This window comes from Phocoena phocoena, chromosome 17, assembly GCF_963924675.1.
Source record: "Phocoena phocoena chromosome 17, mPhoPho1.1, whole genome shotgun sequence".
NCBI classification, from domain to species: domain Eukaryota; kingdom Metazoa; phylum Chordata; class Mammalia; order Artiodactyla; family Phocoenidae; genus Phocoena; species Phocoena phocoena.
Window position 1 is genome coordinate 29437468 of NC_089235.1, and position 72089 is coordinate 29509556.

The 72089-nt window shown below is 39.9% G+C and overlaps 1 protein-coding gene across 1 annotated transcript; it reads right to left on the reverse strand.

Moving 5' to 3' along the window:
• Positions 1-31794: 31794 nt before the first annotated feature.
• PSKH2 (protein serine kinase H2) lies at positions 31795-57916 on the reverse strand. The gene is given in 8 exon segments (XM_065895137.1): positions 31795-32057; positions 32060-32090; positions 52741-52848; positions 52851-52969; positions 52972-53071; positions 53073-53409; positions 54229-54240; positions 57798-57916. Coding segments are annotated over 8 exon segments (1089 nt in total).
• Between the last annotated feature and the right edge of the window lie 14173 nt (positions 57917-72089).

A 72089-nucleotide genomic window follows, 5' to 3' on the forward strand; every position in this document is an offset into this window, starting at 1 on the left:
GAAAGACAAAATTGGTTTGGGAATGTGCATGCAATATTTATAACTCAGTAGAAATGCTGACTGAGGGATTAACTGAGATTGTGAGACCTTTGATGTTCTGTGCTAACCATACTCAGTGTAAAAATTACCTTCCAAAGAAAGCAACCAGTCACACAGAAAAAACTGAAAAGCATCATTTTTGCACAAATGTTTGCTTTTCCAAAACACTCTGTGTACATTTTCTTGGCACATTTCTGTATGTAAGCAGCTCTAGAATGCAGAGATGTAGGAAAGCCAGCATGGTGCACAGTGGAGCTGATGTCTGCAGATATGAGCTTCCTTGGGAAGAGCTTCCCAGCCCTATGAGATGTGACTCTGAGAGCCACCAGCACTTTTACTGCACCTGAGACATGTTTTAGATTATTTTAGCTAAGATGCATTGCAGAGTGATGGCCATGTGATAGGCTTCAGCATACAAGAAGCATGATTAACATGAGCCTTAGGCCTAGCCAGCTTCCAGAAGGGAATACAGACATTTAAGAACCAAGATGATCCCTTGTACACCTGAAACTTACATAATATTGTAAATCAACTATACCTCCATAAAAAAGAAAAAAAGAACCAAGATATCCTAAGATCACTTTAGACTGAATTGTTTCCTTCTGAGAGGCCGGGGACAAAGCACAAACCTCACTGTCTCTGTTTTCTAACCTCTGAACAGGGAGTAATAACACCTTTGTTTATGGGAGTTCTCAGGAACAGTGATGAGTGAGGTCAATGACTGGTATGTAAATGTTGCTCAATCGATGTTCCATAGTTTTTCTTGCTGTTATGCAGATTTTTGAACTGAATTTCAAATAATTGGGTTCATTCCTAGAAAATAGAACCTATCAAAATTAGATACCCTTCAATAAAAACAATGAAAACATAAAACAAGGGTGAAGTGGTGAGAATAATTGTTGACCAATGACATTCTCTCTGAGGAGGTGGGATTAAAGAGGCCCTCATGTAGCCTTGGATCTGAGCCACTTCGTGAGGTTGGGAACAGAGGCAGGAGGCCCAGGCAGGAGACTGCTGCAGGGGTCGGAACTAGAAGCTTACCAGACAATGAATTGGGCAAGGGGTCTGGAGTCCAGCTTTCTAGCCGTGCCCCATCCAGTAACTACAGGAGAGTCAATTCCTGCACTTCTGTCTCCCTTATCCCTTTAGTCGTTGGTACTGCTCAGTCATTTGCCAGTCAAACGTTTATACTGCTCTTCTCAACATGTGCTCCTTCAAGTTTGGACAACATTACAACTTAGTTCTGACTTCATCGAGATCCCACAGAGTGAAAAACGGAGAGATTGACCTTGCTAATGTGGGTGGGCCTCATCCAATCAGCTGAAGGCTTTAGGGAAAAATCTGCAGTTTCTCAGAGAAGGAGTTCTGCCTCAAGACTGTAACAGAGCAATCCTTCCTGAATCTCCAGCCTATTGGCCAGCCCTACACACCCCACACTCAAGACTGCAAATCAGGGCTTCCCTGGTGACACAGTGGTTAAGAATCCACCTGCCAATGCAGGGGCTATGGGTTCGAGCCCTGGTCTGGGAAGATCCCACATGCCACGGAGCAACTAAGCCCGTGAGCCGCAACTACTGAGCCTGCGCTCTAGAGACCGTGAGCCACAACTACTGAAGCCTGTGCACCTAGAGCCATGCTCCGCAGCAAGAGAAGCCACCGCAGTGAGAGCCCACACACTACAACAAAGAGTGGCCCCCGCTCGCCACAACTAGAGAAAGCCCACGTGCAGCCACAAAGACCCAACGCAACCAAAAATAAATTAAAATTTTAAAAATAAATAAATTTATTTTTTAAAAAAAAAGAAAAGACTGAAAATCACCTCTCACCTATGGTTTGCCCTACAGCTTTAGGACTTTCCAGCCCTCACAATTGCATGAGCCAGCTTCTTAAAATAAGTCTATACCTGTATCCAAAAAAAATTCTCAAAAAGTTCTCTTCTTGTTGGATCTCCTCTGTAGTGTTTTTCTTGGAAAAATATCTTTCTTTTTTGATGGAACAAACAGACAAAAAAACACAAATGAAACAGCCAAGGCCTTCAACTTCATCTTTGTCCCCTCATCTGTAGCAGGGTGTGTTCTTACTGCCATTTGCTCTGTTCCGAGATTGTTTGCTTTGTGATTTTATTCGGTAATGCTACAACAGAGCCTGGAATGAGAACACAATCATGGGAATTCCCTGACGGTCTAGTGGTTAGGACTCTGTGCTATCATTGTCAAGGGCCTGGGTTCAATCCCTGGTCGGAGAACTAAGATCCCATAAGCTACACAGCATGGCCAAAAACAAAAAAACAAACAAAATAAAACAAAATCATAACTGATTCAAGATTAAAATCAACACGATATGTGTAAATATGTATAAAGCAAAATGCTGATATTCCATTTGCTATTCATTAATCTACAGTCATATAACTGCAGGAAGGATTTTGTATTAGGGAAAGAGCTGTGAAGCAGAGAATTTGATTTCTAGTCTGCCATAATTCTAGGCAATTTAAGCAATCTCCCTTTTCTCTGTTTATTTGATTGTGAACTACTGCTTGATGATCATATGTAGTCATAGTTTTAACGAACATAAAATGAAGTAATGTTATAGGTTGTGTCACCCAAAAGATATGTTGAAGTCCTAACTCCCGGTATCTCACAATGTGACTTTATAAATAGGATGTAATTAGCTGGAGGTGTAATTAGTTAGGTTGAGGTTATACTGGAATACAGTGGGCCCTTAGCCCACAATGACTGGTGTCCTTATAGAAAAAGGAGAGACAGACTCACAAGGAGAACAGCATGTGATGATAGAGGCAGAGACTGAAGGCTGCAGCTACAAGGCAAGGACTGACAGGAAACCACCGGAAGCCAGGGACAGGCAAGGGAGGAGTCTCTCCTACAGATTTCCAGGGGAGTATGACCCTGCCAACATCTTGATCTTGGATTTTTAACCTCTAGAACTGTGAGACGATAAATTTCTGTTTTAAGCCACCCAATTTGTTGTACTTAGAAATAAGATAAGGGACTTCCTTGGCAGTCCAGTGTTTAACACTCTGCGCTTCCACCGCAAGGGGCACGGGTTCGATCCCTGGTCAGGGAGCTAAGATCCCACATGCTGCAGGCACAGGCAAAAAAAAAGAAGAAGTAAGATGATAAATTTTTTGAAAGATACAACACCCTGAGTGAAAGGTGTCATGGTGCATTTACAAATATGGGGCATTATATTAGTAAACAAAGGACACGTGTCAGGCACCACAATACATGCTTCACTTGTGTCATTTCATTATATTATCACAATAACCAAATGAGGTAGGAACTACTTTTATTCATATTTTACAGCTAGTAAAAGCATGACACAGACAGCTTAGATGCTTACCCAAAGTCACATTGCAAGTAGATATAGGCTGTTGTGGGAACACCATGACGTTTCTTGCTCTTAAGGACTTTAAAATCTAGTAGATAAAAATTAAAATATATGCATGTTAATTTAGCCATTCATTGGTTTTGTTTCTAATGTTTTTCCACTTGAAATATTACTGAAGTGATTCAACAAGGGGATTGAAAGAGAGAGGGGGGCTGAAAAAGAGAGACAGAAAAAACATGTACTGGGGCGATGAAATCCTCAGCAGACGTAAGAAATATTAAGTACAAGCCTACTAGGTTCTCCATATAATCATCACATATGAGAAGAGTTCAGTTGCACAATCCCCAGAGTCATATCAACATTCTGGTTTGAGGTGATTTTCTAAGTTAACGTCATTTTTTTTCTTGGAATTTCTCAAGTCTTTGTGGATTCTGCACATAATTGCCTCCCTCCCATTTTCTGTGGTCACCCTGGTGGCGAGCAAATATGGGTTAAATGAAAAAGATCTTTCCCTTCATGATGAAATGTGAAGGAGAAAAAAATTACCAAAATTTTTGTTACCGAAAATCTTTTCTGCATATTTTGTTGTGTTTTCTTTTTTAAACATTCACAATGTCTAGGACTGGACTTTGGAAGTTATCGTTGTCTTGGCTGTGCTAACCCAGCCTCTCAGCCAGTCCCTCCCCACTGCATCTCACCCTCCACTCCTGCCAAGAGAAGGAGAGACAGAGATTAATATCTGCTCCTACCAGCCATTTCTTTTAAAGCTCTTCTATTATGGCCTTTCTCATCCACAGACTTCCACTTGCCTAACTACAACTTTTCTTTGAATTTTCTAAGCCACGTTGTATAAGAATTTACACATAACTCTCCATTAACTTGCATGTTTTAGCTCATTCCATTCTTTCACTATGATGACAAGAGTAATGACTGCTCCAAAGTTACTCCAATCTTTCTGCCTCCTATTAACCAAAAATGTGATTTGCAGAGCTCTTAATTGTCACAAAAATAATTAAGACAAAACTACTTGTATTCAGATTATGACCTTAATGACTTCAGGGTCTCAGGGTGACAGATGTGCAGATAGCTGTTGTTCATCAGTCACTGGGATTTCATCATACAGAGCCTGGGAAGGAATACTTAATAAGGTCTCAGAAAACAAGACTCATTTCTAACTTCAGTGAATTTCTAATGAGGCAGCTCTCGAGTTGAACAATGACTGATTCAGGCTCCATGGACAGGAGACAGGATTCTGATGTGCACTAAATACATCTCGGATAACAGTTGGACCTTTTGTCAGCTAATATTTATGCAGTGTTTCCCTGTGCCAGAGGTACTGAGCTAAATACTTTACAAGCATGATCTCCATCCTTATGCAGCCCCATGAGGTGAGTAACATTATTTTCATATCGTTTCACAGCTGAGGAGACTGAGGTTTTAAGGGGTTACTAGTTTACTCAAGGTAGAGCCAGGATTCAAACCCAGACAACCTGAAGCCAAACTTTTTGCTCTGAACCACTGTATTATACTGCCTTCTGTCTCCTTCTAGAAGAACTCCACTGAGGAGAAAATCTGCACTTGCATTTGAAATCCTCTTAATTGCCAAAGTAATAAAGGCAGTCACATTTATGCTGAAGAATCCTCTTACTGTATTTTCTAGTGTGAGAACCTCAGAAAGCATGATTCCGCCAGAGATATGCCAGACAAAAAGTGTATCTCCCAGGAAGTTGTTCATTGACGTGCTATTTTTAAATGGACGAAGTAAACTGTTTTCCCATTGTCATCCCTGAAAGATAACTTACACATTTCTCAGTATGGTGTAGAGGGTTCCTCACAACCCAACCACAACCTGGCCTCATGGCCGAGGTCTCCTCACTACCTCACCACCTGTCTCCACCCCGTTTCCACTCAGTGTCACTCTGATCTTCAGATTTCTTCTTCCTGGAATTCCCTTCCTTCTTTTTGCCAGGTTGCAAGCCTCCACTCATCTTTCAGGACCTCGTTTGTGGTCTCCTCCATACAGGCTTCCTATAGATGCTACAAAACAGAATTAATCACTCCTCTGTACTATCATGCATTTCTATTGATATCACAGATATTGCTCTTATTTGCTCTCTTATAACTATCTGTTCAGTTGCCTCTTGTCCCCAAAGCTTGTCAGTATTGACACTATTTTAAGTCCCACAGCAGAGAACGGTGATCTCAGTTGCTATGCTCTGCGTGTCAGTTTCCCTCGGCCAGCGTGTGTCTCTCTATTCTTTATGCTCAAGAAACATGAAGTCTCATATCCACAAGATAACAGATGCCATTTTTCCCTATCTTGGGTGCAACCAATCTATGACCTTTCAACTTCAAGTTCATTACCAATCTCCTATGTTTGAACAGTTCATCTATAACTTAATAATCAGAATGCAGAAAGCAAATATACAGCCAAGATGCCCAGTGTGCTAGAGGAGCAGCAATCAGAGTGGAAGGAAGGATAAAGGATAAAGGATAAAGGATATTGGCTCCTTTTAGGCCTTTTAAAAACTCCCCACGCAAAATAAAAATGACCCTCCAGGCACACCTCTAAGAGATCCATTCAGCTCGCTTCCCAAAGACCTGTGAGGGGCTTATTCGTACTCCCTCCACCCAAGTTCCTTGCTTCTCACTTCCCATCAGTGTCCATTTCTTCTGGTCTACACCTTGCCTGTTTCTTCTTGTCCCCCTGGACTGAGGACCCAACTTTGGTCTGTGGGTTCTGCCCCGGCACATCTTTGGATGCTGTTCCTAACAACTGCCCCTGGGCTCCACGCACTGCTGCTGAGTTGAAGTGAGAAAACCCGCAAGCCTGCGCACTGTCCACTCCCTGGAATAACATCCTGATAGGACCCACAGGAGTTGCCAGTAGGGAAGTTGACAGACAGGCCCATCATATGACTGTGAAGGGCCTTATCACCTGTAAAGGAGTTGCCTTGAGCCTTTGGGTTTGGGGCCGCCATCACCACAGGGGAGGATTGGGGCCAGGTCTGTGTTATTTTTGTTTGTGTGTGTGTGTGTGTGTGTGTGTGTGTGTGTGTGTGTGTGTGTTTGTTTGGTTTTTTTTTGCGGTACGCGGGCCTCTCACCGCTGTGGCCTCTCCTGCTGCGGAGCACAGCTCCGGACACGCAGGCTCAGCGACCATGGCTCACAGGGCCCAGCCGCTCCGCGGCACGTGGGATCCTCCCGGACCGGGGCACAAACCCGCGTCCCCTGCACCGGCAGGCAGACTCTCAACCACTGCGCCACCAGGGAAGCCCAGGTCTGTGTTTTAGAAAGCTGCCTCGAATAGGTATGAAAATGGATTTGAGGGGGACAAGCCTGAAGTTAAGGACACTAGTTAGAAGGTACTAGGCAATCCAGGTGAGACTGATAAAGCGTGACCCTAAGTAAGGAAGAGCAAATACAACAGGGGGATACATTTGAGAGGCATTTTGGAGTTAGAGTTGACATGCTTTGGTGAATACTTAAACATAGGGGACAATGAAGAAAATATGCTGAGGATAGCTCTGAGGTTTCTAGCTTTAAAAACTGGGAGGACGGTGACGCCATTAAAAAAGCAGGAAGGGGCCTTCCCTGGTGGCGCAGTGGTTGAGAGTCCGCCTGCCAATGCAGGGGACACGGGTTCGTGCCCCGGTCCAGGAAGATCCCACATGCCGCGGAGCGGCTGGGCCCGTGAGCCGTGGCCGCTGAGCCTGCGCGTCCGGAGCCTGTGCTCCGCAATGGGAGAGGCCACAACAGGGAGAGGCCCACATACCGCAAAAAATAAATAAATAAATAAATGTCCTTGGATGAAAGATACCTTCATTACAATGATTCCCTATTAGTAAATTCCCAAAGAATACAACTCTTTTTTTACTGAGGTATAATTAACATGCAAAAAATCTGTCCATGTTTAATGTATACATCTTGATGAGTTTGAAGATAATATACACCTGTGAAACCATCACCATTAAACAATATCATAAAACATAACCATGACCTCTAAAAGTTTCCTCCCTCTCACTCACTTTTTTTTTCCCCAAAAACAATTTCTGTCTTAGATTCATAACTTTTGGAGGTCAGGATGTGGGGAAGTGGGAAATGGGGACTGAGGCAGAGGAAAGGAGAGACTATTGAAAAGAGAATGGGTGGCAATAATGGAAAATGTGTTGGCACCATCTGGAGCACCTTCTGTATCAGCCTCTTACAAGCCTGGCAGCTGCAAGGGCCACATTCCAGGGCTCACAAAGTGGGTGTTGCCCAAACTGAGCAGTCATATCACCAGAGATGGGAGGCAGAATCATGGGAGGAGACTGCCTGAGAGGCACAAATCCTGCATTTTCTGCCAACATGAATCCACAGACAGGGTGAGAATTCCAGGGAGATTTCCAGATTGCTTCACCTGGAAGAAAAGAAAAGAGCAAAGTAGCTGTCAGAGCCACCCCTCACAGCTGATAGCCTTCTGTTTGTGATGGGTCAGGCAGGGGAGGCCCTGGGAACCCAATTCACATCACCCGAGAACAACTATTACTTGCTTCCCCTCCTTCTAACTTATCTTTCTCAAGGCAGGGCTCCTTTTCAAATGGTAAAAATGGACTTCCATTTCCTATGAGTAGGTATTACTATCATGCTTTATAAATGAGGAGACTGAGGTACAGAGAGGTTAAGTAACCTGCCTGAGATCACACAGCTCGGAACCAAAGATGTCAGAATGCAAACCAGGCGGTCTGACTCCGGAACCTCCATCTTTATTTAACCTCTGCACTAAATTTCTTCCCCAATAAGCTCTCTACAGCAAGAGGTAATGAAAAAGAGCAAACAAATTTTTTGAAATAAGAAATATAATTACTGGAACAAAAGATTAAAGAGTAGATTGGACAGAATTGAAAGAACTAGAATTGGAAGTTAAATTGGGGGAAATTACCCAGAATATGATATGGAGTGATAAAGAGAAAAAATAAAATATTTGGAAGATAAATGAAGGAGTTCCAATGTTTATTCACTAGAAGTAGCAGAAATAGTGAATCTAGATGGTCAGGGAGAGCAAAAGAAGAATTTTTCAGAATTAAATATTAAAATTCACATCAAAGTACACTTGGTCTTTGACAATCGGACACTATTTTGGCATTTATTTGGAGAGAACGTCATTGCTACTACTCTCCTGCTTTTGTGGAGAATTTTTTTCTGCCTCAGAAGAGTTAGCAGCTGAGTGTTTAGCTCCTGACCTACCTGTAACTTATAGGCAACATTACTGCTATTTAAGTGATTATTTGCCTAACAAAGGGTGTTTTGGTTTTTTCTTTTTGGTAGATTATACAGTGCACAACTTTAGTGACTAGGTATGTGGATGATTTGGTGCGAGTAAGTGTACAAAACTTAGCGGAGTGGTATGGTATATTTTATGGAAGAGAATTCATTGGAGGGAAAAGTAAAGTATATTGTGAAGTGGGATTTAAACAGCAGGTACCCTCTGGTTTGCAATTTATATATGCTGTCTTACAAATTTTGTTCCTGTTACCTAAAGGAGAACTCCTAAATCTGTTAAGAAGGCCATGCCTGCCACAATGTTAAAACAGTGATTTTAACCCTGCCCCAAACCATCAGATTCCTCAGGATTTCAGAGAAGCTGCCTAATGGTTAGAATTAGAAGCTGTGCTAGAGATGATTTGGGTTATACTGAGTTCCATATACAAGTGGATGTGAAATCCTGATTAAAGCAAACCTACTACTTACCAGACAATAACCTCTAACCTCACCTCCAACCCCCAAGTATGTGGCCTTGCTGGGTCACATGGTGACTAACGTTTCCCAGATTTCCTCTAAATCAAGGTAGTAGCCCAATTGAACTGGGGGAGGAGGGAGTCAAGGAGGAAAGGCTGTTGAAGATCTTTCTCCTACTCAAGAGAAATATATGCCCTAGAGCTGTGCCAGCACCCTTGATGTCTGATTTTTTTTAATTGAATATGGGTTAGAAGAATGAAATCAGATGACACTTGACTGCAAAAATGTTTATAAGCAAATAGCTTAGCCTTCTTACATTTTGGTATAAAGCTGAAAACTTCCTAACTTTGTAAAGCAAGATATAAAGCAAATATAAGGGGAAAATAAAGTTCTTTCACTAAAAAAAAAAAAAAAAAAAAGCATCCTGGCATTTATTAACAACACTATCTATTACAAATTACTTAATATCTCTGAGACTTAGTTTTCCCCCTACCATAAAATGGGAGTCATGAAAACTATTTCAAATTTTTTCTTTATTTATGTTTGCAAAACACTTATCCCAGGTCCTAATACACAGGGGCACTCAATAATTATTTATTTATTAAATCAAAATTTATTTAATCAAATATTTTTATACTGTAATTCTATTTTTCTGATCTATTTCCTTACCAGTGTTATCTCTTCTTTTGTCAAAGTGTTCTGAAAAGGAAGAGATTCATGGAATGCATCTTCATTATTACAAGTACTATTAACTTGACCTTTATACTATCTTGATATAGAACACAGTGAGTGCTTTCAAAGACAAATACTATATGAATTCACTCATGCGTAGAATCTAAAAAAACAGAACAAAACAAACAAAACAAAACTCATAATACAGAGAACAGATTGGTGGTTTCCAGAGGGGAGGGGGGCAAAATGGGTGAAGAGGGCCAAGAGGTAAAAAGTTCCAGATAAATAAATAAGCCATGGGGATGTAACATACAGCATAGTGACTATAGTCCGTAATATTGTACTGAATATTTTAAAGTTGCTAAAAGAATAAATCTTAAAATTTCTCAGCACAAGAAAAATGCTTAATAAGCATTCCTAATTTAGCCTTGAGGAGAAAGTTTTAAAAATAGTGGCAGGGGCTTCCCTGGTGGTGCAGTGGTTGAGAGTCCTCCTGCCGATGCAGGGGACACAGGTTTGTGTCCCGGTCCGGGAAGATCCCACATGCCGCGGAGCGGCTGGGCCCGTGAGCCATGGCCGCAGAGCCTGCGCGTCCGGAGCCTGTGCTCCGCGATGGGAGAGGCCACAACAGTGAGAGGCCCGCGTACCACAAAAAAAAAAAAAAATAGTGACAGTAACTAAACATTATGATGATCACTTTGCTGTGTTTTTGTCTAATCATTATGTTGTACACCTGAAACCAACATAATGTAGTATGTCAATTATACTTCAGTCTAAAATAAAAGACAGCAAGTGTTTAATAAAGGTTAGACCTGAAAATATGAAAAATGGAACATTTTGCCATTTGGTAATAATATCTACATATCATTTTTAAATGAAAAATCTGTTTTGTAACCACATAAAATGTATGTCTATAATCCATTAGATTTTGAAGATTTTATAACGGTGAAAAAGTGTAGACTTTAGAAACTGTGCCTTTTCCTTAATAAATTTTTTCAACCTCAAACTTTAGTTTGAACTAGTCTCACTGCAGACCGCCAAAATACTAACACATGAATGCCTTATGGCGCCATCTAGTGTCAAAGAGTTATTAATACAATAGGCTCTTCTAGGACTAAAGAATCCCTACTATACAGCGATTTCATGAGCCATTATTTGGAAGGGGCCAGTCCTTTGTCTCTGTTAGCATTATACTCTATACTTATTACCCGTTGAATTCATGTATTTGTTTGTTTTTTTCCCACACATGACCTTTTGCCGTGTCCTGCACAGGTAGGAACCCAGTCTCATTCCTCTCTGTGGCTACCATGCTGTTCGCAGTACCTGGAACAATGGATGAGAATAGAAACATAAACAATGTGGTAGAATTACAATGTGTTTTAAAAGGAAATAAATTATGGTCCAAATAATTTCCTTACAAGATAAAGGCGTATCTTTACAAAGAATAACAAAAATCTCTGGTGGTAAAATTATATACAATCATTTCTTCTGTAAGTTGCTCTTGTTGAGGCATTTGGCATTTTGAGCTTTGATGGCCTGACTGTGTTGATAGCCCTACTCACAGAGCACACCTCACATGTGTGTAGCAGTCTAGAGAGAGGCGCTGAGGCTAAGGGTTTGTGATGACAGTGTCCGCCTGATCAGAAGCACAGGCAGCCTCAGCTCTCTTGATCTGTATCCTTGGGGATGGTACACAAAGCCTCAGTGAAGAATAGCCCATTCTGTTTGTTTGATTCTGTTTTTGCTTGTGTGTTTTTCAAAAGTAGGAATTGGTTTCTTAATTGTAAATTGAATTGTCTCAGATATTTCAACAAAATAAAGTAAAAAATTGGTATTTTTATTGCTTGTGACAAGTTGTTAGCTATTGGTAAGAAGTGTTTCTACGTTTTGCCCTTATTGGATAAGGAAATACCTGTGCGACACGACTTCCCAAGTTTGAGCAAATCCACTTGACTGCAGCTTCCCTGAAAGCATAAACAAATAGAGCCACAGAATTCAGTGAGAGCAGGCACTTAAAGTAACAATAAGGTCGGTGTCCTTTCTTTTATCAGTATTTCAGCTCACAGAAATGCAGGCGCAAATGAAGTCTATCCCTGCTCCTGCCTCAAACTGAAGGTCATGATCACACTACGGTCATTCAGTTTGGGTTGACACAGGTCTCAACCCTGACCGGGAAGTCAGGCAGCCCTTTCTAGGCTCTGATGTTGGCAGCAAAAAGCGGGGCACTATGGTTACCAAGAATAGCTCATTAAAATAAGGTACTTTGTATAATGTGTCAATAAATTATAGAATAAGATATTTCTGCTCTGGATTTTGTTTGTTTTATTCCTGATAGGTAAAACAAAGGAGGGAGGAGGTGTTTGAATGTTAAAAGCTTGCCAAAATGACATAACACACTATCCTTGCATATGTATGTTTAGCTCTGTTCTCTATCCTCTAATTCATCTTTGGAATCATTTACAACTGAAAGGTAAAAAATCCAAGTTAATCAAGATATCATTTTTTTACTTATTTGAGTAGGCCAGATTGTTTTTAAACTACCAGTACCCAGTATATTGGCAAGGATGTAGGAGGTATAAACTTATATAAACTTTCTAGAGAATAAAAAGTGCATGCCTTTTGACACATCAATTCCATTCTGAAGATTTATCCCAAGAACAAATGTGGAAAGAAGGATGTTACATGGATTTTCATTATACCTTTTACTTATAATAACAAAGTTTTAGAAACAACCTAAACACTCAAAAATAGGATAAAGGCTAAATAAGTTATGATCCATCCACATGATGAAGCACCGTGTAATCATTTTTAAAAGTGTATGAAAGAATAAAGAGAAACCATTCACAATATAAAAATAAAGAAAAAACATACTATGAAACTGTGCATATTTATAAAGTATGGCAATATGAGCAGTAGCTATCTTTGGGTGTTGTTATTATGGGTAATTTGATTTTCTCTTTGCAGTTTATGGATTTGTACAATGAGCATGTATGCCCATTGTAATCTGAAAAATAAACAATAAAGGTTGTCTATAAAAAATTAAGAAGAAGAAGAGTCATGTGTTGGATAGAGTCATGAGCCTGAATGAAGAAACAGAAACATCCCTTGTTCTTCCAAAATAATCATGACTCTGTAACTGCAACTCAGCAAATATAACAGGGGCCAGCCAAGTGTCATTGCTGTTTAGGACCTAGGTGATGGGATTACATGAAATTCCTCCAGCTTTTATTTTCATAATAACTTATCCTAATGTCCTGCAGCAGGACTAGCCTAGGCAATGTGCCTGTGTAAGGTTCATGCTGAGTCACATGATGAGAATGGGGCTCACACAGTGCGCCAAGACTACACAGTCATGGTTGGGAGAAGCTGCAGTGTGCACGGTGTTTCGGTAACCGGGAGGCTACAGTGTGACCACAGCTCATGGTGCAATTAGGGAACAGGGAGAAAACCGGAAAGATGACTTTAAATGCCTTGGAAAGATGGTGTGAAAGAATTCTACTTGGAATTTGGACATATTCAGTAGGTCGCTGGCAGGACATTTTTTCAAGCATTTTCAGCACATTTATGCCACAATTAACATCTGTGTTTTAGAAACGTGTGTGTGTATGTGTGTGTCATGTGGAAGATGAATTGAGAGAAAAGAAACCAGAGGCAGATTTGCCAGTCAGGAAGCTACTACAGTAGGGCAAATTTTAGGGCAAATAAATGGCCATTATCAAAAAGTCTACAAATGTTGGAGAGGGTATGGAGAAAAGGGAACCCTCCCACACTGCTGTAAATGTGATAATCCAAACTCGTAAATTGGTGCAGCCACTATGGAAAGCAGTATGGAGGGTCTCAAAAAATTAAAAATAGAGTTGCCAAGAGACTTCCCTGGTGGTGCAGTAGTTAAGAATCTGCCTGCCAATGCAGGGGACACAGGTTCGTTCCCTGATCTGGGAAGATCCCACATGCCGCAGAGCAACTAAGCCCGTGCACCACAACTACTGGAGCCCGCGTGCCTAGGGCCCATGCTCTGCAACAAGAGAAGTCACCATAATGAGAAACCTGCACACCACAACGAAGAGTAGCCGCCGCTTGCCGCAACTAGAGAAAGCCTGCATGCAGAAACGAAGACCCAACATAGCCAAAAAATTAATTAATTATTTAAAAAAAAAAAATAGAGTTGCCAAATGATCCAGCAATCCCTCTCCTGGGCATATATCTGGAGAAAACTCTAATTTGAAAAGATATATACACTCCAATGTTCATAGCAGCACTATTTACAATAGCCAAGACGTGGAAACAACTAAATATCCATCAACAGATGAATGGATAAAGCAGATGTGGTGTATATATATATAATGGAATATTACTCAGTCATATAAAAAGAATAAATACCATTTGCAGCAACATGGATGGACCCAGAGAATATCATACTAAGTAAGTTAGACAGAGAAAGACAAATATCATATGATATCACTTATATGTGGAATCTTAAGAACTGATATAAAAGAACTTATTTACAAAACAGAAATAGACTCACAGACATAGAAAACAAACTTTATAGTTACCAAAGGGGAAAGGGGTGGGGAGGGATAAATTTGGAATTTGGTAGATACAGACTACAATATATAAAACAGATAAACAACAAGGACCTACTTATAGCACAGGGAGCTATAAACAAAAAATAAAAATAAGAGGCCTGAAATAGGACTAGAACAACAGAAATGGTGGTGAGAAGGAAACAGATTAAAGAGGCATCGTGGAGGTGGAGAGAACAGGGCGTGGTGATCCAGTGGAATCAGAAAGTGACTGAGAAAACATTTAGGTGACTGCTCAACCGTGATGGTGGAACCAGCACACACTTTGGAAGTTTTGATTATCACAATTTATGTGAGTGGAAAACATCCTACAACTACAAATCTGGTCCCCTTTAGCACGTGACAGTGTGCCACTCTACTCTTAACTTCTTATAGCCACAAAGAGCCCCTACAAACCTTGGAGCAATAAATGGAATTTATTACTATATGTCCAGCTACCTCTGCATCAAGCACAAGGTCAGAAGAGCAATGATATGTATAACTTAAAACTGGATATTTTTTAAATATTAGTTTTAGAATATAAGTTTATTTTTTTTAACTTTTAATTTTATTTTGGAGTATAGTTGATTAACAGTGTTGTGATAGTTTCAGGTGTACAGCAAAGTGATTCAGTTATGCATATACACGTATCTATCCTTTTTCAAATTCTTTTCCCATTTAAGTTGTTATATAATATTGAGCAGAGTTCCCTGTAGGTATATTTATTAAAGAAGCACATTTTGACCTAACCCTCCCACCAAAAAAAAAAGAATTCATTACAGGTATAGGGGTTTTTTTGTTGTTGCTCCTAGTGCTACAATTTTACTATTAAGTGACGTGTGAAGCAACATCCTCAGCTTTTACCTGAACCTCGTGTCACCTCTCAGGGTCGGGGCTCAACTTGGGCCAGACAGAAGGGGGCTGGTGGGTGAGGGTGATGGTTTTCCTCATCCAGCAGGGAAGCCACATTTGAGTCATATGTCTGTCTCACTGGCTCCCCGTGGAAACTGCAACAAATCCTTCAGGCAAAGCTTATGTGTATTTTCTGGTCATTGACTCCTATAGGCTGCATCTCACTTCTCATATTCCTCTCATCTACTTACATTGGTAATGTTCATTGGCTGAACAAATTTCAAAATCGGCATTATACTTTTGAGAGTATATTTACCATTAACTTGGAAAGGCTACTACAGTCTATTGAAGACTTAAAATAGAACCTGGTAAATATATGGTTATATTATTCTTTTTTGTTGTTGCTGTTGTTGCGGTACGCGGGCCTCTCACTGTTGTGGCCTCTCCCGTTGCAGAGCACAGGCTCCGGACGCGCAGGCTCAGTGGCCATGGCTCACAGGCCCAGCCGCTCCGCGGCATGTGGGATCCTCCCGGACCGCGGCACGAACCCGTGTCCCCTGCATCGGCAGGCGGACAGCCTGTGCTCCGCAACGGGAGAAGCCACAACAGTGAGAGGCCCACACACCGAAAAAAAAAAAAAAAAAATACTCTTTTGATAGCTTAGATAAATGATCCCCAAACTTATCTAGTTTTTATCAGTAAATGTATTTATATATTTATATTTAAAATTATTTGCAAATACCATTATATTAATAGAGACTTTAGGGAAAGTACACAAACTAGTGATTTCAAAATGGCAAACTAAAGGTAAAATAATATTTTTTTAATTTAAATTTTATTTATTAATGATAAAATGTCATTTGTTAATAAAATATATTTCACTTTTATTAAAATATATATTTGATAAGATCGTATAATTAATTATGCTTCATTATTGTTGGAAACCTTGTCTAAGCTTTGCAACATTGTAATTAGATATTTGTTTCTAAATGAGATGTATTTCTCTGCTTGTTTTGAATGGCTGTCACAGTTGTGAAATGTCCTCACATAGATGTGTACATTCCAATGGAAGCAATGTATCAAAAGTTGCATTTTCTAAGTTACAACACATATTTCAACCTATCTACCAGTTATATACAGGCTTTTGATAAAGTTGTGTTCATAGGTTTCCTTCCTTCTTGAAGACTTGAATGGGTAGGAATTTTGAGGACCCAATTCTGGACTGATTTTTCCCTCCTTTTTTTCTCTCTCTTTTTCCATCCAGCAGCTACAAGGGTTTTGTTTGTTTGTTTTGGTGTTTTTTCTTTCAAGACTTTAAAGAAAGCCCTATTTTCAGAAACACCCATATCTGAACATGGAAAACAGTTGCTCCTGTAATACTGGTCTTTCATGGAGAATAATTCCCATTGGGAGCAATGCACTGTCCACTAAGAAGACTTTTGTTCACGGGGCACTTCACAGTGGCTTCTGTGTACAGTCACATTTCCAAAGTGCCACCTTCCTCCCTGGCTTTCCTGCCAGACAGCGGTGAGCATGCCCCCCTCAGCTGTTGGTGTCTCCTGCTTTGCCAGGGATGCCAGTGGAGACCAGCCATCCCTTGGAAAGTTGCCTGTCCAGGTCCTCTGTCTTGGCAGGAACCTGGATTAGTGGAAACCTCAACCCAAGCTGGGATTCACGACTCCTTCTGGGTCGCCTTCTCCACTCCAGAGGGCAGCTTTGCTTCAGATTCGCTCTGGCTGGGGAAGAAGAGTCCCTTGGTTTCCTCAACAACATTGGAGTGTATGATAAGAAGCGACCTTGTCCTTGACTCCCTTCCCTTTTGTTTTCTGTTTCTCTTTGAGCACAAATCTCTTCTAAAAGGCCGTGAAATGCTCTCTCCCACACCATCTATCCCCTTCTCACTATTCTGCTTGTCCCTAACCCACACTGAGTAGTTGGCAGTTATCGTGGCATAAATGTTCTTAGCACTGAAGTGCTGTTAATGCCTGGCATCTAGCACTGGGCTGCACTAATCACTTTCAACCTGAAGCCAGCCCTGGCACAGAGTGAGCAGGGCTCTTCTGAAGTTGCTCTAAACTGTAGCCAGAGCCGCCGCATCAAGTGAGTACCAGAAGAACTGCCTGGGGCATGAATCTAACTTTAGATGGTTTGTAAGAACAAGCAGAACTCTGCCTCTGTATCCAGAAGAAAACTATCCAACTGCACCCTGCAAGTTAATCCCCTGGACAGCCCTACAGACACGGAGCAGCATCTGCGCCCTCCTGCTCCAGGCTCTCTGCCACATTTTTTGAATGCTGGAGGTACTGGTGTTTAAGGGGACAGGAGGTATGTGTGGTCAAGGACCCAGCCTAAAAGTGACAATCCTTTCAACCATCCCAAGCCTCTGCAGTGATGGCAAGCAAGTCAAATTGCCTTTTCTCCAGTCCTTGCCACTGAGAGGAGATTATCTTCTATCCGTAGTTAGATCACCTATTTTATTAAGAAAATGTGTTAATTATTTGTAAGGAATCCTGTATAAAATAAAATCATAGGCAGTCACTTTTTAAAATGCAGGATAAGAGGCTCTGTTGCCATGAACTAGGTATGCTATCAGTAGATGAGTGAGCCTATTTGATATATGTTGGAAAGAAGGGCTAGTGATCTTTAGAATCAAAGCCATCATTTTTCTCAGATGATTCCCAACTTTTAACTAGCATAAAGCTATTAAGTCTACACAACATGTTAATTTACTGTTACCCTAGAAATCGTTTTTTATGCTAGTTTATTTCAGAAGTTACACCAAGAAAAAGCACTATTTAACAGTAAAGTTTCTGTGAAACTTTATTGAAATGTTTTTACATATGAAGAAAATATTTTGCCATAGACATTTAAAGATTTTTCAAATAAAAAACATCTACACCATTTGCTGTGGAGTTTTGGTGGCCCTGGTTGCCCTCTCCTCAGGGCACTGCAGCAGGCCCCAATTCCTGGAGAAAATCCTGGTGGCCCCCAAGGCTGTGCCCTCATCCTCCCTCCACGTGCGGAGGGTGGGCAGCTTCTCTTCAGCATGTGCGCAGCATAGGTTGTCAGCTTACCCCTCTGGCTGCCAGCTGGAGCACATGACAGCTGACATTGCAGGGAGCCACCCTCCAGGTTATTTTCACTAGAACAGCCTGATGTAACTGCTGTGCAATACAAGCCAAAATCGTACTGAGAAACAGTATATTTGGAATATCACTTGGAAGACAGGTTAGCTATCCCTTCTTTTTGATTTTCTAAAAATCCCTCCCTCCAGCAATCCAGACAAACACTGAGCTCTGTACCTGGACCAAATGCTTTTGAGCTCCCTGTAACTATTTTCACCAAATCACCCAGAAGTTTATATTGAGGGACATTACAAACAAGAAACCTGTTGAAACTTCTCACTGTGTTTAAAGATGCTGCTAATTGCATTGCACTTGCTAATTACATAGCACATCCTCACCTGGAGATCCCACAAGAAATTTTCTCAGAGTCAGAAATGAATGTACTTCCTCCAAGCAACTAATTAAAATTAATTTGTTTCAATTTTATGGACACTTTGAAGCACATACCTATTTTCTTCTTTGAATGGACTGCTAGAAAGCTGAGAGTCAAATTTGAAGTTTACCTTTAGCAAATCATCTTCTACCATTTATGGGTTTTAATATTTTTATTTATAAATTTTATGTAATAATTTTACCTTCTAGCTTCTTCCTATCCCTTCTACTCTCATTTTCATTTTTCCTGCTTTCCTCTTCTATTTAATTCAAATTGATTTTTACCTCATTTTTATCTATTTATGTAAGATACCTTAAAACCTTTGGAACAGGGAAATGAATAAATAAATAAAGACTGGAATATCTGGTACTTTAATTATTTATCAGAGGCAAATAAAAGTGTTCTCTTTTCCTGATATACTAGGAAATAGAATAGAATTATAGAATTGGAACAATTCTATGGAATATAGTTTTTAAAAAATCCACTAGTTAATACTCTGAGTACCATTTCATGAAAGATTGGAAGTGGAGCCCCAAGGTCAGGGCCACAGGCAACAGACAATGATTTAGGAAGCCAGGTCTAAAGGAGGACGCCAAGTGTGACCTCAGAGCTGCAAATATAGGTGATAATTCCCATCTGTAATGGGTTGAATGGTGACCCTAAAACACATGTCCAAGCAGAACCTCAGAATGCAATTTTATTTGGAGTAAGGGTCTTTTAAAGTATAAGTAAGGTAAGGATCTAGAGATGAGATCATCTTGAATTAAGGTGGAAAATCCAATGACAAGTGTCCTTATAAGAGTCAGAGAAGGAGACACAGACACACAGAGAAAAGCCATATGAAGACTGATGCAGATACTAGAGGGCAGCTGCAAGCCAAGGAGTGCCAAGCATTGTCAGCAACCACAGGAAGCCAGGAGAGAGGCATGGAGCAGATTCTCCCTCGGAGCCTCCACAAGGAATCAAACCCACAGGTTCCTCGATTTCAGACTCTGGTCTCCAGAACACATTTCTGTTGTTTTAAGCCACCCAGTTTGTGATCATTTGTTCCAGCAGCCCTGGGAAACTAATGCACCATCTTAGGTCTCCAGATTCAAATTCACACCAATCCATGTTTTAGGTTTCAGAACCTTTCTTTATGAATTTGACTCTTGATTAAAGTGACTTTTTGAAAGTGAAGCTTCTTCACTTTGAAAACATATTTCAAACACAAATCAGTAATTATTAAGCTGAAGATATTTATACTGTGGCCTAAATGTTTTGACTTTCCAGAAGTTTGTACACTTAAATACTATTCTCCATCACATTTTTATATTATGCATTTTAATAAACAATGGTATGATTTTCAATAGAATGAAAAACTACAGCTCTATGTGCATGATTTCTATTTCTTTTTTAATTTTAACATTTTTTTTGAATTTTATTTTATTTACTTTTTTATACACCAGGTTCTTATTAGTTTTCCATTTTATACACATCAGTGTATACATGTCAATCCCAATCGCCCAATTCAGCACACCACCACCCCTCCCCCAATACCATTTTCCCCCCTTGGTGTCCATACATTTGTTCTCTACATCTGTGTCCCAATTTCTGCCCTGCAAACCGGTTCCTCTGTGCCATTTTTCTAGGTTCCACATATATGCGTTAATATACGATATTTGTTTTTCTCTTTCTGACTTACTTCATTCTGTATGACAGTCTCTAGATACATCCACGTCTCTACAGATGATCCAATTTCATTCCTTTTTATGGCTGAGTAATATTCCATTGTATATATGTACCACATCTTCTTTATCCAGTCATCAGTCAATGGACATTTAGGATGCTTCCATGACCTGTCTATTGTAAATAGTGCTGCAAGGAACATTGGGATGTATGTGTCTTTTGGAATTATGGTTTTCTCTGGGTATCTTCCCAGTAGTGGGATTGCTGGGTTGTATGGTAGTTCTATTTCTAGTTATTTAAGGAACCTCCATACTGCTATCCATAGTGGTTGTATCAATTACATTCCCACCAACAGTGCAAGAGGGTTCCCTTTTTTCACCCTCTCCAGCATTTGTTGTTTGTAGATTTTCTGATGATGCCCATTCTAAGTGAGGTGATACCTCATTGTAGTTTTGATTTGCATTTCTCTAATAATTAATGATGTTGAGCAGCTTTTCATGTGCTTCTGGGCCATCTATATGTCTTCTTCGGAGGAATGCCTATTTAGGTCTTCTGCCCATTTTTGGATTGGGTTGTTTGTTTTTTAATGTTGAGCTGCATGAGCTGTTTATATACTTTGGAGATTAATCCTTTGTCCGTTGATTTGTTGGCAAATATATTCTCTCATTCTGAAGGTTGTCTTTTCGTCTGGTTTATGGTTTCCTTTGTTTTGCAAAGGCTTTAAAGTTTCATTTGGTCCCATTTGTTTATTTTTGCTTTTATTTCCATTACTCTAGGAGGTGGATCAAAAAAGATCTTGCTGTGATTTATGTCAAAGAGTGTTCTTCCTATGTTTTCCTCTAAGATTTTGACAGTGTCCAGTCTTACATTTAGGTCTCTAATCCATTTTTAGTTTATTTTTGTGTATGGTGTTAGGGAGTGTTCTAATTTCATTCCTTTACATGTAGCTGTCCAGTTTTCCCAGCACCACCTATTGAAGAGACTGTCTTTTTTCCACTGTATATCCTTGCATCCTTTGTCATAGACTAGTTGACCATATGTGTGTGGGTATATCTCTGGGCTTTCTATCTTGTTCCATCGATCTATATTTCTGTTTTTGTGCAAGTACCATACTGTCTTGATGACTGTAGCTTTGCAGTAGAGCCTGACGTCAGGGAGTCTGATTCCTCCAGCTCCGCTTTTTTCCCCTCAAGACTGCTTTGGCTATTCAGGGACTTTTGTGTCTCCATACAAATTTTAAGATTTTTGGTTCTAGTTCTGTAAAAAACTGCCATTGGTAATTTGATAGGGATTGCATTGAATCTGTAGATTGCTTTGTGTAGTAGAGTCATTTTCACAATATTGATTCTTCCAATCAAAGAACATGGTATATCTCTCCATCTGTTGGTATCATCTTTAATTTCTTTCATCAGTGTCTTATAGTTTTCTGCATACAGGTCTTTGTCTCCCTATGTAGGTTTATTCCTAGGTATTTTATTCTTTTTGTTGCAATGGTAAATGGGAGTGTTTTCTTAATTTTGCTTTCAGATTTTTCATCATTAGTATATAGGAATGCAAGAGATTTCTGTGCATTAATTTTGTACCCTGTAACTTTACCAAATTCATTGATTAGGTCTAGTAGATTTCTGGTGGCATCTTTAGGATTCTCTATGTATAGTATCATGTCATCTGCAAACAGTGACAGTTTTACTTCTTCTTTTCCAATTTGTATTCATTTTCTTTCCTTTCCTTCTCTGACTGCCATGGCTAGGACTTCCAAAACTATGTTGAATAATAGTGGTGAGAGTGGACATCCTTGTCTTGTTCCTGATCTTAGAGGAAATGCCTTCAGTTTTTTACCACTGAGAATGATGTTTGCTGTGGATTTGTCATATATGACCTTTAGTATGTTGAGGTAGGTTCCCTCTATGCCCACTTTCTGGAGAGTTTTTGTCATAAATGGGTGTTGAATTTTGTCAAAAACTTTTTCTGCATCAAGATGATCATATGGTTTTTCTTCTTCAGTTTGTTAATGTGGTGTATCACATTGATTAATTTGCATATATTGAAGAATCCTTGCATCCCTGGGCTAAATCCCACTTGATCATGGTATATGATCCTTTTAATGTATTGTTGGATTCTGTTTCCTAGTATTTTGTTGAGGATTTTTCATGTATATTCATCAGTAATTTTCTTTTTTTGTAGTATCTTTGTCTGGTTTTGGTATCAGGGTGATGGTGTCCTCAGAGGATGAGTTTGGGAGTGTTCCTTCCTCTGCAATTCTTTGGAGGAGCTTGAGAAGGATGGGTCTTAGCTCTTCTCTAAATATTTGATAGATTTCACCTGTGAAGCCATCTGGCCCAGCACTTTTGTTTGTTGCAAGATTTTTAATCACAGTTTCAACTTCATTACTTGTGATTGGCCTGTTCATATTTTCTATTTCTTCCTGGTTCAGTCTTGGAACGTTATACCTTTCTAAGAAGTGGTCCATTTCTTCCAGGTTGTCCATTTTATTGGCATAGAGTTGCTTGTAGTAGTCTCTTAGGTTGCTTTGTATTTCTGCGGTGTCTGTTGTAACTTCTCCTTTTTCATTTCTAATTTTATTGATTTGAGTCCTCTCCCTCTTTTTCTTGATGAGTATGGCTAATGGGTTATCAATTTTGTTTATCTTCTCAAAGAACCAGCTTTTAGTTTTACTGATCTTTGCTATTGTTTTATTCATTTCTATTTCATTTATTTCTGCTCTGATCTTTATGATTTCTTTCCTTCTGCTAACTGTGGGTTTTGTTTGTTCTTCTTTTTCTAGTTCCTTCAGGTGTAAGGTTAGATTGTTTATTTGAGATTTTTCATGTTTCTTGAGGTAGGCTTGTATAGCTGTAAACTTCCCTCTTAGAACTGCTTTTGCTGCAACCCATAGGTTTTGGATGATTGTGTTTTCATTGTCATTTGTCTCTAGGTATTTTTTGATTTCTTCTTTGATTTCTTCAGTGATCTCTTGGTTATTTAGTAACATATTGTTTAGCCCCCATGTGTTTGTGTTTCTTACTTTTTTTCCCCGTAATTCATTTCGAATCTCATAGCATTGTGGTCAGAAAAGATGCTTGATATGATTTCAGTTTTCTTAAATTTACTGAGATTTGTTTTGTGACCTAAGATGTGATCTATCCTGGAGAATGTTCTGGGCGCACTTGAGAAGAAAGTGTGATCTGCTGCTTTTGGTTGGAATGTCCTATAAATATCAATTGATCTATTGTGTCATTTAAAGCTTGTGTTTCCTTATTAATTTTCTGTTTGGATGATCTGTCCATTGGTGTAAGTGAGGTGTTAAAGTCCCCCACTATTATTGTGTTACTTCGATTTCCTCTTTTATGGCTGTTAACAGTTGCCTTATGTATTGAGGTGCTCCTATGTTGGGTGCATATATATTTATATTTGTTATATCTTCTTCTTGGATTGATCCCTTAATCATTATGTAATGTCCTTCCTTGTCTCTTGTAACATTCTTTATTTTAAAGTCTAATTTATCGATATAAGTATTGCTACTCCAGCTTTCTTTTGATGTCCACTTGCATGGGATATCTTTTTCCATCCCCTCACTTTCAGTCTGTATGTGTCCCTAGGTCTGAATTGTGTCTCTTACAGAGAGCATATAGATGGGTCTTGTTTTTGCATCCATTCAGCAAGCCTGTGTCTTTTGGTTGGAGTGCTTAATCCATTCACATTTAAGGTAATTTTCAATATGTATGTTCCTATGACAATTTTCTTAATTGTTTTGGGTTTGTTTTTGTAGGTCTTTTTCTTCTCTGTGTTTCCCACTTAAAGAAGTTCCTTTAGCATTTGCTGTAGAGCTGGTTTGGTGGTGCTGTATTCTCTTAGCTTTTGTTTGTCTGTAACTTTTTTGATATCTCCATCTAATCTGAATGAGATCCTTGCTGAGTAGAGTAATCTTGGTTGTAGTTTCTTCCCTTTCATCACTTTAAGTATATTGTGCCACTCCCTTCTGGCTTGTAGAGTTTCTGCTGAGAAATCAGCTGTTAACCTTATGGGAGTTCCCTTGTATGTTATTTGTCATTTTTCCCTTGCTGCTTTCAATAATTTTTCTTTGTCTTTAATTTTTGCCAATTTGATTACTATGTGTCTCTGTGTGTTTCTCCTTGGGTTTATCCTGTATGGGACTCTCTGCACTTCCTGGACTTGGGTGGCTCTTTCCTTTCCCATGTTAGGGAAGTTTTCGACTATAATCTCTTCAAATACTTTCTCGTGTCCTTTCTGTCCCTCTTCTCCTTCTGGGGACCCTATAATACGAATGTTGTTGTGTTTAATGTTGTCCCAGAGGTCTCTTAGGTTGTCTTCAATTCTTATCATTCTTTTTTCTTTATTCTGTTCTGCATGAGTGAATTCCACCATTCTGTCTTCCAGGTCACTTATCTGTTCTTCTGCCTCAGTTATTCTGCTATTGATTCCTTCTAGTGTAGTTTTCATTTCAGTTATTGTATTGTTCATCTCTGTTTGTTTGTTCTTTAATTCCTCCAGGTCTTTGTTAAACATTTCTTGCATCTTCTCGATCTTTGCCTCCATTCTTTTTCCAATGTCCTGGATCATCTTCACTATCATTATTCTGAATACTTTTTCTGGAAGGTTGCCTATCTCTGTTTCATTTAGTTGTTTTTCTGGGGTTTTATCTTGTTTCTTCAACTGGTATATAGCCCTCTGCCTCTTCATCTTGTCTTTCTGTGAATGTGGTTTTTGTTCCACAGGCTGCAGTATGGTAGTTCTTCTTGCTTCTGCTCTCCCCCCTCTGGTGGATGAGGCTCTCTAAGAGGCTTGTGCAAGTTTCCTGACTGGAGGGACTGGTGGTGGGTACAGCTGGCTGTTGCTCTGGTGGGCAGAGCTCAGTAAAACTTTAATCTACTTGACTGCTGATGGGTGGGGCTGGGTTCCCTCCCTGTTGATTGTTTGCCCTGAGGAAACCCAACACTGGAGCCTACCTGGGCTTTTTGGTGGGGCTAATGGCAGACTCTGGGAGGGTCACCCTAAGGAGTACTTCCCAGAATTTCTGCTGCCAGTGTCCTTTTCCTCACGGTGAGACAGAACCACCCCCTGCCTCTGCAGGAGACCCTCCAACACTAGCAGGTAAGTCTGGTTCGGTCTTCTATGCTGTCACTGCTCCTTCCCCTGGGTCCTGATGTGCACACTACTTTGTGTGTGCCCTCCAAGAGTGGAGCCTCTGTTTCCCCCAGTCCTGTTGAAGTTCTGCAATCAAATCCCGCTAGCCTTCAAAGTCTGATTCTCTAGGAATTCCAACTCCCGTTACCAGACCCCCCAGGTTGGGAAGCCTGACATGGGGCTCAGAACCTTCACTCCAGTGGGTGGACTTCTGTGGTATATCTGTTCTCCAGTTTGTGAGTCCCCCACCCAGAAGTTATGGGATTTGATTTTATTGTGATTGCGTCCCTCCTACCATCTCATTGTGGCTTCTCATTTGGTTTTGGATGTGGGGTATCTTTTTTGGTCAGTTCCAGTGTCTTCCTGTCAATGTTTGTTCAGCATTTAATTGTGATTCCTGTGTTCTCACAGGAGGGAGTGAGAGCACGTCCTTCTACTCTGCCATCTTGAACCATAACCCGCATGATTTCTGTTATTCAGATTTTGTCAATCAAACATAGAACTCCTCAAAATGTAGTTATCACCTTATATCACAGAAGGTGGATCTTTTTGAGAAACATTTTTAAAATATGCAAGCAAAGATAATAGTAAACAATCACATAACCACCAGGAGACAGGGAGAAAGGGTAAGACAGAATATACTAAGATAAGAAAATTCAGAACAAATAATAATGCAAGACAAAATCTAAATGGATATTAGACGGTGATGAAAGAGGAAGTTGGTATTATTATTCAGGATAAACCTGTTTTCTCTATTAGAGAAAGAGAGAAGTGATTTCATAAAAGTAAAAAAATGAAATGTAAAAGGAAATGTGAGATTTAATTATCTTTTATAAAATAATCTGTTTCTTTTCACTTAGTTCATATTAGCAATGTCCAAGTGAAGAATATCCAAATATTTTAAAATTGGTTTGCAATACCTAATTTCACCAGAGGATGGTAGAAGAGGGTCGACACATATGAAAAAATTGCGAATTTATATTTTTCTCTCAGGAGTTGACTACAAAATTCGGTGATTTGTAGAACTGTCAAAATCATTTTATTCAAAAATAAAATTTTGGAAGATGATACAGCCGGGAATGTAGTTGATTTGCTCCTTAGACTGTTTCTTTGTGGTGGAGAGAAGAGGGTGGGACAAACTCCATCCTGGGGTGTTAAATATGACCTACAAGTTCCTTGTCACATCAAATCAACATAACAAGAAAGTGAGCCTGTGAAAGAACTATGAATTTTTCAGAGAGACAACTAAAACCAAAGTGAGTTGATTTGTAAGAACTTTACAAAAGTTGGAGTGAAGGGGACATTACCTAACCCACAGCCCTCCATTCAAAATCCTTTAAAGGGTTCTGGACTGTTAGTGACGGTCCACAAATAGCTAGCAGGAAAAAGAAGGGTGTTTTTTCTGCTCATGAAAATTCAGTGTACATCCCGCTAGACATCTTGAGCCTTTCCCATCTCATCCACCCAACTTCTACAAATGATTAAGAGATTTAGATCAATGGGAACTTTGGCTGCGAAGCAGGGAATCCTTGGGGCAAGGGCAGGGGGAGAACTGTCCACATTTCAGTTTCAAACAGTGAGTGCCTGCTAAGTGCACATTACCAGGCTCTGGGGTTTCAAAAATAAATAAGGTCTGGTCCCTGCCCTTGAGAAGTTAAAAATGTAGGCGTCATGAGCAACTGTCTGCCCCTCGGTCCTTCCCTCTTATAGGTTTTCTCACTAATGGTACCTAGTTGCCATGTAAACAAGGGCTCTGACCCTGAGGAACACTGGACTCAGTGTCAGGCTCATCTCCTGGGGCACTGAGTTCTTATTGTCTCCCTCTACCTGGGTTCCTGATGCTTCTTGTCTCGTCCCTGCTGCCCCAGACTGCCTCCCTGGATTCCAAGCTCCCTGCCGTTGTTCATCTCTGAGGCTCGACCCATCTTCCTAGCCAGCCCTACCCCTCCTAAACATTTCTCCATGCTCTGCATTCAACACCCTCTGTTGGCCCCACAATAACCCAGTGCTGACTCTGGACTAGAGCAGCGGTCCCCAATCTTTTTGGCTCCAGGGACCGGTTTCGTGGAAGACAATTTTTCCACAGACTTGGCAGGGGAGATGGTTCAGGCGGTAATGCGAGCGATGGGAAGCGGCAGGTGAAGCTTCGCTCGCTAGCCCACCTCTCACATCCTGCTGTGCGGCCCGGTTCATAACAGGTCTCTGACCGGTACCGGTCCGCAGCCAGGGGTTGGGGACCCCTGGATTAGAGGGTGCCTGCAGGTGGGCTCTTTAAATCTGGGTAACCTGCATAAGCAAAGGACATGAAAGTAAATTATCCATGGATATTACAAATATTTATGCCATAACTTCAGGTAATACTGTATTCCACTATTTCTCTGTGTCAATATAGACAAAATCTAAGACCTCAGAGCCTTCGTCTTGCATTCTAATCTCCTAGAAGTAATCCAACATAGAGATTGTGGGCGGAGTTCTGAGTTTCTAATTCCAGAGCTATTTACCTGCTGTGTGATCATGAATAAGTTACTGCACATCTCTGAGCTATGTGTAAAATCAAATTAGGAATAATACATGCATCGTAAATTTGTTGTGAAGAGTAAACAAGATAATATATATTAAAGGTGTTGGGCATAGTTCTTGGCACAGAGTAATACTGTGTTCAATAAATGTTAGAATAACATGACTGAATGTTAAAGCTATTTCTATTCGTTTAAGAAGTCTGAAAGTATTAGCATTAGAATTTTGTATTGGAGTATAGCTGATTCACAAAGTTGTGTTAGTTTCAGGTATACAGCAAAGTGATTCAGCTATATATATATATATATATAAAATCTTTTTCAGATTCTTTTCCATCATAGGTTATTACAAGACATTGAATATAGTTCCCCGTGCTATATATGTGTGTGTGTGTGTGTGTGTGTGTGTGTGTGTGTATGTTAATCCCAAACTCTTAATTTTTCCCTCCCCCACTTTCCCCTTTGGTAACCATAAGTTTGTTTTCTACATCTAGCATTAGAGTTTTTATTACTTGTACTTTTATTGCTTGTACTTTTTCAATTGAAAAATTTCAATTGGAAAAGATATAAAACTTCCAATTATATAAAGAACTAGTTTTCACAGCTTAGTCAGTCAGTCCCCAATTTTTTTAGGACTGCTTATTCAAGCTTCTCTCTTTTTGCTTTTTTCACTTCTGCCACTTGTATTTTCAACTGGATTTTCTTTCACTATAGACAAAGTAAATACATCAGTTTTTAAAAATTTAAGGTAGAAATAGGTATAAAATGAAAATAAACCTTTCCCTTCCACCCCAGACCTCCTACTTTTTTTTTCCCCCAGATATAATCACTATCTTCATCAAATTCTTACAACTTTCAGGCTTCTAAATGCATTTTTCACACAAATGAGACCATACTGTAATAGTTCTCTGCACCTTGCCTTTTCATTTTACACAATAACATATCACATAACATAACATACAGATCTACCACGTCATTTTTAATGTGGAGTTGCCCTATGCTTAGATGTACCATGCTTTATTTAAAGAGTTCCTGTACCGATGGGCATTCTCTTGGGATTCTTGTTTATATAAATAACAATGCTTTATACACTTTTTCACGTATTATCTTTTCACACTTTGGCAAGAATATGGATAGGGCAAATTTCTAGAAATGCCACTATTAGGTCAAAGGGGCACTGCATTTTTAATTTGAATAGATATTGCTGCCAAACTTTCCCCCGGTGAAGTGAAAACAGCTTGCACTCCTCTGTCTCAAGGGTGCATGACAATGTCTGCTTTCCTGCAACCTCCACCAGACATTTTATCCAAGTGTCAAACTGCATTCAACTGGTAGGTGAAAAATTCCTATCTCTTTGTTGTTTTAATTTTCATTTTTAAATTATGAGTGAAATTGAGCATTTTCACATGCTTATTAGCCATTTGTATTTTTATGAACTACCTGTCAAGATATTTGCCCATTTTTTTTCTATTTTTTAATGAATTTGTATTTTTTCTACAGTAAAGGAATTAACCACTGTTTTCTGTATATGATACAGCATTACAATTTATACTGGAAATATTTCTGTCAGTAATTAACATTCACATTTATATATCACACACAATTGTTCCATTTATATAACCTAAAAGAGAAAAATAAAATAGAAAATTAAGACTGATTTTATGGTTATACTAAATGTCACTCTAGTATTTTATTATTGTACTTAACAAAATAAAGTGATGTCAGCTGATGAATCACTATTTACTATATTTATCCATTCAAAGAGTGATACTAAGTGATATACTTAATAATATTTCAGTCTTTGTATCACTTTGCAAAAATTTATTGTACAAGGGATCAGACCATATGTGCCTTGCCTGGAGAACTGAGTTTTGGAGTTTATTTCTTTTAATACACCACTTAAAATTATTCCATGCTGGGTATTTAGAGCCATCAAGTTATTTGATTAAATGATTCTGGAAGAAACCCGGGCTAACCAAAAAAAAGTTGACAGTAGAGGAATGAAGCAAGATGATCACATACATATTCCTTTGTAAACTCTGGTGGGTGATGGATGCTAACAGTAGAAAAATATCACTATTGTCTGATTCTGTAAAATCCCATTTTCCAGTGAATAATGGTCCAATTAGATTGTAAGCTTCTGATGGATAGCTACAGAATCTTAAAATTCATTTTTGGTTTTTTAATTTTATTGTGGTAAGATGAGATCTATCTTCTTAAATGTTAAGTGTACAGTATATTACGTATTGTTGACTATAGATACAAGGTTGTACAGCTGATCTCTAGAAACTTGCTTGACTAAAACTTTACACTCATTAATTACTGACTCCCCATTTCCTCCTCCCCTCAGACCCTGACAACTAACCATTCCACTCTTCGATTCTATGAATTCGAATATTTTAGATACCTCATATAAGTGGAATCATGCGGTATCTATTTTTCTGTGACTGGATTATTCAGTTAAGAATAATGCCCTCAAGGTTCATCCATGTTGTCACATACTGCAGAATTTCCTTCTTTTCTAAGGCTGAATAGTATTCCATTGTATGTATACACCACATTTTCTTATGCATTTATCTGCAGATGGGCATTTAGGTTGTTTCCACATCTTGGCTTTTGTAAACAATGCACAATGAACATAGGAGTGTTTATCTCTCTTTCAGATCCTGACTTCAGTTCTTTTGGATAAATACCCAGAAGTTAGATTGCTGGATCATACAGTAGTTCTATTTTAATTTTTTGAGAAGCTGCCATGCTGTTTTCCATAGTGGCTCTACCAATTTACATTCTCATCAACAGTGTACAAGGATTCCCTTTTCTCCACATCCTTGCCAACACTTGTTGTCTTTTGTTTTGTTAATGACAGGTGTGAAGTGATATCTCACTGTGATTTTGATTTGCATTTCCCTGATGATGTACCTGATGGCCATCTATACATCTTCTTCAGAGAAATGTCTATTCAAGCCCTTAGCCCATTTTAAAAATTGGGTTTATTAGTTTGTTTTTTTGTTTGTTTGTTTGTTTTTTACTATTGAGCTATACAAGTTCATTTTATATTGGAGATTAACCTCTTATCAGATATATGGTTTGCAAATATTCTTTTCCATTCTGTGGGTTGCCTTTCGGTTTTGTTGTTTCCTTTGCTATACAGAAACATTTTAGTTTGAGGTAGTCCCACTGGTTTATTTTTATCTTGTTACCTGCTAAGCTTTTTTATATGCTCCATAATTAACAATTTCTATGAATACTTGCAGACTAAATATGGAATTAACAGACACCTGTAACTATCCTGAGTGTTATCCAGGGGTTAATAACACCATATACTGGTCTTAACTGCAAATCAGTAATTTCAGGATAAGTACATTTATTCTCCATATCTAACAATGCCTGCTATGTCTCTGATTCATCATTCCCTCACATATTCATCCCTTATTCCTATAATCTCATATTTTATTTAATCCACCAATTATTAAGAGATTTTCTTTATCTACTCTTTCCTATTACATAAATGCACTAAGTATTTACTATGTTAGTCATCGTTTACAACAGTAATTTTGGAGAATTTATTTCCTATATAAATATGGGACAAATTATAGATCAAAAAATGTTAAAAGTGAAAGTCACCGTTATCCAACAATAACCACATACTCTCAGATTCCTGGAGCTTTAGGGTGCCTTAATCATGATGAAATGGTCCCTACTGACGTAATGCTATTAATGAAGTTAATGTATCTGGCTTGCAATTGGATAAAGTGATTTTAAAGTTCATCTGCTCACTAAAGTGCAGATAGTGGTGATTCTTCTACCTTTAAGTTTCTCTTGCTCCACATATGCCTTGATTTATGATAAGAACATCACTTAGAAGATTGTGCAGATCTGGGACGCTGGGGTTGGGGAGATGCCCTCCGCATGAAGTTTTGGGAAATGACCCTCTAAAGATTCTTCATGGAAGATCCTGCAGTCATGAGGACCCAGGGATGGTCCAGGGCCTGCCCAGCTGACACTTGATGTTTAGCCTCCAAAATCAGTAGTTTGTTAAGTCCTTCACCCAGTGGGAAATAGTTGGCCAAGGCTAAGAAGAAAAATAAATAAATAAAATAGAATAAAATAAATAAAATAAAAACACACATACAGAATCATGTTCTTAATTACAAAGGTCAATGCTTATTAAATCCAAATGACTTCTTCAAATAAGCCATTCGGAGCTTATATCATTAAACATGTAGTGAACCTAAAATTCCACTTTTGAAAAGACAAAAAAAAAATCTCTCTTTAGCAAAAGAAAAAAAACCAACACAAAAATTATCTTCCAAACTCTCTGTCCAACGAATGAGAATTCTTTTCCAGAAATCTGTCCAGTGTGCTGCCAGCAGCGATGCAAGTTTCCACATCCTGTTCACGTAAGCAGGATAAGGCGAAGCAGCTCTTGTTGGTGAACTCCACCAGTATCAGGTGAGTATTTACCCCATTGTGGTCAAGTCAGAGAGCCCCTACGACTCCAGGAATGAGTTAGAATGGAAAGTGGAATGGACTGGGAAATCATCAACTTTTCTCTCCCTTTGAAAACTTACTCTGGACTTACGATGCCTACCTCTCCACTGCCTGGAGAGAAAAGAGGACTTTGGGGAAGAATCCCTCACAGCGCCTTTCCTTTGAGCACACAGGGCCCTCATGACTCCCAGTCAGTTGCCTACAAGCGGGATTCAGCCCGTGGCAGAGATATGACATGTTCAACCAGCTATTTGATGTTTCGAGGACGTATTCTGGCAAAATCTACAGCTTTTGCTCATAATTTAAGTACAATGACAGAAATTCATAGTGACTTTTGTGAGGATGGGGACAAGAGGGCTGTTGTTTTTCCTCAAACTTGTTTTCTGTATTACCTATCAACATGTAACACGTATCTGGAAAATAGTATGGTTTTGTATCCCTCCTTATCTAGAAAGGAGAGAGATTGAGAAAACTGACCATATATTTGCTATATTGCAAACAGAAATTTCTGGTTGATATGTGTATCTCAAGAAAAATAAGGGAATCCTTACAAGCTATTGCTTTGTCCTTGTGGAAGGAAAAATCAAACTCCATACATAAACATCACAGCCTCCAATCTCTTAGCATTCTGAGAATCTGGATCAAAGAAATCAGTAAAGAAATTACTCTCCTTTTTTTCCTTCAGTTTATTTAGATAAGTGAGATACGAGAAATGTTTATCCCAAAAATAAAATTCCTGAAATAAATGAACACACTTGCCAAACACAGGGAAAATAAAACATAAACCTTGCAACTCTAGACAAAACATGTCAGTAGCTGAAACTCATGATGGCATGTCCTCTGATTTTGGCTAGACATTTATTTGGCCCTGGATCCAGACGTATTTATCTGGGCTCATGTCTAGTTAAATGAAGGTTAAATTAGATGTCTTCAGTGGAGCATTATAAGACAAGCAACTGAATCTTTCTGGAAAGAATATAAAATATGTGCAATGAGATTTATGGAGAGCTCATTAAGATGACCAAATGAATATATATTGAAAATGCAGTTGCAGAAAATAAGGTAACTAGTGTCCTGGAAAAGAACTCTTCAGACAAAGCTCATTATTCAAACACAGGTTATAAATGACAGAATCCCTGAGCCACAAAGAACAACTAGAGGGTATGTAGAAGACAGTTTCAAGTTACGTATTAGAAGACAACAGGTACAAGGAAAAAAATTTTAGGACTTCTACTGTATTTTTATCTTCTTAATCCAAACTTTATTTTTGTCTCTGTTTTATAAAGTATAAAACAGATTAATATACATACATGTACATATTCTAGAAATGCATAAAAACTGAGTGTGCACGCTCAAAATTTTTGAACTAATAGTGTTATATGACACAAACCAATCAGGTTGTGGCACCACAGGTTGAATCAAATTCCTACTCTGGACCAACTGTCACCTGATGACATCACTAAGTTCTGTCAGCAGCTTTCACATCCACGTTATGTCCAATGAGGCTTTCCTCACCATTTCTCTTCTTAGACATGGCCACTCCCACTCTTTGACTTGAAAATTCCCATTTGGCTTTTCTCCACAGTCTCAGGGAGACACTGCTGTCAGCCAGCCAGTTAACCCGTCTTAATGTGGAAAGAGCTGCAGATTGAGGTAAGGGGGTCTGGACCAGACAGGCTGACTGGCCACACTCAGCTCAAGATCTTGGTTTCCTCATCAGAAAAATGGGGATCATCATATCTCCTATTAGGAACAAATTAATAAAGTATGTGAAAAATGGTTTTCAAAGCATAAAATATTAGGAAGATTGTTGTTGCTTTTGTCGTGGTTACTATTAAATCACAATGTAACTTCCTCCTCAGTACTTCTATAGACACCTCACTAACAATATTTAGAGGACAAGAAGATGCAAATTATCCCAAACTTCTCAGACTAATTCCACTTATTATTACCACGATAAATGTAAGTCCTTAAAAAAAATTATTCTGTGTGAAGCAGTAATGAACCATGTAAAAAGAAAGACAGCACTTTCTTTTATCCCAAGCTCATCCAATTAGTTACAAGTACATTGTAATATGTGTGGACAATATGGGGCTTTCTCCACTTTCTTCTCTCTTCCTTTGTTCATTTCTGCCTATTTCTCTGTCCTCTCTAATAGAAACTAGCTAAACTGTACAAAACAACAACAAAAAAGGGTATAAAAGTAAAATTCAATACTAGCAATTGCACTATTAGCTTTGGAGGAATTAAAAAATTTTAGAAGGATGGTATCATATTCTATTGATGTCTTGACTCCTTTGCCTCTAAACAGAGACGTAGGGGATGATAGTACTTTATTGCTTTCCAATCTGTTGATGAATACTTTTCTCTTAATGTGACCCAAGTGCAGGGCCTTTGAAAGAGTCTGGCTCTCTGGATCCTGCCCCAGTGAGGCTCTTGCTGGCTTATTGTTCAGCAGAGTCTTCCAGCTTCCCCTTCACCTGGTGCTCCCTGGCCTTCTCTGCAGTATTCCATTCACTGGCTCTGTCCTCCACCCCATCCTTTCCTGCCCTTCTTCCTCATTCTGACAACCAGACCCTACTTTCACCTCTAATTTTATGCATCAGCTCTCAAATTAAATTATTTGTCCAGGATTCTCTTACCTAGGGGTTGCCCACAGCTTTGTATCCTATAGTCTCCTTCACTTTCCTCCCCAGGAGCCCCAGGAGTCCCCATAGAGATTCCCATCTCCCCCTGCAAGAGACTACAGAGTCCTATATTCCAGATTCCCATGTTAATTCTTTTCTTTTAATGAACACTGATTAATAAAGGTAATGTAATAGCTTGTGCAGAAGGTTACCAAATATACAAAAACTGACTATGTAACTAGTTTAAAAATGAATAATATTCATATGACTAGTCAAAGCTTTCATATTTTTTGGTTCCTTTGAGGCATTCCCACCGAGAATCATTATTAAAAATCATTATTAAAAGCTAGACACCACAAGCACAAGCACATGCAATATAGATGTAGTCCCTAAAATTTTGGATGCAATGTCTTAAATTTTAAACATTGTAATGATGATCATTTTTTAATGTACAGAAATATTGAATCACTATGTTGTGCACTAGGAATTAACACAGTGTTGTAGGACAATTGTACTTCAAAAACAAACAAAACTCATAGAAAAAGAGATCAGATTTTTTGGCTACCAGAGGCAGGTGGTAAGGGGGAAGAGGAATTGAATGAAGGTGGTTAAAAGGTAGAAACTTCCAGTTACAAGATAAATAAGTATTGGGGTTGTAATATACAAGATTTAATAATTAGTACTGCTGTGTGTTATACATGAAAGCTGTTAAGAGAGTAAATACTAAGAGTTCTCATCACAAGGAAAAATATTTTTTCTTTTTCTTTTATTTTGTATCTCTATTAGATGATGGATGTTCACTAAATTTATTGTGAAAATCATTTCATGATGTATATAAGTCAAATCATCATGCTGTATACCTTAAACTTATACAGTGTGGTATGTCAATGATACCTCAATAAAACTGGAAGAAAAAAATTTAAGGATTATAATTAATGTTGAAACTTGATAAATATAGAGCTTATAGAAGTAAAGTGTAATTACTGGTGGATTTAATCATAAGTTTTCATAAAACTACAAACATCTATTTTTCTAGGTAGATAGTTAAGCTATCATTCAAATCCTTGGAATAGGAGCACTCAAGGTAACATTAATCCCCTCAGAAACTGTAGTTTTTATTAAAATTTCTCCTGGTGATAAACCTCCGACAAGCATTTCCCTTCCTTCTTTGAACTTTAGCCTTATGGCCTTGGTAGGATTTCACTTAAGCTTTACAATTAAATTTTATCTAAATGTGCCCCAAAGTACTGACAACTCTCCATAACTTTGTTAGCAGTAGACTGGGCAAAATCATTTTTCCTCATTTCAAAAAGCAGGAGATTCTGTACATCATCTTTATGTCATAGATATTTAAGGGGTTTTCTTTCTTCCCAATATTCAGACTCCCTAGACTTCAAATTAGGTCTTATATTTGCCAAAGCTGAAACTGCTCGAAGTCAAGATTTGACTAGTTATGTCACAATGCTCTATCTGATTTGACTAATTATGTCACAATGCTCTATCTGTTGGGACATTTGTAAACCCTGGAAAAAGTGAATAGACATTCACAAGTTATTATAGGTGACATCTAATAAAAAATGGAGAAGGAGCCAATTAATCCTACATGAGGCTCATAAAGAAGATATTTTTGTAAGTTAATAGGATAATTTTGAGGCTCTTGACATGGGGGGAGGGATGGTTTAAGTTCTTCACTGATAAAGAAACTGCTGAAACTTTAAAAGGATTCGGCAGAGATTATCCTCAAAGAAGGATGATAAGAAAAATAACAAAAAATTGAATTGGCCTTTGAATGCTAAATCATCGGTTGCCCCATTCTTCCATACATAAAATACATTTAGAACTAGTTCCTATATTATGTCTCATAAACCATAATATAAATAATATAAATATAATATTAAATCCAGATATTTCTAAGTTTATGAAAACTTTATGCAAATAGTTCTTTTCCCCTCAACTCCATGAATTCCATTGATAAGATCAACGTCAAGAAGTGCAACATAATCAAGGAAGCCAATAGGTATTTTCCACTCTAATCACTATCCCTTATGCCAAGGCTAACATCCACACAGTCAAAGTGAGATGAACCACTGTTCCAATTCTTTTTTTTTAACATATTTATTGGAGTATAATTGCTTTACAATGGTGTGCTAGTTTCTGCTTTATAACAAAGTGAATCAGTTATACATATACATATGTCCCCATGTCTCTTCCCTCTTGCATCTCCCTCCCACCCTCCCTATCCCACCCCTCAAGGTGGTCACAAAGCACTGAGCTGATCTCCCTGTGCTATGTGGCTGCTTCCCACTAGCTATCTATTTTATGTTTGGCAGTGTATATATGCCCATGTCACTCTCTCACTTTGGCCCAGCTTACCCTTCCCCCTCCCCGTATCCTCAAGTGCATTCTCTAGTAGGTCTGAATCTTTATTCCCGTCTTTCCCCTATGTTCTTCTGACCATTTTCCTTTCTTTCTTTCTTTTTTTTTTAATATTCCATATATACGTGTTAGCATACAGTATTTGTTTTTCTCTTTCTGACTTACTGCACTCTGTATGAAAGTCTCTAGGTCCATCCACCTCACTACAAATAACTCAGTTTCGTTACTTTTTATGGCTGAGTAATATTCCATTGTATGTATGTGCCACATCTTCTTCATCCATTCACCTGTTGATGGACACTTCGGTTGCTTCCATGTCCTGGCTATTGTAAATAGAGCTGCAATGAACATTTTGGTACATGACTCTTTTTGAATTATGGTTTTCTCAGTGTATATGCCCAGTAGTGGGATTGCTGGGTCATATGGTAGTTCTACTTTTAGTTCTTTAAGCAATCTCCATACAGTTCTCCATAGTGGCTGTATAAATTTACATTCCCACTAACGGTGCAAGAGGGTGCCGTTTTCTCCACACCCTCTTCAGCATTTATTGTTTGTACATTTTTTTATGATGGCCATTCTGACTGGTGTGAAATGATATCTCATTGTAGTTTTGAGTTGCATTTTCTAATGATTAATGATGTTGAACATTCTTTCATGTGTTTGTTGGCAATCTGTATATCTTCTTTGGAGAAATGTCTATTTAGGTCTTAACCCAATCCATTATTGGATTGTTTGGTTTTTTGTTACTGAACTGCTTGTAAATTTTGGAGACTAATCCTTTGTCAGTTGCTTCATTTGCAAATATTTTCTCCCATTCTGAGGGTTGTCTTTTCGTCTTGTTTATGGTTTCCTTTGCTGTGCAAAATCTTTGGAGTTTCATTAAGTCCCATTTGTTTATTTTTCTTTTTATTTCCATTTCTCTAAGAGGTGGGTCAAAAAGGATCTTGCTGTGATTTATGTCATAGAGTGTTCTGCCTATGTTTCCCTCTAAGAGTTTGATGGTGTCTGGCCTTACATTTAGGTATTTAATCCATTTTGAGTTTATTTCTGTGTATGGTATTAGGGAGTGTTCTAATTTCATTCTTCTACATGTAGCTGTCCAGTTTTCCCAGCACCACTTCTTGAAGTGGCTGTCATTTCTCCACTGCGTATTCTTGCCTCCTTTATCAAAGATAAGGTGACCATATGTGTGTGGGTTTATCTCTGGGCTTTCTATCCTGTTCCATTGATCTATATTTCTGTTATTGTGCCAGTACTATACTGTCTTGATTACTGTAGTTGTAGTATAGTCTGAAGTCAGGTAGCCTGATTCCTCCAATTCCGTTTTTCTTTCTCAACATTGCTTTGGCTATTCAGGGTCTTTTGTGTTTCCATACAAATTGTGAATTTTTTTGTACTAGTTGTGTGAAAAATGCCAGTGGTAGTTTGATAGGGATTCACTGAATCTGTAGGTTGCTTTGGGTAGTAGAGTCATTTTCACAATGTTGACTCTTCTAATCCAAGAACATGGTATGTCTCTCCATCTATTTGTATCATTTTTAATTTCTTTCATTAGTGTCATAATTTTCTGCATACAGGTCTTTTGTCTCCTTAGGTAGGTTTATTCCTAGATATTTTATTCTTTTTGTTGCAATGGTAAATGGGAGTGTTTTCTTAATTTCACTTTCAGATATTTCATCATTACTGTATAGGAATGTAAGAGATTTCTGTGCATTAATTTTGTATCCTGCTACTTTACCAAATTCATTGATTAGCTCTAGTAGCTTTCTGATAGCATCTTTAGGATTCTCTATGTAGAGTATCATGTCATCTGCAAACAGTGACAGCTTTACTTCTTCTTTTCCGATTTGAATTTCTTTTCTTTCTTTTTCTTCTCTGATTGCTGTGGCTAAAACTTCCAAAACTATGTTGAACAATAGTGGTGAGAGTGGGCAAACGTGTCTTGTTCCTGATCCTAGTGGAAATGCTTTCAGTTTTTCACCATTGAGGATGTGTTGGCTGTGGGTTTGTCATATATGGCCTTTATTATATTGAGGAAAGCTCCCTCTATGCCTACTTTCTGGAGGTTTTTTATCAAATGGCTGTTGAATTTTGTCGAAAGCTTTCTCTGCATCTACTGAGATGATCATATGTTTTTTCTCCTTCAATTGGTTAGTATGGTGTATCACATTGATTGATCTGTGTATATTAAAGAATCCTTGCATTCCTGTAATAAACCCCACTTGATCATGGTGTATGATGCTTTTAATGTGCTGTTGCATTCTGTTTGATAGTATTTTGTTGAGGATTTTTGCATCTATGTTCATCAGTTATATTGGCCTGTAGTTTTCTTTCTTTGTGACATCTTTGTCTGGTTTTGGTTTCAGGGTGATGGTGGCCTCATAGAATGAGTTTATGAGTGTTCCTCCCTCTGCTATATTTTGGAAGAGTTTGAGAAGGATAGGTGTTAGCTCTTCTCTAAATGTTTGATGGAATTCGCCTGTGAAGCCATCTGGTCCTGGACTTTTGTTGGTTGGTAGATTTTTTTTTTTTTTTTGCGGTACGCGGGCTTCTCACTGTTGTGGCCTCCCCCGTTGCAGAGCACAGGCTCCGGACGTGCAGGCTCACCGGCCATGGCTCACGGGCCCAGCCACTCCGCCGCACGTGGGATCCTCCCGGACCGGGGCACGAACCCATGTCCCCTGCATCGGCAGGCGGACTCTCAACCACTGCGCCACCAGAGAAGCCCGGTTGGTAGATTTTTAATCACAGTTTCAATGTCAGTGCTTGTGATTGGTCTGTTCATATTTTCTATTTCTTCCTAGTTCCGTCTCAGAAGGTTGTGCATTTCTAAGAATTTGTCCATTTCTTCCATTTTATTGGCATACAGTTGCTTGTAGTAATCTCTCATGATCCTTTGTATTTCTGTAGTGTCAAATGTTACTTCTCCTTTTTCATTTCTAATTCTATTGATTTGAGTCTTTTCCCTTTTTTTTTCTTGATAAGTCTGGCTAATGGTTTATCAATTTTATTTATCTTCTCAAAGAACCAGCTTTTAGTTTTATTGATCTTTGCTATCGTTTCCTTCATTTCTTTTTCATTTACTTCTGATATGATCTTTATGATTTCTTTCCTTCTGCTAACTTTAGGGTATTTTTGTTCTTCTTTCTCTAATTGCTTTAGTGTAAGGTTAGATTGTTTATTTGAGATGCTTTTTTTTTTCTTAAGGTAGGCTTGTATAGCTATAAACTTCCCTCTTAGTACTGCTTTTGCTGCATCCCACAGGTTTTGGGTCATTGTGCTTTCATTGTCATTTGTTTCTAGGTATTTTATGATTTCCTCTTTGATTTCATCAGTGATCTCTTGGGTATTAAATAGTGTGCAGTTTAGCCTCCATGTGTTTGTATTTCTTACAGATTTTTTCCTGTAATTGATACCTAGTCTCATAGTGTTGTGGTCGGAAAAGATAGTTGATACAATTTCAATTTTCTTAAATTTACCAATGCTTGATTTGTGACCCAAGATATGACCTATCCTGGAGAATGTTCCATGAGCACTTGAGAAGAATGTGTATTCTGTTGTTTTTGGATGGAATGTCCTATAAATATCAATTAAGTCCATCTTGTTTAATGTATCATTTAAAGCTTGTGTTTCCCAAAATTGAGCTATTTGTAATGAGGTGGATATACCTAGAGTCTGTCATACAGAGTGAAGAAAGTCAGAAAGAGAAAGACAAGTACCATATGCTGACACATATATATGGAATTTAAGAAAAAAATGTCATGAAGAACCTAGGGGTAAGATAGGAATAAAGACACAGACCTACTAGAGAATGGACTTGAGGATATGGGGAGGGGGAAGGGTAAGTTGGGACAAAGCGAGAGAGAGGCATGGACATATATACACTAACAAATGTAAGGTAGATAGCTAGCGGGAAGCAGCCGCATAGCACAGGGAGATCAGCTCGGTGCTTTGTGACCGCCTGGAGGGGTGGGATAGGGAGGGTGGGATGGAAGGAGACGCAAGAGGGAAAAGATATGGCAACATATGTATAACTGATTCACTTTGTTATAAAGCAGAAACTAACATACCATTGTAAAGCAATTATACTCCAATAAAGATGTAAAAAAAAAAAAGTTTATGTTTCCTTATTTCTATTTTGGATGATCTGTCCATTGGTGAAAGTGGGGTGTTAAAGTCCCCTACTATGATTGTGTTACTGTTGATTTCCCCTTTTATGACTGTTAGTATTTGCCTTATGTATTGAGGTACTCCTATGTTGCATGCATAAATATTTACAATTGTTATATATTCTTCTTGGATTGATCGCTTGATCATTATGTAGTGTCCTTCTTTGTCTCTTGTATTAGTCTTTGTTTTAAAGTCTATTTTGTCTGATATGAGAATTGCTACTCCAGCTTTCTTTTGATTTCCATTTGCATGGAATATCTTTTTCCATCCCCTCACTTTCAATCTGTATGTGTCTCTAGGTCTGAAGTGGGTCTCTTGTAGACAGCATATACACAGGTCTTGTTTTTGTATCCATTCAGCCAGTCTATGTCTTTTGGTTGGAGCATTTAAACCATTTACTTTTAAGGTAATTATCGGTATGTATGTTCCTATTACCATTTTCTTAGTTGTTTTGGGTTTATTATTGTAGGTCTTTTCCTTCTCTTGTGTTTCCTGCCTAGAGAAGTTTGTTTAGCATTTGTTGTAAAGCTGGTTTGGTGGTGCTGAATTCTCTTAGCTTTTGCTTGTTTGTAAATCTTTTAATTACTCCATCAAATCTGAATGATATCCTTGCTGGGTAGAGTAATTTTGGTTGTAGGTTTTTCTCTTTCATCACTTTAAATATATCCTGCCACACCCTTCTGGCTTGCAGAGTTTCTGCTGAAAGTTCAGCTGTTAACCTTATGGGGATTCCCTTATATGTTACTTGTTGTTTTTCCCTTGCCACTTTTAATATTTGTTCTTTGTATTTAATTTTTGATAGTTTGATTAATATGTGTCTTGGTGTGTTTCTCCTTGGATTTATCCTGTATGGGACTCTCTGTGCTTCCTGGACTTGATTAACTATTTCCTTTCCCATATTAGGGAGGTTTCCAACTATAATCTCTTCAAATATTTTCTCAGTCCCTTTCTTTTTCTCTTATTCTTCTAGGACCCTTATAATTTGAATGTTGGCACATTTAATGTTGTCCCAGAAGTCTCTGACACTGTCCTCAATTCTTTTCATTCTTTTTTGCTTTATTCTGCTCTGCAGTAGTTATTTCCACTTTTTTATCTTCCATGTCACTTATCCGTTCTGCCTCAGTCATTCTACTATCGTTCCCTTGTAGAGAATTTTTAGTTTCATTTATTGTGTTGTTCATCATTTTTTGTTTGCTCTTTAGTTCTTCTAGGTCCTTGTTAAACACTTCTTGTGTTATCTCCATTCTATTTCCAAGATTTTAGATCATCTTTACTATCATTATTCTGAATTCTTTACCAGGTAGACTGCCTATTTCCTCTTCATTTGTTAGGTCTGGTGGGTCTTTGCCTTGCTCCTTCATCTGCTGTGTGTTTCTCTGTCTTCTCATTTTTCTTAACTTACTGTGTTTGGCGTCTCCATTTCACAGACTGCAGGTTTGTAGTTTCTGTTATTTTTGGTTTCTGTCCCCAGTGGCTAAGTCTGGGTCAGTGGGTTGTGCAGGCTTCCTGGTGGAGGGGACTAGTGCCTGTGTTCTGGTGGATGAAGCTCGATATTGTCTTTCTGGTGGGCTGGTCTACGTCTGGTGGTGTGTTTTGGGTTGTCTGGGCCTTATTATGATTTTAGGCAGCCTCTGTGCTAATGGATGGGGTTGTGTTCCTGTCTTGCTAGTTGTTTGGCATGGGGTGTCCTGCACTGTAGCTTGCTGGTCTTTGAGTGGAGCTGCGTCTTGGCACTGAGATAGAGAACTCTGGGAGATTTTCACCGTTTGATATTACATGGAGCTGGGAGGTCTCTTGTGGACCAGTGTCCTGAACTTGCCTCTCCCACCTCAGTGGCACAGCCCTGATGCCTGGCTGGAGCACCAAGAGCCTGTCCTCCACATGGCTCAGAATAAAAGCGAGAAAAAAGAGAAAGAAAGAAAGAAGGTAAAATAAAATAAAGTAAAGTAAAATAAAATAAAATAAAGTTATTAAAATAAAAAAATTATTAAGGAAAAAAAGATTTTTTTAAGGAATTAAAAAAAAATGGGCAGACAGAACCCTAGGACAAATGGTAAAAGCAAAGTTATTATGACAAAATCACACACAGAAGCATACACATACACACTCACAAAAAGAGAAAAAGGGAATATATATATATATATATATATATATATATATATATATATATATATATATATATATATATATATATATATATATATATCGTTGCTCCCAAAGTCCACCTCCTAAATTTGGGATGATTCATTGTCTATTCAGGTGTTCCACAGGTGCAGGGTACAAGTTGATTGTGGAGATTTCATCCGCTGCTCCTGAGGCTGCTGGGAGAAATTTCCCTTTCTCCTGTTTGTTCACATAGCTCCTGGGTTTGTGAGCTATGGATTTAGCCCCGCCTCTGCGTGTAGGTCGCCTGAGGGTGTCTGTTCTTCTCTCAGACAGGACGGGGTTAAAGGAGCAGCTGATTTGGGGGCTCTGGCTCACTCAGGCTGGGGGAGGGAGGGGTACGGATGCAGGGTGAGCCTGTGGCAGCAGAGGCCGGCGTGACATTGCACCAGCCTGAGGCGTGCCGTGCGTTCTACCGGGGAAGTTGTCCCTGGATCACGGGACCCTGGCAGTGGGGGGCTGCACAGGCTCCCAGGAGTGGTGGTGTGGATAGTGAAGTGTGCTCGCACACAGGCTTCTTGGTGGTGGCAGCAGCAGCCTTAGCTTCCCATGCCCGTCTCTGGGGTCCGCACTGATAGCCGCAGCTCACGCCCGTCGCTGGAGCTCCTTTAAGCGGTGCTCTTAATCCCCTCTCCTCGCAAACCCGGAAACAAAAGAGGGAAGAAAAAGTCTCTTGCCTCTTCGACCAGTCCAGACTTTTCCCCGGACTCCCTCCGGGCTAGCTGTGACTTACTAGCCCCCTCAGGCTGTGCTCATGCCGCCAACCCCAGTCCTCTGCCTGGGATCTGATGGAAGCCAGAGCCTCAGCTCACAGCCCCGCCCGCCCCGGCGGGTGAGCAGACAAGCGTCTCGGGCTGGTGAGTGCTGGTCGGCACAGCTCCTCTGTGCGGGAATCTCTCCGCTTTGCCCTCCGCACCCCTGTTGCTGCACTTTCCTCCATGGCTCTGGAGCTTCCCCCCTCCGCCACCAGCAGTCTCCGCCCGTGAAGGGGCTTCCTAGTGTGTGGAAACCTTTCCTCCTTCACGGCTCCCTCTAACTGGTGCAGGTCCCGTCCCTGTTCTTTTGTCTCTGTTTTTTCATTTTTACTTTTGCCCTACCCAGGTACGTGGGGAGTTTCTTGCCTTTTGGGAGGTCTAAGTCTTCTGCCAGCGTTCAGTAGGTGTTCTGTAGGAGTTGTTCCACATGTAGATGTATTTCTGATAAATTTGTGGGGAGGAAGGTGATCTCCGCGTCTTACTCTTCCACCATCTTGAAGCTTCTCTATGTTTTAATTCTTACAAACACTCACTATTGGTGATGGAGTTTAAAAGAAGATATACATACATTCAATTTAAGGTGAGTCAAAGAAGAGATGAAGAAAGTGACAAGCAGAAAATGAAATCCAATTTGAAAGATTTATAATCTTTAAATTATTTCTGTAAAACAACTTTTAAAGTAAAAATATCATTAAAGAAATATTAAGCACCACTTTTTTGTGAGCAGAAGTACTTAGGAACTAAAACACAGGAATAGGAACCAAATTACAAGAATTATGGCCTGAGATATAGTGTAATGTTCATTATTGGCATTCTGGTCAGGATGGAAAGAGAATGAACGGGAGTTAAAGGACCAAATCTTCTGCTCGCCTCTCCTTTTATTCCTACTTAATAACCTGAGTAGAGGAGAAATATAGTAAAGAAAAAAATGTGAGAAACTAGTGGAGATAAGGAAATAGAAAGAAACTGGGGTCATGGCTGGTGAGCATAATCCATCAGATCTGTTCCTTCCAAGGGAACATATCAGTAAATTTCTTCCTAACAGTACATCAATCATAGGTGAATCTAAGCAGATGGGCACCACTTTCTATTAACGTCCATGTGGGTTATTTTTAAAATATCTTTTTAGGGCTTCCCTGGTGGTGCAGTGGTTAAGAATCTGCCTGCCAATTCACAGAACACAGCTTCGAGCCCTGGTCCGGGAAGATCCCACATGCCGCGGAGTAGCTAAGCCCATGCACCACAACTACTGAGCCTGTGCTCTAGAGCCCGCAAGCCACAACAACTGAAGCCCATGTGCCTGGAGCCCGTATTCGGCAACAAGAGAAGCCACGGCAATGAGAAACCCGCACACCACAATGAAGAGTAGCCCCCACTCACCACAACTAGAGAAAGCCCGCGCACAGCAACAAAGATCCAACGCAGCCAGAAACAAATAAATAAATAAAATAATTTTATTAAAAAAATATATATATATATCTTTTTAATACCAGTGTTTATCCTTGTCAGCTAGCTAATATGGTTATGACTCACTTTATTATCAATTTACTTCACACCAAAAAAAGATTACTGTGATATAGTGGAGATAATTAGGCAAAATATGTGTTTCTTAACTAATTGGCAAGAATGTGTAATTGATTTATCATCAATATTAAAAATCTAACACCACACGTTTCTCACTATTCCATTTAAAAGGTGAGACAGGTACAATTGATAACTATATATTCTCTCTCTCTCTCTCTCTCTCTCTCTCTCTCTATATATATATATATATATATATATATATTGCTTAAGTAAAATTCAAACTTTCATTCCCAATATTTCCCTTATTAATAGTAATAATAACAGAAATAGCCAACACATATATAGCACTGACTACATATGTACTAACATATAAATCTATTCTAAGCACTTTACATCTATTAGCTCATTTGATCTTCACAACAACCCTGTTAGACAGATACTGTCATTATTTCTGTTTTACAAATGAAGAAACTGAGATACAGAGAAATTAAGAAGCAAGCCCAGAGTTACAGAGTTAGTAAATGGCACAGCTGGGAGTGAAGGGCAGCCAGTATCGCTCCAGACTGTGCTCTTAACATTTACACTATGCTACTTTACAAAAGACTCATATAAATATGCATTCACATGCACACAAATGCTCTAAAAGTCTTAATTTTTACTAGTCAACTTATTCTGTTTCCTGTGCTTTTGCATATGTTGTTCTGTCTACTTAGAATGTGCTCATCTCCCATTCAGAAACTCCTACTCTTCCACCAAGTCACAGCACAAATGTCCCCTTCTCCAGGAAATCTGACCCAGCTTTCCTACACTGTGAGAGGCTCTCTTCCCTTGCTCCATGGACTTTGAGCCGTTTTTCCTATGTGTATCACAGCCTTCATATTTGAAGAGATACATAGTAATACGTGGACTGTCAGACAAGAGCACTAGATCCCTAAGAGCAGGGACACCGAGCATTTTTCATGTGGGTATTCCCCAAGCTGAGCTTGATTCCTGACATGAAGAAAGCCTAGCCAGGAAGAAGGAAGGGGTGGAGACACACAAGCATGCGTCAAATGGTCTCCAGGAGAATTATGGATGAGACTCCAGCACAAGCCCTGCCACCATGCTGAAATCCATTGTGATGGCATTGGTGACCAAGTAGATAAGCAAAGGTCTCCCTCACATAGTGGGGAAGAACTCTTTGCTCTCTTCCACCTCTTTCCACCATGTGCTGTGTTTTGTTACCCTGGTTGCTCCTCAGGCATTGCCAGGAGCACCTGGAATGGGGAACCGCCACCTCTATCCTGCAAAACCCAGTAAAATAAATGCAGCCTTTAAACCACCTGAATATTCCAGAATGTACCTAATTAATTCAGCAACTAAAAATATGAGTTATCTAATAGCCTACCATACCATAAATTAAAATTTGTATTCTATGCTCAATGCAATGATGGTTGAGATCCATTTACTCATGTAGGTATAAATCAGAATCTCAATTTTTAAAAGTAATTTAGTTTTAAGAAATGCGATGTCTATGCTTACCTCTTTGTGATATCATATTGGAGACGGTTAGAAAAACATGACAGAATCCCAGCCTTCAAGGAGCCTACAATATCTTAGAAAGATGACACATAGATTAAATGTCAAAACAAAAGAAATTTATGGTAATCCTAAACAGTATTCAGAAAAGGAAAGAACAACAGTGGAATGGTCCTAAAAGCTTCATGAAAAGGAATGTATTTCACACTAAAATCAAGAAAAATTAAACATTAACATTATAGCTAATTTTTTGCCTAGACATGGGTGAGACTAGAGTACAGATCTGCCAGGTGTCTAGTAAAGTATCAGCTATTTATATTAAACATGTCTCTCTTCTTTACCATAAGAGATCTCTGGATGTTCTGATGCTATTTATTTCACTCTTCCATCTGACTTCTAGAGCTAAGAAGTGGTTCACACAATGTGTCACACCTGGAATTTCAGTTATAGACAACAGGACTTTTTAAAAAGACAATGCAAATCTATCATCTTATAGCTTTGCAGGTCAAAAGTCTGAAATGGATCTTAGGGACTAAAATCAAGGTGTCAGCAGAGCCGTGTTCCTCTTAGAGATGGACTAAAAGCAAGGTGTCAGCAAAGCTGTGTTCCTTTCAGACGTTCTAGGGGAGAATCTGTTCCCTGCCTTTTCCTGCTTCTAGAGACCACCCACATTTCTTGGCTCGTTGTGACCCCTTCCTCCATCCTCAAAACACATTAATCCAACCTATCTTTCTGTCTTCACATGTCCTCTAACTTTGACCCTTCTTCCTCCCTGTTACATATAAAGACGCTTATGATCACATTGGGCCCACCCAGATAATCCAAGATAATCTCCTCATCTCAAAACCCTTAATTTAATCATGTCTGCAAATTTCCTTTTGTAAACTAGTATAAAGACCTGTAAACTAATATAGCCACAGATTCTGAGTATTAAGATGTGGACATCTTTGCTGGGTGTGTGGGAGGAGGGTGGTGGCATTATTCTGTCTATCACACCTATGCTTCCAGACTTGATGGTCACCTTGGTTTTTAAATAAAATTGGTGCATTTAGAAATTACTGGACTTCTTGATAGGTATAGACAACAATATTATGACAGAAAAAACATGATGATACCCTTATCTGAGTCTATCGACATATGTTTCCTTGGTGTCATGGAATGAATGTTTGTGTCCCTCCGAAATTCATATATAGAAGTCCTAACCCCTAGTGTGGCTGTATTTGGAGATGAAATTTCTAAGGAAGTAATTATGGTTAAATGAGGTCATTATGGTGGGGCCCTGATCTGATAGGATTAGTGTCCTCATAAGAAAAAAACACCAGAGAGTTCATTCTCTCTTTCTCTGTATGCACACAAAGAAGAGGTCAAATGAGCACACAGTGAGATGGCAGCTGCCTGTGAGCCAAGAGAAGAGGCCTCAGAATGAAACCTACCTTGCTGGCATCTCGATCTTGGACTTCCTAGACTCTAGACCTGTGAGAAACAAATTTCTGTTGTTTAAGTCACCCAGTCTGTAGCATTTTGTTATGGCAGCTCAAGATGACTAAGACACTTGGTAATATTAAAAGAAAATGTTAATATGTAGACATGTGTGGCTGACAAGCATGGGGAAGAAGGCCAAGGGAATATAAATCCAATAAGTTATTAAAAGCAGTTGCACTTCTGCTCTGTGGTATGTGCTTTCAGTACTCTGGGGCTACAGACAGGCATTTCCTCAAGAGACAGAGCATGACATCATGGAGATATCAGTGCTCCATCCTGCCGCTGAGCCCCTCTTTTCAGTATGTGCGTATACTCTTCTCTTTTGGAGTGTTTTGCTTTTGAAACGCAGCACCTCGATCTTTTTCATCATCACCCTTGGGCTTCGGGAGTCATTCTGTCTTGATCCCAGAGAGCAGTGAGTATTTGCCACAGCATTCTTATCACCACCACCCCACGGGTCAGCAGAGAGGGGTGGGAGTGAAGACCCAGCTCACCTGCCTCAGGATGGAAAAACGCTGTGGGGTGAGGCTCACCTCCATGGCCTTGGCCTCCTCCCCTATCCATCCTGGTTCCCTCACTCCCTCACCTGTGTCCATGGGAGTCTATCCTTAATAAATTACTTGTACATGAACCCTCTTCTCAGGGCTGCCTTCTGAGGAACCTGATGTTAGAAACCCTCTGAATTAAACCTGACAAAAGGACCTCTTAATAGAATAATTGTTTATTATTTTTGCACATTAAAAAAGGCGTTGTGATATCTAGTCCAAATGTGGCCCCAATGGACCAGGCCCCCTGGAGCCACACTTTATGTGGTCTCCTTGCACGTGGAATCTGGGTTGATCTAGCACTCACAGTAGCCAATAGAATGAGGCAAAAGGGATGCTGTGCCATTTCCAAGCCCAGCCTTGAAGAGGACTGGCGACTTCTTGTCTCCCTCTTGGAATACTGCCTTTTGGAAAGCTTAAACCGCCATGTAAAACGTCTGACTGCCCTGCTGAAGAGAGCACGTGGAGAAACCCCATGAAGAGAAAAGGGCCCTGAGATGTACAGAGAGAGGAGAGAGAAAAAGGCGGAGTGGTCCCAGTGACCTAGTTAATCCAGCTTTCCCACCAAGAGGTCAGCCATTTGAGGGGTCATCAAGGCTACTCCATCGCAGTCAAGAACCAGATGACTGCAACATCATGTGAAGCAGAAGTGTCACCAATCTGAGCCCTGTCAACCCACAGAATCATGAGTCATGATAAAATGGTTGTTATTTTAAGGCATTAGGTTTAGGGAAGGTTTGTTATTCAGCAATAGATAACCAAAACAGAAATATATGTTCTTTGTAAACAAAACCAAAACAGAAATACAGATATACTCAAACTATAAAGAGGAAAACTAAAATGGTACATAATCCGTAAACCGGGAGATAAGCTCTGTTAACATTATACTGCATTACACTGTATTTCCTCAAAGACTTTTTCCTATGCATACATTTTCCCACATGATTTGTGTTAATACCGTGTACACAATTTGTATTCTGTTTGTTTGTTTGTTTTAATTTGGCAGTATATTGGAAATATTTTCCAATACCCTTATAATTTTTAAACATGAATAATTTAGGGACTACCATATGAATGTTCAATAATTTATTCAAACATTCTCTTAGCGCTCCTTTCAATTGTCCACTTTTGTAGTATAGCCCAGATGAGCCTCTTGACACTGAAATCCTTGCTGCATCTCAGATTATTTCCTTAGATTCTTAAAAGTGGAATTAGTAGATCAAAATACGTAAACTTTTAAAAGTTCTAGATGTATCTTTCCAAACTACTTTCCAAGAAATCTACAACAATTTATCCTCTACCAGTAGTGAATAACAGGGCTAATCTCTTAGTATTCTTAGCAGCAATGAGTAGAATTAAGTTGAGTGTTTTTTTTTTATCTTTATCAGTTTGAAAGACAAAGATATTGTTGTCTTCATTTGCATTTCTTTGGTCATTAGTGAAGCTAGACATTTTTTTCAAGCTTTTAAATCAGTGGTTTACATTGTCTGTGAATTCTTCCCATCCTTTCCTATCTCCCTATGTAATTCTCAGTTCTCAATTGTCAATTTGTATCAGTTTTTTAAAAAATATATACATATACTATAAGATATTAAATCTTGGGGCTTCCCTGGTGGCGCAGTGGTTGAGAGTCCGCCTGCTGATGCGGTGGACGTGGGTTCGTGCCCCGGTCCGGGAGGATCCCACATGCCACGGAGCGGCTGGGCCCGTGAGCCATGGTCGCTGAGCCTGCGCATCCAGAGCCTGTGCTCCGCAACGGGAGAGGCCACTGCAGTGAGAGGCCCGCGTACCGAAAAAAAAAAAAAAAAAGAAAAAGATATTAAATCTGTCAGAGTATAGACAATATTATTTTTCAATTTGTTATTTAGCTTTCAATTTTGCTTAAGATGTTATACATATAGATGTCACACTTTAAGTAGGTAAAATCAAATTATCCATACTTTTCTTTATGTGGGAAAAAAAGCCCTTTTATAGTTAAACATAAAATAAATTTGCTCAACAGGAAGTGAATTTCCTATTTTGTCATGCTTCCCACAGAGAATTATTGGTAACTTTCCTTCCTTAAACAAAACAAAAAAGTTAACACATTCGTAAACACTGGGAGTTCCAAGTTTAAACAATGGATAAATATTGTACACAAACTGTGAAGTTAAACATTTCACTGAGGAAACACTACATCTCAAAAAGCGTGTGGATCATCTAGAATCAAGGCAGAAAATCTCTCATCAAACACCCAAGCAGCATGCTGAGCCTCTGAGTACACATTAATCCACTCAGCTGGCTCAGGCTCTGCGTGATGATTGGAGAAACAACAGCAAACTCACTCATCTACTTGATTGTCAATGTCATGGGCTAACCACAGACAACTCAGTAATCGAGGCTCTTGCTACCTTGAGACCAGGGGCTCTCAGCCAGGGGTGATTTTGCCCCCTTGGGGACATTTAACAATGTCTGGAGACAGGGCTTCCCTGGTGGCGCAGTGGTGAAGAATCCGCCTGCCAATGCAGTTCGAGCTCTGGTCCAGGAAGTTCCCAGCAAATAAGCCTGTGCGCCACAACTACTGACCCTGCACTCTAGAGCCCATGAGCCACAACAACTACTGAAGCCCGCGTGCCTAGAGCCCATGCTTGGCAACAAGAGAAGCCACTGTGATGAGAAACCCGTGCACCACAACGAAGAGTAGCCCCCACTCGCTGCAACCAGAGAAAAGCCCATGCGCAGCAACAAACACCCAATGCAGCCAAAAAATAAAATAAAAATAAAAATAGTTCTTTAAAAAAAAACAGTGTCTGGAGACAATTTTGATTGTCACAACTGGGGGAAGGTGTGTATCTAGTGTAGCTACTAGAAATCAGTATCTACCAGTATCTGCTAGTAGTGTACCTACTTGTACCTAGTTGGTAGAGGCCAGGGATGCTGTTAAACATCCTACAATGCACAGGACAGTCCCACCCCATCACCTCTTCCCACCCCAACCCCAATAAAGAATCATCTAGCCCTAAACGGCAATAGCGCTAATGTTGAGAAACTCTATTCAAGACCAAGTCAATAGAAAGAAAGTGAGCGCTTACATCTCCTCTGTAATTATATTTGCCTTTCAGAATCGTCCTGTAAATTCTCATATGGCTTTCACCATCAAAAGGCAGGAATCTATGAAGTAAAACATATGTGATTAGGCCTTAAAAGCCCACATGTCAACTGCACTGGTGTAAGGTTTCCTTAGCAAAATCTCGGAGGCTATTTACTCTGGGATCCCACAGAGCATCCTCACTGTACAGTCACCACTTTTGTTCCCAGTGTTGCCAACCCAAAATCTGTGATAAAAATTTTTGACTCTGCACCTGGGTGATGACATAAGAGATTTTCGGGCTTTAGGTCCCTGTGAGTTATTTTCAATGCGTTGCAAATACCTCATGACATCACCAGCCATGTGGAGGATTCTGATAGCATCCTGCTCTGTAAAGTATCCCTGAGAGATGAGTCCATCAAAGAATTCCCCTCCTGTAGCCAACTCCATCACCATGTAAACTTGATCTTGGGTCTCAAAGATCTCCAGGAGCTGGACGATGTAATGATAGCTAACCCACCACAGGATGGAGAACTCAGATTCACACGCCTCTCTGCCTTCTCTCATTCTGGTTTCCATCACTTTTATTGCAAAAGGTTTCTTGGTGGTCTTCTGCTCCATTCTGACAAACTTGCTGAAACTGCCTGTCCTGATAAGAGCCTTGATATCATATCTGTTGGAAGAAAGACCAAATAAATCTGTTACCCTCTGAAGTGATGATTTTTAAAATTATTTAATTAGATGCTTTATATCATCCTTTCGAGCTTTATATTCCCCCCATCCAATTTCCTTGCATATCTGTGTTCATTATTTTTGAAAGTTACCCCAAATCCTCTTTTGAAATGGAGGCAAGTGATATAAAAGTAATTAGTTAGTAGAAAGACAAATAATCTTAATAACAATAGCTACCATTTATTACACATTTATTATGTGCCAGGAATTATATATTTTTAAAAATCTTATCCTATAAAATTCCTGCTGGGTGATATTAAAAAGTTAAGTGATTTCCCAAGGCCACACAGATTGTATTGATAGTTGCAATAGATGGTATTTAAATCCAATTCCTTCAAATGCATTTCTCCAAAATTTCCTTGAAGAATTTTGGGGCCTCCATCTACCATTTTCTTTCCTCCCTCCAACTCTTGTTTTTATCATTCTGCAACAGCAACCACCAAACCAGGTGGAGAGAATAAAAAAGAAGCTTAGTCCTATTTATAACTTCTCCAAAGATGGAGGAAACCATATCAGGAGACAGGGTACAAAGAGTAGGCTTCCTCACGTTGCTAGACTGTGAGCTCTCAGTCCCAGGCATAACTCGTATCTCACCCAAGGTATCACCCCAAATCGCCCCTCAGTAGATGTACCATCAGCATGGTTGCGCTATTATAAGTGCAGCTTTCAGAAGACAGGTGGCGATGGTGTCAGGACCCCCTTGCAGCCAGCAGCTCTCAATAGATCCCCCTACCTGACGCAACTGTGCTTGCAATTTTACACAGCCAACAAACTTTTAACCTGGGATGTATGTCAGTAATGTGTAAAGTAATCATCTCTCAGAAAGACCAGGAAGTCAGCTAGGATTTCAAAGGCTAGGGATCTTAAACTTTAGTTACCTGTGTTAATGTCTATGTAAATTTAAGAATCCTATCAAAATTTAACCTTCTATCTTTATTTAAGAAATGTTGAGAAAGTGCTTGACTTAGAATCATGATTTTAAGCTGGAAAGAATATTAGAGAATGATTTAATCCAACCCCTCATTTTATAAATGAAGACATTTGAAGATCAGGTTAGCTGATTGGTTGTTTAATTTGTGGAGGGAGGATCAGAACCCAGGTCTCCTTACTTGCATCATAATTTGGTGCTTTTCCCACTTTACTAAAACTTCTCCCAGGTAAGAATGCCAGTGAATGGCATGTACTCAAGGAGGACACAGGGAGAAGGTAATTCTTTAAGTCACATACTGAATACCAAAGATTCAAATGCAAATATCAGTCTGTACTTTAAACAGCCTTACTTCTTACTGCTGAGTTTATTCTTCCTGTAGTTTTTTTCATTTGTCTACTTACTTATTCCTTATATTCCTGTGTTTACTGAATAAAAATGGCATTTGGCTGTACCAGCTTACAGAAAATAGCTTTGTTCTATATGGTGCATTTAATTTTCTGGCCAATTGCCTTATCAAAACAGATAGCAATTTAGTAATCTTAAATGGATTCTGTCCCCTCTTCTCTTTCCAACTCTGCTTTTTTTATTCACATGCACTCCCAGTGTGATTTTGAAGATAATCACAGGCATTTCAAATTCTGTTACTTTGCAGACCAACACATTACCTCTAATGTGGATGAGAGCACTTTGCAAATACTAATTTATGACTATGCCCTCAAAACCGCAGGAAAATTCATTTGCTCATGGGATTAATCATCAGCTATCAGACGAATTACCATTTCTGAGGAACTACACTCTCACTCAAATAAAAGGAGTGTTATTCAACACTGTTACAAGCCTTCATAAACCAAATGCTTAAAAAAATGTCAGTAATTTGGCATTGGAAGAAACAGTAAGCTTTAAGCCAAAATTTATAGTGCAAATAAATGCTTTCAGATAACAAACGTCCCACAACAAAAGCCTGAAGCTGTGGCCTTGCTTGTGAACCCTTGATGGCCATGGATGGTGACTATTTTTAAGAGGATGGTGACAATTTTTATGACAATGGTGACTATTTTTATGACTTGGGTGACTATATCTTGTGTAGCGCCTGGCACAGAGGGGACAGCAATAAATGTTGAATGAGAGAACAATTCACTGAATGAATATTATTTCCAAATTATCGCCTTATTTTGAAAACATTAAGAATGGAATCAGGCATGGGAGGATGCATCTACAAGGCCAACCCACCTCCTCCATTTCCACCCTCCACTCCCACCCTCTCACAAAGCAGCCTCAAAGTCAGGTTTGTAGGTCATGCAATTTTACATCATCCCAGAGATTATAAGAAACAAAATTATTACTTTGACCTCAGCTGCCACAAACTGAACATGATAAAAAAAATGAAACATGGAAACAATAATAATATCGCAACCGGTTTGACAGAAGCTATTGTAATGAACTCCCAAGAAGAAAGTGAATATAGTCAGACTTAAATTCTATCATCTATCATTTGGGCTCACAATGGAGAGTAAAGACAACTGTGTTCTAGACCCATTTCTGTCACCAACTTGGATAAGTCACTTAATCTTTTTGGGCTCAATTCCTCATTGGTTAAGGAAGAGCCTTTAGTTAGTCTCTAAAGCTTTCCAATATTGAGATCCTCTACTTCTATGACTTTGTCATAATCTAAGGGCCTGGGACTAACCCGGAGGTGGAGGTTATGAGGGTGGATAAAGACTAGACCAGACCCCCTGGTCACAGATGACCAGAGATGCCACCCAATCAATTCAGTCTTGACAAGACCCCATATCCCCTCTGATTCAAGTTCAGTTGCATCAGCCAACTTTGTTCTTCTCTAAGCTTAGCAGATACTAGACTAATCCTCAAGTCATCCTTGTACCAGAATTTCCCAAGGATGCCAGGAAATGGCTCTGCATAGACTCTGGTCAGAACACTGTGATGAGGTGAGCATATAATCCTAGGACTAGAAGTGTCCCTGAGAATCCAGTCAAGCCACCTACCACTGTGTCCAACCAAACGCTGCAGAGTGGAGGGGATTCCATGATGTCCTTCCTCCACCTGGCCAACGTGGGGCACCCTGAGGAAATTCTTTCTCAGGCCAACCAACTGGCCAGACTTCCTTGTTCATTTCTTACATGGTCATCTTATGAAGACAATAACAGTATCTACATGAGGACCTGCACCATGCACTGTGCAGCATCATTTACATATATTACTTAATCATCCTCACAGCATTCTTACGAGGCAGCTATTATTATTATTCCCATTTTACAGAGGTGGAAATTGAGGAAGGAAAAAGGCTAAGGAACATTCCCAATGACACACAATAGAAAAGACAGGAGTGGATCTCAAGTCTGGTTGATTCAAAGCCCTGTTTCTATTACCACTAATTATGATCTCCTTTTCTAGAACGTAACAGAAGATCCTTCACACACCCCAGCTCCAGTGTATGTATTGCAAGTCCCCCCAGGGCTCTGAGGTCAGGGATTCTCTCCCTCTCCTCCCTGCGGCTCCTACTTCTTCAGTCTTTTTATTTTTTTGGCTGCATTTTTATCTTTGGCTGCATTGGGTCTTCATTGCTGTGTGCGGGCTTTCTCTAGTTTCAGCAAGTGGGGGCTACTCTTTGTTGCGGTGCACGGGCTTCTCATTGCGGTGGCTTCTCTTGTTGCAGAACATGGACTCTGGGTGCGCGGGCTTCAGTAGTTGTGGCTCGCGAGCTCTAGAGCACAGGCTCAGTAGTTGTGGCGAACGGGCTTAGTTGCTCCGTGGCATGTGGGATCTTCCCGGACGAGGGCTCGAACCCGTGTCCCCTGTACTGGCAGGCGGATTCTTAACCACTGCATCACCAGGGAAGTCCCTACTTCTTCAGTCTTGAACTTTCCCTATCTTCTGCACTTCCCCCCTCTTTCAAAGAGAAATTGCACTGGACACTTGCTAAAAACATCAAGGAAGACTTTATTCCAGACTATTGCAAGAGGGGTCAAAATTACTGCGATGGGAGAGACTGAACTCAACTGTTGAAACACAAGGCAAGAGAGTTGTAAGGCTGGAGTGAACTTGTAGGAAATTGCTCAAGGGCATTAGGGGAGGAAGGGGTGTCATGGAAGTGAGATTCCTACCCTCCCACAGACACTGGTAGATAGAGCCTCGATCTTTCTTTGATTACATTTCAAAAGGTTGGCGCCCAGGTCCTTGAGAAAGACATTCCTGGGTTGTAAAAGATTTACATCTCAAAGGACAGAGACGATTTAGGGAGGTCTGAGGCCTTTGATCAGAAAGAAGCGTAAGGTCGGGTCAAGTCGAGGGGAACTCTAAGGGCGCCTCGGTCAGCGGTTCACCTTGCTCAGCCCAGCCCCTCCGCCTGCGGTTCACGTCCCGCTTTACCTGGGGAGGACCCGGGGTCGAACTTGGCGCGGAGGCGGGCCACCTGCATCCTTAGAGACTCCGGGGCGGCCTTGGCCTTGACTCTTCCGCTCGACCCGGGCCGGCGCGGGCGGCTGGCACCACAACCCATGGCCACGGCAGGGAGCGGGGCCCGAGGCTCCCGGTGCCGGCGCCCACTTATCCCCGGCTAGCAGAGGGGGCAGAACTGAGCCCCCGGCGCAGGGGCCCTCGTTAGAAAGAAGGCCCGGCCTACAGTCCGGCCGCCTTGATCCGCACTAACCACTCATCCATAGTAGAGCTTGACTGGTAAAAACAAAGTGGGCGAGAAGTCAGGAGCCTGGGCTTAATTCTCAAGGGCTCAGTTTTCTCATCGTAAAATGAGGACGTGAACATGTAAAGTTAAATAGTTTATAAAGGAGATCTTCCTTCTAAAGGACTTTTATGTCTCCAAGGCAGAGCACACTCATATCCAGATGATATGAACATTAAATATAATATTTTTAAGCTCTAAGAGCTTATAATATTTAAAGTATAAATTATCACTGTCCTCTACTGCATTAATTGAGCACACTAGTCTGTGTCTGGCACTCCACTAACTCCTACATCTGTAAGAGACATGAGCCTCACCCTCTGAGTGATGCATCTGAGACAGAAACCCATCCCAATACACTTTGCAAATACAAGGGTAAAATCTGTGGGGGAAAAAAATAGTATTAATTATGTATAATATTAATTATTAATTGTAATTATTATATGATATATCATCTATTTTATCTATTTCATCCTTGTGTTCATAATTATTTATACATGAGTATATGTTATACATATCATTTTAGTAAATGATATTTTATGTATTGGTCAGGTATCAATATATTGATTATGTATAATTTACATTGATAAATTTTATATAATTGATGTGTGGGGAGTGAAATTCAGTCAAAACCAGCCAGGCACGTCAAGATCAGGTACCCCTCAGAGGTTGAGGAGCCAGAAGTGAGGGCCAAGTCTCCCAGTCTAGTGCTCTTTCAATGGTCGTATCCTTTCTAATTTTGTTTAATGTTTAGTTTGGCTTAACAGAGACCATCTGTGATGAGTCAGTTAGTCATGGATTTGCCCAGAAGAACTGTACTTTGAAGGAAAATGTAAAATACACCTTGGGTTTAGCTTAGAGAAAATAAGCCCATCCTGCAAAGGGAGCTTAAGTGCCAAATAGTAGACTTTTCATGAAAAAGAACCCTCAAGATTCGCCAGGTACTGGGAAACAAAGAGAGAAAGTTGGCTGTAAGCAGGTGAAGAATTCATGCTTTTGTGTCGCAAGTTTTTAACTAATTTTCAGAACAGGCAAAATAAGCAGAATGGAAAAGAGAAGAAAAGGGAGGAGATGGAGAGAAGTAAAACGTCCAGGTGCTGCTGAAAGAGCAAGCTCTCCTGTTCAGGGAGCACAGGCCTGTGAGGATACATGCGGCCCAGCAGATAGGAAGCGTCTACCGTGAATCCTGGCCCTGGGCAGCGGTGACGGCCTGCCTCAGTCCCGCGAGGCAGTCCCTCTAGGCAACTGGCCACCCAGCAGGGAGAGCTTTGTCAAGAGCCTCCTGCTAAGCCTGAATTTTCCTTGAAAATTGTCTAAAACAAACACTGGTTTTTAAGCTCTTTAGAAATGAAAACAGTAAATAGAAACCACTGATTAGTTCTCTTTTGGAAAGCACCAACAATTAAATGGAAGTGTTGTTGACAATATAAATTCCGTTCCAGAAGACAAAATTTACTTATGCATTCGAAACTTTTAAGGGTTTTCACCAAGCTTTAAAATGTTAAAATGTTAACCACACATCTTCAGTGTGTTCTTTTAGCCCAACGAACCCCTCCAAAAGGATCAGTAACGTGTAGAATAGCATCCTACTGCAGGGTCTCCTGTGTGTATTTCTCTTTATTGTGCGTAATTGCCTCATTGTTTTGGAGACCACACAAACATTGTTTGGGACCACATGCTACTTACACATTAATTATTTATAGTTATTTAAATTATATATTTTATCTTAATTGAAGTAATAAAATTGTTCAAGTAAGTTTTAGACTTAAGGCCCATTTTAAATGAACTTTTATTTTTATGTCCTTGTGTTTAGTGCCTATAAATGGCTTCCTGTAACACTCACACCAGTTGAAGAAATGAAAATGGTGTTCAACACCTGATTCTGCGCTAAACTTTACTCTAGTGGTGTTTTCTGAAGAGTATTAAATAAATTGAACCTCCAGTTTCTAAAGAAAAAGAACTTACCTCATCCTCAGCTCCCACTTATTACCCCAAAGTCACAAATTCTCATTAAATAGTCAGCCATAATGTTCAAAACAATATGTAACGCATAGCTCCAATCACTCAGTGCTGGGTTCCCTCCTATATCCCGTTTTTAAAAAGCAGAGTTAGAAGGGCACATTGAGTCCTAGGCAATAGAGATTCTGAACCCATAGGAACTTCCTAGAATAACACTCTGGCTTATATGTCATAAATTGACTCAACTAAGTAACTTGGTGTGTGAAAGATATACTCAACAAATTATAATCCAGTCCCTAAAGAATATTGCACTGAAAGGATTTACAGAATAATGCCAAATCTAAAACTCATTAAAGACTTAGACTATCATTTAGGGAAAACTCATTTCTCTCTTACATGAATAATATTGGTGGAAAACAGAAAAATATTATGAATTTTTGTATTCTATTCTATTGTAAGTATTTAGTACATTTCAGAGAAAGAAAGAGAGCAACGCAAGAAATTAGGGAGGTCTCAAGGAGTGATACACTGGGAAGCCCTACAATTCTATACTCTCTTCTTTAGATTAAGAAGAAAAAAAATATAACCAAAAGGCATATTTAACAGAAAAAAATGAAGAATTTGCTTCATTTGGAATGAGTTTTTCTTGGAATAGCTGCAATTTTGTTGTTGTTTTTCAAGTTTTCCTTTTCTTTAGATCCCACCTACTGGGATTAATTTTCTCTAGAGTGATCTAATGCCTGAAACATCAGTTTGAAGGTGTAGGTGTTCATCTTATTGACTTCCTTTTCCCCAAGGTGCAGGGTTTGTGTTTGTAAAGATAATTAGCATGGGGCTCTTTTAAGCCAATTTCACATACAAAGTGAAGTGTGGAACCAACAGTGCAAAGCTCCTCTCTGAGCTTTCCTCTCATAAACCAATAATAAAGAACCCTAAGTAGGATGCCTTCGTGTGAAATTCCGAGATGAGAGAAATGTTCCTGCTATCCTTGGCAGACTATTTTTCATTATCATAACACCAAAAAAACATAATAATTCAGACAAGTCAGTAAGAAATTTTCAATTACTGAAAATACTTTGTCTCCACTATAGTAGTGAATCATTCCTGTTAATTTGCATAGCTCTACATTTAGCACTGAAAAATAGAATATTTAGCTCTTGTAGAGTTTCAAGTTTTATAAGTTATCTTATAATTGCAAAAACAGAAGATAAATGTTAGTATATAATAATAAATTGCAGGTAAGATCTCTGCTGTCAAGTAAAAACACAAATTTTGCTTTTTTTAATAGTAATGACTTAAAGAAGTCGACAACCAACTGATGAGTGAAGTTTCCCTGATATTGTGCATAAATCAAAGAAGATAAAGTGAGAGTATTTCCATGATATTTTAGCTGATTTGCCTAAAAGCGTCAGTCTTTTCAAGTTGACAATTTGCATCCAAACCTTAAAAAAAAAATGATGATTAGAAATAGATTTAGTTACATGGAAAAATATTTACAATATATTTCGGGGTGGGGTAAAAAAACAAAACTCTATATAGTATGATCTCATTTGTAATCTCACTAATGAGATAAGTTCCCATGGTGTGGAAGGAAGTCTCCTGCCAAAAATCAAACAGCAAGGAACAGAGACTTGCTGACAACTATGTGACTGAACTTGGGAACAGATTCTCCACCACTAGCTGAGCCTCGAGATGACTACAGCCCCACTGTAGTCACAGCTTGACTGCCACCTCAGGAGAGCTTGACTCTGAAAGTAGACTTCCAAGTTCAAGTCCCGTTAACACCACTTACCAGTGCTGTGACCTTAGGAAAGTTACCTAGCCTCTCCATCACTCCAGCTTTCTTATCTATGAATTTGAAGTAATAATAACACAAATGTCATAGGGTTGCTGTGAATAACTCCATCCATGTAAAGCAGTTAGAACAGTACTTAGAACATTATAAATGCCCAATGAATATCATTATTGTAATATATTATATATAATAACTACATAGTATACTAAAAACTAACATAAGTAAATGGTTTTAAGGGGTTGTATTAGTTATCTCTTGTTTTATAACAAATCTCCCCTGAATTTAGTAGCTTTCAAACTTTAACAAAGTGAGCTGAGAAGCATCCCCTGTCTCTCAATAATAGGTCTGAGTATGCCTACCACACTTGGGCATCAGAGAGGTTACCTCTGCGAAAATACAGTTGGCTGGGCCCTCAGTCAGTCAGCTTCCTCTAGTAGGAGGTTCTCAAGGTGCAATTCTCATGACTGCCACAGATAATCAAGTATCAAGACAATTGTTATGAAAAGAAAACCATATTTGAATACTTAGATGAACTATTTTTAAAAATCAAAACTTTTATTCCAAAAATATTTGCACAGTTTTCATAAACATTTCAAAAACCAGTTGCTTAGAGACTGATTTCTAACCTAAATAAATCAACATTTTTTATAATTTACTGAAACATGTCCTGGATTTCCATGCTGCCATGTTTAATTCAAGCAAGACTCTAAAAAAAGTTAACAGAGAAAAGAACCTTGGTTTTTGATTGACTTGTGGTTTCGGGGCATTTCCACAACCTGATACTTCTCTTATATCTGTTGTTCCCATACAAGCCTTTCTCTCCAGGGAAATAGCTTTCTCTTCCTAGGACACCATCAACTGCATGCTTGGCAATGCTTTTCTCTCTGACTGTTAGTCTGTGACCAATTTTCTCTCTCCAACATTTTGGAGAAACCTGCTATGGATTGAAATTGGAGGTCACAGTTTCCTTCCATATGTTAGTCTCAGAATGTGGGACACAGCCCTGTGCCCAAGAGGAGCCCATGGTCAAGCTGAAAAGCCAGCTGTGAAAGCTTTCAAGACTTAATCTCTTCACCAGGTCATCAACTCCTCTGGTGTCCAAATTTGTCAGGTGCAATTTGGCATCAGGAATAGCAGAGAATGTTTAAATCCAGATTTATTCTTCCATTATGTGAAGCTTTATTTCTGAAATGCTGTTTTGTTTCATTTTATTTTTTAAGACATTGCTTCTTGGTTTATTCACTTCAATTGCCACATACATACTGGGTGCTTTCATGAAGTAGTAAATTTTTGGTGGGTGGTGGGGGAGTGCTTAGATTATTAAAATTATTATTATTAGTTTGTCCCTATATGTTTGTGCCTTTAAAAATATTGAATATATAAGCATCTGCTGGAAAAATAGCTCAGATGAGGAGTTTGATAAATATTCAGACTTTATTTTTTTTTTATTCAGACTTTAAGTGCGTTCACTAGTTTGATATTTTTATCTCATTTTTCTCATGCTTGATCTCAGCCATTACCAGAGGTTCTCAAACTATAATGTGCATAAAAATAATTCACAGGACTTCCCTGGTGGTGCAGTGGTTAAGAACCCGCCTACCAATGCAGGGGACATGGGTTCGAGCCCTCGTCCGGGAAGATCCCACATGCCGCAGAGCAACTGGGCCCGCGTGCCCTAACTACTGAGCCTGAGCTCTAGAGCCCGTGAGCCACAACTACTGAAGCCCGTGCGCCTAGAGCCCATGCTCCGCAGTTAGAGAAGCCACCGCAATGAGAACCTCGCACACCGCAATGAGGGGTAGACCCTGCTCGCAGCAACTAGAGAAAGCCCGCGCGCAGCAACAAAGACCCAACTCAGCCAAAATTAAATAAATAAATAAACGTTAATTAAAAACACAAAAAGGCAAACTCAGGGAGCTAGTTAAAAATGTAAATTCCAGAACACTATTCCCAAAATTTTAGATTCATTGAGCCTGGGAAAAAGACCAAGAAGTTGCATTTTTAACAAACCAGTGTAAAGTGGTCTGTAAACCACAATTTGAAAATATCGTTTGAGACATTCAAATGTAAAAGTCATTAAAATTTAAATCAAAGAATCATAACCATATTCAGTGCTATTGCCCATAAATGGCAAAACTGGGCACCTAAACAGTAAATTCACAGACCCACCCAAATGCCATCATCTCCAGGGAAAACAGATATGAGGTAGCCAGCACCAGAAGGGGAGCGAGAGAGAGAGGGAGCAAGAGCACTGGGCAAGCTCTGAATGGCTTGGACAGTGGACAGCAGGGGAGCATTGGGTACTGATTATGGCAAAGGAGGTGCTTTACCAACCCTTCTGTTAATGTTTAGTTTTGTTGTTTTCCAATTTCAGAAGTAATACGTGATTAGCACAACCTTTTTGAAAACACAAAAAGAAAGCTGACTGTTAATAATAACTTTAATTTATGGACGTATATAAATACCTTTATTTTCATATTTGTATATTGTTATTTCCTAAAAATATCATGGTATATATAATTCAATGTAATTTTTTTCCACCGATCAGTATCCTTACTTCCCGTGTCAAAAAAAATATATCTAAAAGATGATTTTAAGTGGCTAACCAGCATTCCATCGTGTAGATATTCCACAATTTAATTAAATATTCTTTTGTTATTGAATATTCAGTCCCACTGTGTGGTGGACATGGGATGAGCCACCACCATACCCTTCAAAACAGATATTTTAAATATTTGAGAGAAGTCTTTTAATTTTTTTCCTTTATTGTTTCTGCCTTTTGCACTGAACTCAGAAAGGACTCCTACTTTGGATGCATTGTGATGTTGAGATGCACTGTGTAATCAGCCCTTGTATTTTTTTTTTTTTTTTTTTTTTTTGCGGTACGCGGGCCTCTCACTGTTGTGGCCTCTCCCGTTGCGGAGCACAGGCTCCGGACGCGCAGGCTCAGCGGCCATGGCTCACGGGCCCAGCCGCTCCACGGCATGTGGGATCTTCCCGGACGGGGTCACGAACCTGTGTCCGCTGCATCGGCAGGCAGACTCTCAACCACTGCACCACCAGGGAAGCCCAGCCTTTGTATTTTTGATTGAACAGTTTCCCATTTTCTACCCATTTGAGATCACCAAAGCAAATTATATCTCAGGGTTCAAGAGTCATTAGACCTGGCTCTCACTGCGTTAGAAGTAGAGGAAAGTTACGGCCTCATTCTCCTCAAGTAAATCTCAACTCATCCAAATCTTTATAACTTCCTGTCTTTTGTGACTTTGCAATTTGCCATTCTTCTCATTGACCCTATTTACCACTCTAGACCTATGAAATCCCATATTGTGTTTTATTCAGTAGCCTGCCATCTAGTGGTTGAAATGGAGAAGTACAGGTATTTCCCCCCTAAAGAATAATCCCATTTCAGAATACAGCTCTAAGGTCACTCCAATAATAACCTCATATTTGTACAAAACTATGAATAGCTTATAAATAACTTTTTAAATAGTAGAATTAATCATAAACCTAGAGTTAGAATATCTTTGTTTTATCTCCAGATCTGCAATTACTGATTTGTAACTTCTGTTTTTTAAAAAAATTACTTGGGGAGACGGGGGAAGATGGCGGAAGAGTAAGACGTGGAGATCGCCTTCCTCCTCACGGATACACCAGAAATACATCTACACGTGGAACAACTCCTACAGAACACCTACTGAAGGCTGGCAGAAGACCTCAGAGCTCCCAAAAGGCAAGAAACTCCCCACGTACCTGGGTAGGGCAAAAGAAAAAAGAAAAAACAGAGACAAAAGAATAAGGACGGCACCTGCACCAGTGGGAGGGAGCTGTGAAGGAGGAAAAGTTTCCACACACTAGGAAGCCCCTCCGCGGGCGGAGACTGCGGGAGGCGGAGGGGGGAGCTTCGGGACCGCGGAGTGGTGCACAGCAACGGGTGTGGAAGGCAAAGCGGGGAGATTCCTGTACAGACAATCGGAGCCGACCGGCACTCACCAACCCGAGAGGCTTGTCTGCTCACCCGCCGGGGCGGGCGGGGCTGCGAGCTGAGGCTCGGGTTTCGGTTTTGGACGGAGCGCAGGGAGAGGACTGGGGTTGGCGGCATGAGCATAGCCTGAAGGGGTTGGTGCGCCACGACTAGCCGGGAGGGAGTTCGGGGAAAAGCCTGCACCGCCGAAGAGGCAAGAGACTTTTTCTTCCCTCTTTGTTTCCTGGTGCGCGAGGAGAGGGGTTTAAGAGCGCTGCTTAAAAGGAACTCCAGGGACGGGCGCGAGCCGCGGCTAAAAGCGCGAACCCCAGAGACGGGCGCGAGCCGTGGCTGAGGGCGCGAGCCCCGGAGACGGGCGCGAGCCGCGGCGGGAAGCGCGAACCCCAGAGACGGGCGCGAGCCGCGGCTGAAACCGCGGACCCCAGAGACGGGCGGGAGACGCTGGGGCTGCTGCTGCCGCCACCAGGGGGGCTGTGTGCGAGCACAGGTCACTCTCCGCGCCCCTGTTCCGCGGAGCCTGTGCAGGCCGCCACTGCCAGGTTCCCGGGATCCAGGGACAACTTCCCCGGGAGTACGCACGGCGGGTCTCAGGCTGGTGCAGCGTCACGCCGGCCTCTGGCGCAGCGTCACGCCGGCCTCTGCCGCAGCGTCACGCCGCCTCTGCCGCCGCAGGCCCGCCCCGCACGCAGTGCCCCTCCTTCCCCCATCCCCCAACCCCCGGCCTGAGTGAGCCGGAGCTCCCAAATCAGCGGCTCCTTTAACCCCATCCTGTCTGAGCAAAAAACAGACGCCCTCCAGCGACCTGCGCGCAGGGGCAGGGCCGGGTACAAAGTTGAGCTCCTGTGAGCTGTGAGAGCAGGGAGGAGAGGGGGAGGTCTCTCCCGGCAGCCGCGGAGGCGGCGGATTGAAGCTCCACAAACAACTTGATGTGCCCTGCATTGTGGAATACCTGAATAGACAGGGAGTGATCCCAAATTGAAGAGGGGGAATTTAGGAGCGAGATCTGTGATTTTTTTCCCTTTTCCTCTTTTTGTGAATGTGTGCGTGTATGCTTCTGTGTGAGATCTTGTCTGTATACTCTTGCTTCCACCATTTGTCCTAGGGCTCTATCCGTCCATGGTTTTTTTTTAAAAAAAAAAATTTTTTTTTCTTAATTTTAATTGTAATAACTTTATTGTACTTTACCTTCGTTCTTTCTTTCTTTCCTTCCTTCCTTCCTTCCCTCCTTTAGACAGCGAATCACCCCAGGTTGAGGGGGTGGTCTCTGGGAGCAGGATTTATGATATTTCCCCCTTTGCCTCTCTTTGTGAACGTGTATGGGTATGCTTCTGTGTAAGATTTTCTCTGTATAGCTTTGCTTCCACCATTTGTCCTAGGGCTCTATCCGTCCATGGTTTTTTTTAAAAAAATTTTTTTTTCTTAATAATTAATTTTAATTGTAATAACTTTATTGTACTTTACCTTCGTTCTTTCTTTCTTTCTTTCCTTCCTTCCTTCCCTCCTTTAGACAGCGAATCACCCCAGGTTGAGGAGGTGGTCTCTGGGAGCAGGATTTATGATTTTTCCCCCTTTGCCTCTCTTTGTGAACGTGTATGTGTATGCTTCTGTGTAAGATTTTCTCTGTATAGCTTTGCTTCCAACATTTGTCCTAGGGCTCTATCCGTCCATGGTTTTTTAAAAAAAATTTTTTTTCTTAATAATTTTAATTGTAATAACTTTATTGTACTTTACCTTCGTTCTTTCTTTCTTTCCTTCCTTCCTTCCCTCCTTTAGACAGCGAATCACCCCAGGTTGAGGAGGTGGTCTCTGGGAGCAGGATTTATGATTTTTCCCCCTTTGCCTCTCTTTGTGAACGTGTATGTGTATGCTTCTGTGTAAGATTTTCTCTGTATAGCTTTGCTTCCAACATTTGTCCTAGGGTTCTATCCGTTCTTTTTTTTTTTTTCTCTTTCTAAATATTTTTTAGTACAATAACTATATTATACTTTATTTTATTTTTACTGTATCTTCTTTCTTTCTGTCTTTTTTCCTTCTTTCCCTCCTTCCTTCCTCCCTTCCTCCCTCCCTCCCTCCCTCCTTTCTTTCTTTCTTTGCTTCTTTCTTCCTTCCTTCCTTTCCTCCTTTCCTTCTTTCTTTCCTCATACTTCTAATTCTCTCTACATTTTCTCCTTCTTTCCCTCCTTCCTTCCCCCCTCCCTCCCTCCCTTTCTTTCCTTCTTTGCTTCTTTCTTCCTTCCTTCCTTTCCTCCTTTCCTTCTTTCTTTCCTCATACTTCTACTAATTCTCTCTACATTTTCTCCTTCTTTCCCTCCTTCCTTCCTTCCTTCCTCCCTCCCTCCCTCCCTCCCTCCTTTCTTTCCTTCTTTCTTCCTTCCTTCCTTTCCTCATTTCCCTCTTTCTTTCCCAATACTTCTACTAATTCTCTCTACATTTTCTCCTTCTATCCCTCCTTCCTTCCTTCCTTCCTCCCTCCCTCCCTCCCTCCTTTCTTTCCTTCTTTGCTTCTTCCTTCCTTCCTTTCCTCCTTTCCCTCTTTCTTTCCTCATACTTCTACTAATTCTCTCTACATTTTCTCCTTCTTTCCCTCCTTCCTTCCTTCCTTCCTCCCTCCCTCCGTCCTTTCTTTCCTTCTTTGCTTCTTTCTTCCTTCCTTCCTTTCCTCCTTTCCTTCTTTCTTTCCTCATACTTCTAATAATTCTCTCTACTTTTCCTCCCTTTTATTCTGAGCCGTGTGGATGAAAGGCTCTTGGTGCTCCAGCCCAGGAGGCAGGGCTCTGCCTCTGAGGTAGGAGAGCCAACTTCAGGACACTGGTCAACAAGAGACCTCCCAGCTCCACATAATATTAAACGGTGGAAATCTCCCAGAGACCTCCATCTTAACACCAGCACCCAGCTTCACTCAACGACCAGCAAGCCACAGTGCTGGACAACCTATGCCAAACAACTAGCAAAACAGGAACACAACCCCACCCATTAGCAGAGAAGCTGCCTAAAATCATAACAAGGCCACAGACACCCCAACACACACCACCAGACGTGAACCTGCCCACTAGAGAGACAAGATCCAGCCTCATCCAGCACAACACAGGCACTAGTCCCCTCCACCAGGAAGCCTACACAACCCGCTGAAACAACCTTGGCCACTGGAGACAGACATCAAAAACAACGGGAACTACGAACGTGCAGCCTGCAAAAAGGAGACCCCAAACACAGTAAGATAAGCAAAATGAGAAGACAGAAAAACACACAGCAGATGAAGGAGCAAGATAAAAACCCACCAGACCTAACAAATGAAGAGGAAATAGGCAATCTACCTGCAAAAGAATTCAGAATAATGATAGTAAGGATGATCCGAAATCTTGGAAGTAGAATGGACAAAATGCAAGAAACAGTTAACAAGGACCTACAAGAACTAAAGATGAAACAAGCAACGATGAACAACGCAATAAATGAAATTAAAAGTACTCTAGATAGGATCAATAGCAGAATAACTGAGGCAGAAGAACGGATAAGTGACCTGGAAGATAAAGTAGTGGAAATAACTACTGCAGAGCAGAATAAAGAAAAAAGAATGAAAAGAACTGAGGACAGTCTCAGAGAGCTCTGGGACAACATTAAACGCACCAACATTCGAATTATAGGGGTTCCAGAAGAAGAAGAAAAAAAGAAAGAGACTGAGAAAATATTTGAAGAGATTATAGTTGAAAACTTCCCTAATATGGGAAAGGAAATAGTTAATCAAGTCCAGGAAGCACAGAGAGTCCCATACAGGATAAATACAAGGAGAAATACGCCAAGACGCATATTAATCAAACTATCAAAAATTAAATACAAAGAAAGCATATTAAAAGCAGCAAGGGGAAAACAACAAATAACACACAAGGGAATCCCCATAAGGTTAACAGCTGATCTCTCAGCAGAAACCCTACAAGCCAGAAGGGAGTGGCAGGACATACTGAAAGTGATGAAGGAGAAAAACCTGCAACCAAGACTACTCTACCCAGCAAGGATCTCATTCAGATTTGATGGAGAAATTAAAACCTTTACAGACACGCAAAAGCTGAGAGAGTTCAGCACCACCAAACCAGCTTTACAACAAATGCTAAAGGAACTTCTCTAGATAAGAAATGCAAAAGAAGGAAACGACCTATAATAACGAACCCAAAACAATATAGAAAATGGGAATAGGAACATACATATTGATAATTACCTTAAATGTAAATGGACTAAATGCTCCCACCAAAAGACACAGATTGGCTGAATGGATACAAAAACAAGACCCATATATATGCTGTCTACAAGAGACCCACCTCAGACCTAGAGACACATACAGACTGAAAGTAAGGGGATGGAAAAAGATATTCCATGCAAATGGAAACCAAAAGAAAGGTGGAGTAGCAATTCTCATATCAGACAAAATAGACTTTAAAATAAGGACTATTAAAAGGGATAAAGAAGGACACTACATAATGATCAAGGGATCGATACAAGAAGAAGATATAACAATTGTAAATATTTATGCACCCAACATAGGAGCACCTCAATACGTAAGGCAAATACTAACAGCCATAAAAGGGGAAATTGACAGTAACACATTCATAGTAGGGGACTTTAACACCCCACTTTCACCCATGGACAGATCATCCAAAATGAAAATAAATAAGGAAACACAAGCTTTAAATGATACATTAAACAAGATGGACTTAATTGATATTTCTAGGACACTCCATCCAAAAACAACAGAATACACATTTTTCTCAAGTGCTCATGGAACATTCTCCAGGATAGATCATATCTTGGGTCACAAATCAAGCCTTGGTAAATTTAAGAAAATTGAAATTGTATCAAGTATCTTTTCTGACCACAACGCCATGAGACTAGATATCAATTACAGGAAAAGATCTGTAAAATATACAAACACATGGAGGCTAAACAATACACTACTTAATAAATGAAGTGATCACTGAAGAAATCAAAGAGGAAATAAAAAAAATACCTAGGGCTTCCCTGGTGGTGCAGTGGTTGAGAGTCCGCCTGCCAACACAGGGGACATGGGTTCGTGCCCCGGTCCTGGAGGATCCCACATGCCGTGGAGCGGCTGGGCCTGTGAGCCATGGCCACTGAGCCTGCGCGTCCGGAGCCTGTGCTCCGCAACGGGAGAGGCCACAGCAGTGAGAGGCCCACATACCGCAAAAAAAAAAAAAAAAAAAAAAAAAAAATACCTAGAAACAAATGACAATGGAGACACAACGACCCAAAACCTGTGGGATGCAGCAAAAGCAGTTCTAAGGGGGAAGTTTATAGCAATACAAGCCCACCTTAAGAAGCAGGAAACATCTCGAATAAACAACCTAACCTTGCACCTCAAGCAATTAGAGAAAGAAGAACAAAAAAGCCCCAAAGCTAGCAGAAGGAAAGAAATCATAAAAATCAGATCAGAAATAAATGAAAAAGAAATGAAGGAAATGATAGCAAAGATCAATAAAACTAAAAGTTGGTTCTTTGAGAAGATAAACGAAATAGATAAACCACTAGCCAGACTCATCAAGAAAAAAAGGGAGAAGACTCAAATCAATAGAATTAGAAATGAGAAAGGAGAAATAACAACTGACACTGCAGAAATAAAAAAAATCATGAGAGATTACTACAAGCAACTCTATGCCAATAAAATGGACAATCTGGAAGAAATGGACAAATTCTTAGAAATGCACAACCTGCCAAGACTGAATCAGGAAGAAATAGAAAATATGAGCAGACCAATCACAAGCACTGAAATTGAAACTGTGATTAAAAATCTTCCAACAAACAAAAGCCCAGGACCAGATGGCTTCACAGGTGAATTCTATCAAATGTTTAGAGAAGAGCTAACACCTATCCTTCTCGACCTCTTCCAAAATATAGCAGAGGGAGGAACACTCCCAAATTCCTTCTACGAGGCCACCATCACCTTGATACCAAAACCAGACAAGGATGTCACAAAGAAAGAAAACTACAGGCCAATATCACTGATGAACATAGATGCAAAAATCCTCAACAAAATACTAGCAAACAGAATCCAACAGCACATTAAAAGGATCATACACCATGATCAAGTGGGGTTTATTCCAGGAATACAAGGATTCTTCAATATACGCAAATCTATCAATGTGATAAACCATATTAACAAATTGAAGGAGAAAAACCATATGATCATCTCAATAGATGCAGAGAAAGCTTTCGACAAAATTCAACTCCCATTTATGATAAAAACCCTC